This window comes from Ammospiza nelsoni, chromosome 3, assembly GCF_027579445.1.
Source record: "Ammospiza nelsoni isolate bAmmNel1 chromosome 3, bAmmNel1.pri, whole genome shotgun sequence".
NCBI lineage: Eukaryota > Metazoa > Chordata > Aves > Passeriformes > Passerellidae > Ammospiza > Ammospiza nelsoni.
The window spans coordinates 44,701,150-44,772,665 of record NC_080635.1 but is presented as its reverse complement, the minus strand read 5'-3'; the positions used below and the strand labels follow the sequence as shown (position 1 = coordinate 44,772,665).

General features: G+C 40.0%; 2 protein-coding genes across 2 annotated transcripts; one reads left to right on the top strand and one right to left on the bottom strand.

Annotated features, from left to right (window-relative positions):
* The first annotated feature begins 33,366 nt into the window (after positions 1-33,366).
* TARBP1 (TAR (HIV-1) RNA binding protein 1) lies at positions 33,367-65,427 on the top strand. The gene is made up of 30 exons (XM_059469489.1): positions 33,367-34,198; positions 34,284-34,381; positions 35,173-35,242; positions 36,062-36,210; positions 36,932-36,984; positions 37,917-38,014; positions 39,075-39,210; positions 40,259-40,355; positions 41,199-41,288; positions 41,990-42,128; positions 43,632-43,728; positions 44,020-44,195; positions 47,260-47,357; positions 47,996-48,157; positions 49,774-49,964; positions 50,630-50,885; positions 50,973-51,161; positions 54,393-54,592; positions 54,740-54,811; positions 55,986-56,106; positions 56,914-57,024; positions 57,597-57,746; positions 58,915-59,001; positions 59,565-59,761; positions 60,272-60,353; positions 61,615-61,786; positions 62,009-62,200; positions 63,096-63,220; positions 63,700-63,836; positions 65,047-65,427. The coding sequence occupies exons 1-30, from the start codon at positions 33,367-33,369 to the stop codon at positions 65,210-65,212; spliced, it is 4,743 nt and encodes a 1,580-aa protein (XP_059325472.1). The 3' UTR covers positions 65,213-65,427.
* Positions 65,428-65,979: 552 nt separating this feature from the next.
* LOC132071129 (cytochrome c oxidase assembly factor 6 homolog) lies at positions 65,980-67,777 on the bottom strand. The gene is made up of 2 exons (XM_059468470.1): positions 67,515-67,777; positions 65,980-66,501 (listed from the first exon to the last, which is right to left on the bottom strand). Exons 1-2 carry the CDS (start codon positions 67,656-67,658, stop codon positions 66,406-66,408), a joined length of 240 nt encoding a protein of 79 aa, XP_059324453.1. The 5' UTR covers positions 67,659-67,777; the 3' UTR covers positions 65,980-66,405.
* Positions 67,778-71,516: the final 3,739 nt, after the last annotated feature.

The following is a 71,516-nucleotide window of genomic DNA, read 5'->3' as shown; positions in this document are numbered from 1 at the left end:
GTTGCAGTGTCCCAAGAGGCATTTTGTTTCTGTGGCTCTTTTGACCATTTATGCTAATTATTCTGGGTTCCATGACTAAGTAATTAGAAGAAAAGGAAAAGAGCCTAAAAGTCACCCGAATGTGTCATGAGGCTTTGTCTGAAGGACTGCTCCCTTCAGAGGGAATTGTTTCTAGAAAATAGCTGGGGCACTGACATCCCCAGCATACATGTGGCTGGCCTCTGTGTCGCCTGGGTAAGCTGTAGGGGCTCAAAGATTTCTGAGCCCTCCCCACCCACTTTGCTGCAAATTACTCTGTTCTGCTTGGGAGGGATGATGACGAAGGGAGGATCCTAGCAGAATCCTTTTGCCAGCATGTCTCAAAGCTGGCTCTGATCCTGCAGGATTTGACCAATATTTGTTGAAAGTGGAGCAACTCAGAGCGCTGGGTGGTTGGTCCTAGTCCCCAGTCAATGGGAAGTGAGAAAAGCAGAAACAGATTGTAGATTTCTTTTCTGATCTAATACTCCTTTTCTTTACATGCTTTGCTCACGATAACTTGGTGACTTTCTTTTACTTATTGAAGAGACACATAAGTGTTTTACATTCAGGAGGCACCCAACAATTCCTACATTCACTAAGGAACCTGAAGCCTGCAAGTGAACATCAAAGAAGAGCTTTTTCTCTGGAATTATATAATCTCTGTTATGATAATATGGTAACTAAACAACACCTTACAGTAAAGGGGCAGAACATCTTAGCTAATATAAGCAAGGCATGTAACTGCACTGTATGTCTTAAATCATAGTTTCATCTAAAAAAAAAATAAAATCTGGCCTAAAAAGCATTCTGTGCTGGACCAGGACATCATAGCCATGTGCAGCCAAGCACCAGACAAGCACAACTTACTGTGCTGGTTCAGATATGTTTGACACACTCTGGTAGACACTGAACTGAACCAGGTAATGTCCATCCTCCAGTCAGCATAAAACTGGCACAAACACCACATCATGTGCTCTGACTAATTCAATAGAAACATACTGGTGTGCTTATGCCAGATACAGATCCAGTACACACAGGAGGTGCTCCTGCAGTGCCAAAATCTCATATTAATGAAGCTGGAAGCAGACCCATGTGCATTAGCTGCATGTTTTGAATTCTTAGGAGTGGCAGCCGTTCATGGCAGGGGGCTTTTTCAGAACAATCATAAAAGAACTTTTTTTTCCTGGGGTGACAAAATTGTTTCCTTTGTTTCCAATAATCTCAGCATTTGAAAATACTGAATTGGTCCTTTTGTTTGCTGTGTCCATTTATTGCAGATTGTAGTTTCAGCACAGCTCATGTTAGGATGACCAGCCCCCCCGCCTTCCATCACACAATTATGCCAGTCTGTTTAAAGATGCTGACAAAGCATTATATTGACTGCCTTGCCATGAAAGCAGTTTGCTATACCAGAACTGTTGCTTAAAATCAAACATTTAAATAATTTGAGACTGAAGGAAATAATTTGGTCAACTGAAACACTCTCCTCAGTTTTTCTTGATGCACATATCCCAGTGATGTGCCAGAATGCCTCTCAGTATTTTCTTGTTAAAGTTTCGTGAACAAATTGGGGAAAAGCTTAGAATAATTTCTTTACCTCTGAGGAAAATCACAGACTATTAACATTACGCTTCACCATCCCTGCTAGAGATGATTTATACCTGGGGCTCATAAAACATTCTTGAAAGAGTAAAATTTTTGCTGTGTGACTGCAGCATATTGCACCAAGTGTTGGACACTTTCAAAACAATTTCCTGAGAGGATGTGAAAGGTAGATTGGGATTCAAAGGGACACATTTTTCTCCTTTTCTTTCATATTCCCAGTGTGCCTTCCCACTTCTATAGGAAATGCATTGCAGAACACTCATCTTGGTCAACTAAAAGGAACACTTTTTCTCATTTCAAAGAGGAAAGCAAGTCTGAAAAAATTGAAGCTAAACCTGGTAACTGTAATAATGCTTGGCACTTACATGCAGGTTTTCATCTTCTAGCCGCTTTACATTAAGTAATGAATCCTCAGGACTTCCCTGTGGAGTAGGTAGCTGAGTATCATTAGCCCCCTTCTGCAAATGGGAAAACCGAGGTGGAGATGTTAAGTACCTTGCCTAAAGCCAGCAAGGGATTCTGTTGCAGAGTTGGGATCAGAGGTTAGGAGTTCTTGTGCTTTCAATTCCCGTACCTATTGTGTCACTTAAGCACAGAGCCATAATTGAATATCGTAATGACCTGGGGGTGAAGCGATTCCAGCTACTCAGATCCGAGCATGGCTCCTCTGATGGTCACAGACTCAGTGGTGCAGCTGCACGCAGCCGGACAGGGCACGAGTGCCTAACGGGCAGGACAAAGAAGTGTCATTCTCTTTGGCCTCCTCAAACTTACCACTGAGCAATGTTCACCATGCCAGGTCTCAGCTCAGCTCTTCAGCCAGCTATGCCTTCACTTTAAGGCAGGAGGCCAAATGTTCACCTTTGATGGGTGTCTTGCCACTAAGAAATGCATCTACAAAGGCCGATGCTGCTGTTAAAACTACTTTTCGTCTACTTTTGTGTGACACTTGTTACAACAGAACAGGCAAATCCCTCTCTTGCTAATTCATGCTTGTGCAGGAGTGTGAGAAGAAACCCAGGCCCCTGTGCTCTGGGCTAAAGCAGATTCTCCTCTACCTTTAGGAATAGAATTTTTGTGTTCTGTGGTCCTCATGGGAGCACAGGCCCAGCTTTTCGCAGGGCTGCTAGGAGGGTTCCCAGATCTCAGCCTTGCCCCTGAACAGTGTGTGCCTTAGACAGGGAACAACATATCAAAAAAGAGAGTATAACATGAAAACCATGAGGAAAATTACCATCAGTTGCCACACAGTTGCTAACATAAATAACAGAAATGTGTTCCCATTAATTCAGGAAAGAATGCTCCAATTCAGTGTTTCTCAGGCTAAGAAATGTTTGCTTTTTCTTTCCTAAACGCCAACTTCCATTAGCAGCATTTCCTGCATGTCGTTCAACCATGTTTTCATCCCATCAAGATGCCATCGGGCATTAAAGCCTAAGAACTGGCTTGTGTCTCTCACTTGCTGCCAACGTACATTGACGTGGTGCAGGATCATCATGCAGGGAAGCTGTGTAAAATGCATTGTTCATTAAGATATTCCTTCTGACCCTGCCATTAATATGGGATGGACACAAATCCATCCACGAACACACTGACTCCAGCCCTGCACACAGGGGCGTGTGTATTATTCCAGCTGGGAACTGGAGTCAGTTTTGCACCTGACCCTTCATTTTGGCATGGAATCAGAGGTATTTGGAACTTGAGACTGATCCACACCCCAAGTTTATTTTGTTTATATATAGGAAAAATGTGGAAATCCCCAGATGCTGCTGGCCTGGATAAGAATGATTCCTGCACTGAAAACACAGAACCATATTTGCTCTGCCTATGTAAAGATGACATTTTCTTGTTCCTGTGAATTTTTATCTCATACTTTTGCTCTGAAAACCACCTAGTTTTAAATGATTGGTCATTAGAGATTATAAATATCAGCCTTGCATTGACATTTTAAAACAAAATACCAGAATGATCTTTTTGGAGCTCTCTGACTATTTCTAGGAGTACTGCTATGAAGTAGGGTGTTTAGAGTCAGAAAGATTGTATGATAATGCCTGAGTCACATCAATTGGATTGTCAGAGACTGTTGGACCCCTCCATAAGTGAGAGAGACGCTGGGAAGGCAATGAACCTTGCAGGGCACTGGTGCTAACTGATATATATCTTGGATTTTAAAATGCAATATTTCAAACTCGACCTAGACCAGACTATTAGCTTGTCTGGAGTTTTCTCACTCGGGTTTGTGTCCTCCAGAGAGGCGAGTGCTCTACTGGAGCAGTGCTGGACCCTCAGGAGCCCTGCTGAGCTGCATGGAGATACAGAGTAGGTCCCTCATGCATGATCTGGAGATCACCTCCCATGGTCAGCACACAGATAGTTTGCTACAAAGGAGGTTCTCCACATTGCATTTGCTGGCACTGGGATTTTTGCTAAACATCAATGTTTCCAACTGTGAAAACTATTTATAAAGCACACAACACATCTGTCAGAACAGAGTATGCTTTTATTATAATATAGCATGAGCATGTAGAAAAAATAATGGAGACTGTTCTTCACTCAGAACTCAAGCATGACCAACTGTATTTACATCAAAATTTTTAGAATATGGTTTTTCTTGACAATTTCATTAAATATTAAGGAAATATAAACACATATGTTAAAAAATTGTGCCAATGTCCTACAGATTGCATAGGAAGGACTTGGAGTTTCCTTTTACATTGGTATTGCATCATAATTCCATGAGGTGATCTTTGCTTTGTCTGCAAGGAGGACTGGGCTTATAGTTCCCTCCCTGTTACGTGTGTGTGTGCTGCAAAGGGAGGGCAAGTCTGGAGCACTCACATGTATAAAGTGTGTTGAAATGTATCTTTGTGTGAGCTATTTGCCTCTTCCTTGCTCTTTTTTCTTTTTTGAAAGGGAAATAATCTTTCTCCTCCCGTAATGACATGTGAGCAACCTCAGCTAAATCCTTTGCAGGAGAACAGAGCTCTTTGGTGCTCAAACATTTTACCTCTTCACAAATCAGAGAGAGGGCAACATGATTATATTAATGCTCTCAACTAGTCTGTTTTATGAGGCTGTTCTAACAAGACTATCCATTTGCTTAGGGTGTATTTTGGGAACTAAAGGCAGAGGAGCCAATGTTGGGCCAGGAAGCACTGAGCAGCATGGGTGGATGGAAGAGGGCCATGGCTTCTGGTGACCAAAGATGTAGAAATGAAGGAAGAAGTTATGAAGCCAAATGCTGTCCTCTTCTTGCTTTTGTTTTGCCACACTTGCCCTGCTTTTTCTGGTAGGTCCTGCCTCATTCTTCTTCCCTGTTTTGCTCCTTTCTTTTTGCCTACTGGAGAGATCCAGAAAACCCTTTTGCAGACCACCATCTCCGCATCACTGCCACAGTCAGCCCTTCCTGAAGCTACTGCTGCTGTGTGAGAAGTTTATTCCCACACCCCTCTGCTGGTGGGGAATAAAGGACAGAGGAGGGAGGGATGGAAGCAGCACTGTGCCCTGGCAGCTCCTGGCAAAAGGGAGGCAGAAACACAAGGGAATGCCTGACAGATATGCAAGGCTCAGCTGGGTGCTGGTGAGCATCTCAGGGGAGCTTTATGCCATGTGCTGCTTGAGTAGGTATGACCTAACATGTATGGGCATGGATTTCCTTCATTTTTGCTGCAGTGAAAGGAAGGGTCAGTTACTCAGTCCAGCCAACACCAGCTGCTGTAGAAAGATTGCCTTGAGCATGGCCTGGGGAAAGATGTGGTAGAGAGTATTGCCTTTTTAATCTCCATAGGCCATGTAACTGGATTTTCCCAAAATACCAACCCAGCTCTTGGGCTGCTCTGTGAAGCTGACCCTCTTTGGAAATCCTGAATGGTGTGGTTAATATTCTTCTCACATCTGCCAGGAGTTAACCCAAGGACCAATAATATTACTGGAATAACAGCTTCTACTTTTAAGTAGCATTTTTCTAAATTTTCCCTTAAATATTACCTGATAAAGGGGGAATAGAAGGAAACAGTGTATTGTCCTTCATAATTCCTCATCACACTAGTTAAGCATGGGATAAGGCTGGAATTCATCTGCTTTGTTACACATGGATTTTATCTTAAAATTTTATCGGGGACAAGAACACCCTTAGGTACTTTCCCAGCTATGACACCAGTATCCTGTGAAATAAACTGACAGGGGTTTATCCCTTACAGGAAATGGTGTGCTGAAGCAGGAAGCTGCACTATCATCTCTCAGCACACCAGTGCTCTTGAGTGGTTTAGGTGCAGTCAAGCAGTGGAAAGGTTTTGCATGGTAGATGGTATAGAGCCAGGACTATATTAACTGGAAATTACTCAGTATTTCAACATTCTTCTTTTATGAGGAAGCCAGATTGCTCCTCAGATAATTTCATGGTAATTCAGGATTTCTGGACTCCTTTCCTGCTCATTTCTCATCTTAAGGTGCTGGTGTTGGTGGCACTATGAAGGAATTTACACACTGACTGAAGGGCTGGTGGGTTTTGACAGCTACTGACCCACTGTGCATCCTTCACTCTGACTCAGTGCTGCCTTTCCTGCAGAGGTGTGCTGTAAGGCTTCCTTAATCCCCACAGAGCCCTCCGGTACTCACAGAACTGCAAAATGTTGCCATTAAAGCAGAAACATCCATTTCATTCCATGCTATGACTGATAATCCATTTTATTTTCCTGTCCCATTTTGCTTGCTTTCCTCTGCCAATACCTCCCTTAGTAAAGGAATTGGAAGGCTCTTCTTGTACGTGATGAACAGCCAGCCCTTTCTCAATGTGTGGCCCTCGCCTGGACTTGCCATTATTTGAGGTGTAGATGGGTTTGTGTACAAGCCTGTGCACACACGTGCGCGCTTGCAAAAGCGCATGCTGGGTGAGCTCCAGGCTAGCCATTAAATTTCCCCTGCTATTACTCTACTGTACATATTCCTAGTAGATTAGAGCAGAATTTTTTTTGTACACTCTTCTATAAAAAGTGTGCTATATTGATTGCAGCTCAGTGAGCTGCTGTGGTTGATATCCGAGCACTAACCCAGATAGGGATTAGCATTACATCAGCCATCAGGCGAGGGAACCTGGCGAGCTGCCAGCCTGTAAAAATGGAAGACATTTGCGTCACTGTTCCCTTGGTAATGCTTCTTGGAGCCGTGTCAGCTGTCCCCCGAGGTTGTTTCCTTAATATGTCAACAGACATTCCTGAATCTTTAATGCTGAATAGCTCTTTTTCCTCTTCCAGAAACACTTAGGTGACAGTGTAGCTAGTGTCTCCTGCTGCCCTATGTATTAAAAAATTATATACCTATGGAGATGAGGCTTAATACCTTTTGGGGGAGGGTCACAGCAGTTACAGTCAGATGTGGGTGAAGCACAAAGCCCATCTGCAGCGGGGTTGCCGTTTGCATGCACAGAGGAAGCGGCAGCCCTGTTCAAAACCACTCCTTCTCTGCCTCCGGAGCATCCCACTGGAGGGAGTGAAAGCATCTGTGTTAGATCAGTTGCTGGAATTTGCTAACATTTGGGATAAACTATCTGACCTTGCTGTAGGAATTCCAGTTCCACACAATAACTTCGGGTTAATGCCCAAAAGCTGTGGGACTGTGTGAGCAGTGACCTCTAGCTTCCGGAAGACATTTGTAGGTGCCAATTTTGAGAAAAAGTCCCAGGTTTTATCCAATGACTTTCTGCTTCTCCGTGCAGCCAAATGATATTTTCATCTTGAAGAATTAAAATGCAAGTAAGATACACTGCACAAAATTTGAGCATTTGCCCTTTCAGCTGAAAGTAAACATCCGCTATCAAAAAGACCTTTTGTTCTTAGGTGACAGCTTAAAGTTTGCTGTAGTAATTAATCACAGACTTGTAATTTAATAGTTCGGGAAGAGAGAGCAAAGAAGTAATTCTAAGAAATCACTTCGTGAGGAGCTTAGGTTTGGTCAAGGAGCAGTACAAAGTGCTCATGATAATTTATCACTGTTGTATGCATTTCACGCAACCCACTGATCGAGCAGAAAAACACTCTGCTGGCTGAAACTCAGTTCTGCCAAGGGGACAGAGAGCAGTCTTTAGCTAGTACTGAAGGACTTCCAGATTCCTTGCTGGAGGAATTTGACCCCAGCGCAGGAATTCGTCTCCTGCGTAGCCCCCCACGGCGAGCAGCTTCCTTCGGCAGCTGTGGGCAAGCGGGGCGGGGAGGGAGGCGCTCGCTGAGGTTAGAGGCAGGCCGGGCAGGAGGGGCACTCCCGAGCACCCCGATCTGACAGCCTGTGTCAGCAGCGAGGAAGGGCCTGAGCCCTTCAGGGAGGGTTAGAGACAGGCAGGGCAGGAGGGGCATTCCCCGGCATCCCTGCCCGACAGCCTGCATCAGCAGCGAGGCCTGTGTTAACGCCTGAGCCCTTCAGCTGAGGCGTTTGCACAGGCCCGTGCAGAGACACTTGGAAAGGGAACTGATGCTCCTGCCTGAGCCCTGTGCGATTTGTCCTTACACTTTGGTCTCCAATTTTCGTGGCCAGGTGACTCATTTCAGTGGGAGAACACGGAGTGCCCACTACAGCGGCATCCCTCAGGAGGAGCAGCCATGCTGTCCCAGAGTGCTGGCAGAACTAGCTTTCCCCTTAACCCCAGGACTCCTGAATCCCACACAGAGATAACCAAGCTCAGCTGCTTGGTCTGCACCCCAGCATCCCTCACGGAGCCTGGTGCTCATTGGGTTGGAGCAGATAATGATGGGTTCTACTCTTGGCCCCATGCTGCCGCTCCACTGGGAGAGCTGGAAGAGGGAGGTAGGAAAAATGTGACTCACGAGGGTGATCCAAAACTGGGACAGGGTCATGCGCTGGAGGCAGGTGGAGAGTGCTGATGTTCAGACCCGGGGGTGTTTGGCTGTAGGTTACCGGCCTGGCAAGAGGCAGGAGCAAGGCCCCAGCTGAGCAGCTGGGCTTGAATACAGATGCCAGGAGCAGAACCGATCCCAGCTGTAGCTGCTTTTGCCTCTTGGCTGCTGCAGAGAGGTCTGTGTACAGGTCTGTGTACAGGTCTGTGGTTGCCTTCTTGAGGGAGGTTGCCTTTGTGCTGCAGGGACAAGAGGCTGAGGTAGAAGAAGCCCCCATAGCAGGATCAGCACTGTGGGGAAGGCAAAGGACAGAGAAAAATTTCCTTCTCTGAGACAGAGCTTGTAATTCACCCCTTCAAGGATTGCCTCCTTGCCTCCATTCTCCTGCTATGGACCCCAGATTTCTTACCAAGAGACATGAGCCCCAGATCTGACTTCAAAGCCCTGACCCTTCCTACTGTCAGCCCTGTGGCTCCTCACTGTCTATTGCTATCACATATTTCTATATATAACCCAAGGCTCCTGTCTGCTGCAAAGGGTGTTTTCTGAGGTAAATACATAGCAAAACTTTTAGAAGCAGAGCCTTGAAAGCACAATTGGTCTATCCTGACTGCTTGTGTCGTTACTCAAAAAAGATTGTTGAATGAAGGTCAGCTCTTAAATAGGTTTGAATTTTTATGTTTCTGTGAATTACCTTTTCCTAGTCCCAAAAAGGCGCAAATTGAGGTCTTTTGCACCACTGACAGCTAGGCTTTGATAATCCCAGGGATATCTGAATCTATAAAACTTCTGTCGCTCAGGAGTACTGCTTACAGTCACCAAGTAACTGCAGCTGAAGGTGATGTGTGCCAGCTTGCCCTTGAGCTCTGCACTTTCGATCAGCTTTCCAATAACATTTCTTTCCTGCTTCTGAGTGCAGTTCAACACTCCCTGCCTATGCACACCAAGAAGGCAGTGGGAGTCTTGCCATTAACCTCATTGAATGTAAAAGTACCCTCACGGCACTGATAATGACCTACAAAGCCCCAAATAAGTTCAACTTTTTATGTCCTCTTCCTATGCATGATCCAGGATAAAAAGCTTCAGAGGCTGTGCTGACCGGCTTTAATATCTGTCTGAAGGAAGTGATCCTCAGAGGCTGGCACAGATTTGACACATCATGTTCTTTTGCCTCATTTAAGCATGCCAACTTAATAGGAGTAGTTTTGATCCATGATATTCTGAAAGAGAGCACTGAAACTTGCTGGAGGACTAGGCAGTATCTTGCTTCTGTTTGTGCTGCAGCAATACTCCATTAAATTAGCCTTGGATGCAGTCTGGCAAGCCGATGTACATCCATACCAATTTGCTAGGCTGTCTGCAGGTATTCCCCTGGGGACTGGATTCCATGGTGATTTACAGTTAATCATTGTTTCCCCATGACTTTGTGCTTTTAAAGCCAAATGCTCTGTATTCTGGGCAGGTGTCATATGGTGCAACTTCCTGCTGTGGTAAGCAGAGAAAGTCAGTGGCAGCCTGAGGAAATACTGAGTTAGGAAAGTGTGGCTTTCTGATGGTAAACACAGGTCCTCAGGTTGCAATCTGAAGGACATTGTTGCTTTGGCTTCACTTTTTTTCCTCTGTTATGGAAAGATAACACCGGCAACAACTAGTGTATCTAAAGACCCAGCACTGAGACTTTTGTTTTCAGAGCAGAGTTTGAAATGAGTCACCTACAGGTGAGTCAACTCAAGCTGCTTGGAGAGGGTGACAGATGCTATGATAGCAGAGGAGGAGCTATGCTGGGCCCATAAAGAAAGGAATCACATGTCCTTTTGTGATGCCAGAGTATTTAGAAACTCAGGCCTGATTTTGGGATGGATACTCAGCCAAATATTCCCATTAAAAAATGGCTTGTCAGCTAACTTGTGTTTGTCCACCCAAAGCAGGTGCTCTGTGTTCAGCTGTTTCTCCCAACACAGGAAAGAAGCCTGGGTCAACTCAGCCAGTCAGCTCTGCTCAGAGTGCAGTGCAAGGGAAATTCCATAAATATCAGGGAGTTTGAGTTAAAACAGTGTGTACAGACACTTATTTGAGATTCCAGATGTTTTGAATTGTCTTTATAAAATAAAAGAATCTTTTAATACTTCATCCATGTTATAAAAATCTGCTCTGTGTTTATCCAAAATTCGTGTTTGTCCTGGACATTTCATAGGTCTGTGCTAATGGATATCAACAGTGCTATGACTCCATATGTTAATTACAGAAACCCAGCTTGTCCTCCCATGCCCTGACTTAGGAAATCTCTTGCTGGAGACTTGGGCCAGGACAAATGAATGTTTCCTTGTGTAGCTGCAGAATGTGGATATAGTGAATGCTTGGGAGACCAAAGGGCAGATAGCCATGCTGAATGGAAACACTGGTTATTTCTGGCTAGTATCTGCCTCATGTGAGAAGTGTATGCTGTATTTTTGGACATCTCTGACAGCCATGAGTGCTCTTGGGGGCATGGATGTGAACAGGACAAGATTTCTGAACCTTGAGGACGTCCAGATAGGATATCTATGAACTTGTCCTGGTGGGTCAAGGAAACATTACTGTGGATAATGAGTGTTCTGTCAAGCAAGGCAATGTTTTTAACTGATTTCACTGAAAAACCACAGTGTGCGCCAGGTGTCATGTTCATGAGATGAGCGGGTTCTCGATGAAATCTTCCAACCAGCTTGCTTGCCTGTTTCTTGGGTTTTGTGAAAAAATCAAAAGCTAGTCAGCTAGTCATAGTTGATAATTTATCTCTTTTTTTTTTTTTTTTTTTTTTTTTTTTTTACATTTGTGATTCCTGCTGTTGCAGTTACCAATGGAAATGATTATGTTCCCCAGACCCCACCCTCTACTAAGTGTCTTTAATGGGATCTCATCTCCTATGCCAATAATGGTAATTCCAGGCAGGTTACTCCAGTTCTACCCTTCCATTCTGAGGCTTTCTTCAATACAGTAATACATTTCCCTTATTAATTTCTGTAGCAGACTGATGTTCAGATCCCTGTACTGGCTCTGGATGTGCAGCAGATTTTGGAGAGTGATCTTAAGTGAACTGCTGTCTTGGCTGTAGGCTTTGGCATGGGTGAGTGGCAGAGTGAGAGTAATGATTGCCTGTGTGGAGGATGTTACCCCAAGATGTGTCTCAGCAGGTGCAGGGTAAGAGTGATATGACCAAATGTAGGTGTCTGTACTCTATCTGAGTATTCATCTTGATTCCCTTTATAGTCAATACAGAAAAATAAGCACTTCTGGAGTGTGATTCATCTTAGTCTAAAGGAGATGCATAAAGTAAATCAGATGATTCACACTCCAGACATGCCTATTTCTCTGCATTGAATATGAAAGGTGACTTGCTCAGATGCAGATATCTAAAGCAGAGTGAGACAAATCCCACTCAAAGCATCATCTTTGAAATGACAGCTCAGGAAAATATGCAGAAGTAATGTCCTCCCAGCTAAGCAGTGTTCGAAGAACTTCATCCACCTTCTCTCCATCTTTTCTCCACACCTGCCATTATAAGAAGTCTGTTTATCATAAAGCATACGCCACAAGCTTTTTTATTTATTGACTTCTTCAGCAGGAGCATTGAGGCATTGTTGCAGGTCTGTAGTGTGGAGGGGAGCAGAGAAGGTCTGTGTGTCTGAACCACGCAGAAAATGTGGTGCAAATGTGGAAAGTGTGGTCTGTAGTTCAAGACTCGGTGCTGTGGGAAAGCAGCATGTTGAACCTTCATGTTGCCATGGTGCATGTCTCTTGCATCTCACACCGTGGGCCAGGGAATACTAAACACTAGTCACACTGAAACAGCCTCTAATCTTTGTCTAGAAGGAGAGAAAGGTTGTAACTGGGAAAAGTTTAAACTGGCTTGCTGCTGTATTGTATTTTGTAGATCTTCCCCCTACAGCCATTTTGAGCTGAACACTGGTGACTCTGTCCTCCATGCTGACTTCTGTCCATCCATCCGCAGGGAATTCTTAAGCTCTGACTATGCTGAGTCAGTCAGTGCTTGGCTGCCCTGATATATCCTCCTGTTGACAGTGTAAGTAAGCTATTGCAGAGAGCACAACAGGAACAACGAGGCCTGGAGTCAGATTAGTGCAGATGCAGGCTTTAGAGACATCAACAGACTCCTCTTCTTGTTTTTGCCCAGTAATGTCCTACGGGTACGTGCATTTTAGAGAGTTTTCTCCAAGTGGGAATTTCCATCTGGAAGCAGCATTTTAAAGAGGGCAATCAAGCCAGGACCCTGCTGGCATTGGATAGGGAAACATGATGGCTCATCAGTTTCCTCTGTTGGATCGGTGCCACCATGGCTGCTCACCAGCCGCTGGATGGAGGGCGACATCTGCTCAAGGTGATCCCTAGGCAGGAAAGGGCATGCAGAAAACAGGCACAGCCAGACCAGATGTGCAGTGACACTGTTTGTGATAGAAGTGGGACGGCAATGTTGTAACCACATGAACTTTAAAGGGACCGTGATCTCTCTGACACAGTTGCTCCAGTTCCAAGGGCAGGGGGATGTTTCCTGCAGCTGAGAACACCAAATAATTAAAGGAGGAAAAAAGTGGTGCGTGGAAGCAAGACACTCTGAGATGGATTTTAATAAGTTTTTGCAATATTGCTCTTCCATAATTGCCAGGCATCAGTGGTGGGTCCTTCATTTGCTTCCAAATATGCTGGCTGTTGGAGTGCAATGCCAGGCTCTGTGTTAGCTCAGGCTGGAAAAGATGATTTTGGAGGTCTTATACAACTTAACTCTGCAGTGAGATGACTTAACTATCTGCAGGCCTTTGCCATTGTGTTTTGTTATGCATTATATGAAGCCAGAGGGGTTGTGAGGGGACCTTCATAAACATCTAAAAATGAAACATTTGCATTTCCATGTGCGGTCTGGTGGTTAACATCCGAGGGCTGTACTGCAGAGCTGCCAGGTGAGAGGTGATGGGGCTTCAGAATTTAACAGGGTGCCAGGGTCCAAGGCCAGGAGCCTGGTTACACAAAGGATCAGAGCAATGGTTCTTGCCTCAGCATCAGGTCCCCAAGAGGCTGAGAGCTGAAATACTGGAAAAACCGGACAGATCCCTTCTCTTTCCCAATCAATCCTCTGTGGCAATCAAAGTGAAAGAATGTCATGTGACTCTAAGCTGCTGGCCTAAGCTCCTTGATAAATGTTTTGGGAAGGGGCTTCCAGTGGTCTTGCAAGGCCCATACCTTTTCTTTTCCCCAAAGAGCTGACAACCCCGTTGTTTCTGACGGTCAATGGGACATGGAAGAAAGACCCAAGGTTTTGGTGCACATTTTCATCTTGTGTGTGCCAGTGGTGGTACAAGATTTCATGCTACTCCTGTTCAACAAGAACAATTTTCCAGCAAAACAGCCCCACAACCTTTTAGTGTTTAGATGCTGCAAATTTCCATAAAGGTTTTCTTCTGCTTCCTTGGGCAGGTTCACTTTTGATTTTTTTCACCATCAGTGACGTATGCCAGCCTAGGCTGAGAATAATGTTGCAATGACTTCAATTATGCATCTAGTAAAGTGCATGGGATTGGTGTGATGTGGTATGAGGGAGCCCTCAAAGGTTTCCATTCGGATCAGGAGGTTCCTCCTTAGCCTCTCTCTCAGGCCAAAATAAGAAAAAACTCTCACATGCAACCCAAAGAGCAAATGAAGTTTAGAAAACTTAGTTCAATCCTTGAAAAAAAAAAGGCAAATTAAAAAAAGAACAGTAATATTATGGACTTATGCTGATAAGCTTTTTTTTAATACAGTTGTTTTGACTTTCACAAAAAGAACAAAACGAAACAAAAAAAGGAAGAGGGTAGTGCAATTGAGGTAATCTGGAATGTAGATCAATGCCAGAGGATTTCAATACTTTAATCATGAGTTTTTAAACCTTTCCTTCTGTCTCCAAAGTTTTCTTGCGACTATTTTGTTCCACAGCAGAACCATTGTAATTCTTGCTGCATTCCCTGTGGTATGGGCAGATGGATCTGAAAGTCATCAGTGAGCAGTGAAAGTAATGCAGGTAAATGAAATTGCTCCCAAAGTCTGGGAGGAGCACGTGTGGGGAAGAGTCTTTCATTGCACAAATTCTACACTGGTGGAATGTGGTTTTTTCTCCCTGAAATTATTCCTTCATGTGATCAAGACTTGTGCAAATGGAGGTTGACTGTATATTTACTCAAGGTAATGAACACAGATTACAGTTTGGAACATCTTTCTAACCCTTGAGTAATGTTGACTTGTTCCCATTCCCTCCCCTTTGACTATTATCTCCTGTTTAGTGTTTCTTGTTTAATCTAATAGGCTAATGGGTCATCTTCTGGTGTTGCCTGACTCAGTAACATGGTTAAAAGCCTACAGAATATGTCAATACAAGCAGGACAGAAATGAGTGGCCAACAGGATTGAACAGGATGGACTGGTTACAGAGGCAGTCAGAGGAGAAGTTCATCAGATAGTGAACTGTCCAATTGCCTTCTAGCTCTTCTGTGGGATGGTTGTTTTGGTTTTGGTTTGGGTAATTTTTTAAATTTTGATGAATATTGATTTAATTTTGATTAATGTTGATTAATATTTAGGCTGTAGCCATAAAATCCCACTGTGTTGGTCAGCAGGAGATTGGTTAAAACTGTTTCTGGATCAGATACATATTACTCATATGACTTTGGGAGTCATGAGAATGAGTGTTTTCAGAAGTACAGACCCATTTGGTGGCTCCTTAATTTTTGATTTTTGTGCTTCACTCTCTTGGAAGACATTTCAGAAAATTGTCCCCAAACTGGTTCCCATAGGATTCAGTCAGAGGAAGTAGTCACTTCATTCTTTTGTGATTGCATTGTAACCTGGCAAAACTGGGTCCTTAGTCTCACTGTTTTCCTGACTTCTTCACCCTGTAAAGGTATATTTGCCCCTTCTGATGGAACTCAAGAAGGTTTATTCAGTAAACCTGAGTAAATTTCAGTAAATTCAGTAAATTTATTAAGTAATGCTGAGAGTATTAGGGAACTCAGAAAAAAAGTAGCACTAAACTGTAAAGCATTAGCTGTCTTCACATACCACTATTTTTTTGTCTCAGTGAAGAGCTTTAGAAAAGCCTCTCTGATTTTCATCTGAAATTAAAATTCCATATGCAGTATATTAAGTGGCTAATTATGTCATTCATTTTACAGCCTTCCTCTGAATGACTTGATTGAAATGAATGGATTTTAATCTTGGGGGGTGGAGGGAAGGAAGGAATAAATGCTTAGAGGTTTGTTCTGTTTCAGCACTTGCATTTTGAAACCTGAGTTAGATGTTTAAAACAAATATGGAATGTTTTTCCTGGAATTAAAAACTGGACACTTTTGCTGTTTGATAACACCTTTTGGGATGTGGTAATTGTATGTGTGATTGACAGGTAGTTTAAGAGGGCAATTCTTTGGTTCAAGGAAGCAAAGGAAGGCAGCAGAGGAAAGTGTGAAGGAAAGAGTTCTAACTTACTGTTAAAATGTGTTCAGTCATTCATTAAAGCTTATTCATAAAACTCATTATTCATTAGGGCACTTTGGGGAGTGAGGGGGGAAGCACTGAACAGCAGCAGTCATTTATTTACACTAGCAATTTCATCATGGAATTAGATCATGGGCCAGATTCGCCTCTGCATTTCAGCAGTTCAGTTTCACTGACATCATGGAATAACTACCAATTTAGACTAATCTGTGCAGAACAGCACCCAGCCCATACTGCCTCTTTAAGAGGATGCCTTGGGCAATTTCTTTGCTGTCTTATTGCTGTCTAGGTCTTGGGAAACTTTACAAATGGATAAAAAATTAAAGAAGTATGAGAAATTGATCTTCTCACTGAGCAATGTTCAACTGAATCATTCCATTGAGTAGGAGATGGATGTGAAAAGCATTCACATTAATAATTAGTATCTCATTTTAAGGAGTTTTTACCCCTGCTGTTCTGACAATTCTGAAAAAAACAGTTTAGATTTTCAGTCCTCACATAAAAGGTTTGGGGTGACAGCAGAGGACAGGAGGGATAACACCAAAGCTCTTATTTTGTTAAGATGATATACAGCATATAAGATCACAGTAGTCAGAAATAGGAAAGAACCTGTAAATTACTGAATTCATGCCTTTGCAAGGAAAGATGTGTTAGGTAATGATCATTCTTCTTCATAGCAGCACTGACTTCTTCTTCCTAACTGATTTTTAACTGAATCTAACTGATGGAGCAGCCCATGTGAGGCTGGAGAAGTGACTTAGCACCTCTTAATTGATACACAGAACTATCTGCAGGCTTTCTACCTGGGGGTGAATGTCATGCTTTGGAAATTTCCGGCAGAATTTTTAAAGCTTGTTTTCATTGGCATTGCTCATCCTGGAAATCCTACATGTTATTTTATTATTTGGGTTCTTACTGTAAAACTGAGATAAAAGATATCCCTTTCTATATTGGTGAACAGCAGATTAGGAGACTACAGTAAAGGAAGCTAACACTTTGAATGCATTCCTTATCTGTACCCTGATGCCACAAGTATTGTATCGTAAATGGGATGGGACTGGCAAGAAGCAAAGTCATGGCACAGCTGCCCTGTGGGTCCTTGACCTCCACCATTTATGGTCCTGAGTTGAAGGACTCAGCACTGACATATGGCACCAATCACATGGAACCTGAGGAAGATACTGATCCACAGATCTAATAAACCAGGTGGTGTTATGGAGGCACAGCATGAACTTGAGCTTTTTTTGGGTCTCTTGTTTTTCTTCTTTAAAAATCTTTCTTCACTGTGACCTTGAACTCTTCTTGTTGTTCAGGGTGATGATGTAAGTCCCAAGGAAACAGCCATGTGGAAAATCTGAAGCTCGTGGTCATGGGGCCAGGTTCTCTGATGACAGAAAGTAGAGTAGTTCCCCTGGAGTCAGTGGACTTATTCTAGCTGACAATGTGACCTATTGAATTTCCAGTTCCTTTTGTGGGAACAGCTCAGTGAATGATTTGATCTGAATTTCTGGGGCAGAGCAAGCCAGGAAGATTTCAGGCTTTTAATTGGCAGTATAATGTCTTTAGAAATTCAGTCTTTGTCATTTTATCTTCTGATCATCTTTCAGGCTGCACAGCTGTCTCTTGCTTTGACTCCTGTACAAAATCTACAGTCTCCATTACAGCAGTCCTTCCCTAGCTGACTACTTAAGTCTGTCCTGGCACAATAAAGGAAGACCCAGCAATTTTCTTTTGGGACAGGCTGTGTGAGCTCCAGAAAAGAAAGTAGCTCTGCTGGAAGGCAGGGGAGCTCCTTGCCATCAAAATACTCCCAGAGCAGGAGGTAAAGGGGAGAAGAGCCATTGACCAGTACCGGCTCCCTGGTTCTCCCTCAGGTTCATATTCAGCGCCAGAGTGGACTTTGGATATTGTGGCAAAAGAGATTAGGCAGCCATGTGTCACAGACAGCTGTGAAGACTGGGAAAAAAGAGGCAAGACTACACTTCCCCAGAACTCAGAAGTACAGAGAAGACATCATGGGTTCATAGCAGGGTCTTGTCCCAAAGCTGCAGAAAATAAAAGAGGAAGTATTGGCATTAGCTCTGCTAGCCCTTTCTTAGAGTGACATGGGGTTTGTAGCCCGTTGCTGTGGGGCTGGGTAACCAGGAAGCCAAAAGAAGCCCATTCCTGCTCTTAGCTGTACTGGGCTATAACTCCCATGTGTTTCTGCAGTATCTGGATGCATACCAACTGCAGACTGGAAGAACTCAATGCAAAATCCTAGAAATGTCTCAGAAGCATTTCCAGTCCTCAGAAAAATCGCACATAGGGAAGGTATCTTCCCCACAGTTGTGTAATCAAGAAGCTGGGGAAACAATACATTGGTATGCTGCCAAACTGTGCAGAAAATGGCTGACTCATGCGAGTACGCAATCTTAAACCTGAAATAATTAGTGTTAGATTCATAAGTGGGAAAAAAGTGCAATGAGACTGCTGAAAGAAAAGCTGTCCTCACTGATAGTATACTATAGCAGTGTTTAAAGCTGCTGCAAAGCACAGTGTAGGTGGGGAAGACATGGATATTTCAGAAGGTAGAACTGAAAAGCATAAAATAATATCAAAAGCAAATGCATGAATATGAAGCAGAAGACATCAGGGAAGACCTTTAGTGCTGTAAGAAAAATGTGCACATGATAGAATGCACAGCAATGACATTAATATGGTGCAAAAGGGCAAAAACAAAACTCTGAGCTATGTGCCAAGAAAGAGCAGCAGCACTTAGTTAGAAAAATGAATGCCACGGAGACAGTGGAACATTACTAAATGTGTTAGGATGCAAGGGCTTCCTTGCAGCTATGCCAAGGAGGGAAAGGAATTGTAACCATGCAAAGCTGAATTAAAGCAATGCAATGACCCCACGCCATTAGGCAAAGTAAATTGCAGGTTGAATCAGTGATGCTGGCAACAACAAATCCTCTATTTCTGGCTGCATCCAGTAAATTGTCACTACACAGGGGCTTTAAGTTTGAAGCAAAGAATTCATGCAGGCAATGGAGGCAGAACAAATTTAAAAAAATAATTACATGTGCCGAGCTGGCAATATTCACTAGTATCCTTGCAATGAAGCTGTTGGGAGGCAAATCAAGAAGTGTTCGAAGGGGAGGATGTCTTCCAGGCATACAATTGCCTTCATCTATTTCTATCTTTTCAATTTGTGCCTCCAGGAGTGACTACAGAATAAAAAGAGAAAATAATTGACGCAGTAGAGGGAACGGAAAAGAAAGATATTTTAAAGTAATGGTAAGCAGTAAGTCACACAAGTAGTATGGATGCTGAGACTCCAGACAACGTACCCCTTTCTGAAACCTGGAGCACCTTCAACAAGCAGGAAAAGGCTGTTCAGCTGAATGAGGGCATATCCAGCTTGGTGAAAACAAAGATATTAATGGTATATAGGGTATTGACAAAAACTTTTGGGGAAAGAAAGAAAGAAAGAAACTACCTCTCCACATCCAGGAGAAGAGCATATGCAAATGGTAGTGAGCAGTGCTGGGATCAGATGTGAAGTGGTGGAGTGTCCGTGCTGTCAGCAGGAAGCATCAAAAGGACCCTGAGGGATCAGTGCAATGGCTGCTGCGTTCTGGAGATGGACACAGAGATCATGTGGCAGCAGCTGTGACACACCGTGAGCCCACCTTCTTCTTCAGAGTCAGGGAACAGACCTAGAGCTGAATGAAACCATCCTGGTGTGGGGACTGTTTGCAGGATCCTGTCTGACACATCTGTTTGTCTCCCAAGAGCTGAGACCAGCCTCAGCAATTCAGAGCATACCAAAGCCTCCTGCTCCCAGATGCACACACTCCATCCACAGTCTGTTGGGATTTGCAACCTGACTGCTTTTCTCCCACAGCTTTCACGTATGTGCAAGTCATTGATACAGCTCCTGAACAGAGATGCAATATGGACAACTGGTATCATCAGAGAATACACCAGTTACCCATGTGAAAAAACAGACGTCTAATTATCTCACTTTTAATAACGAGGCACATACATAACATATTGCTAGTGAGCAGTTCTACACCTTAGAAAGGGACATGTTCCTCTTGCTAACCTTCAGCTTAATATTGGTATCTCCAGCAGAACAGGGAGGTAGCTCCAAACAGATTTTTTTTTTCCTACTGGAAAGGCCAGAAAGCAGGGGGGAATGACTACATTTTCAGGAGTACTGGATCTCCTAAAACAGATTGAGGGTAATCACAATACCCAGATTGCAGGGAATGGACATTTTCTTTGGGAATTGTCCAGCTCTCCTCTGGAACTGCAGTCTGTGCAGAGGAAGCCAGAAATACACTGTCCTGGCCAAATATGACAGAGGCTAGCCAACATTTGGTCTGTTGTGCCATGTTTAGGGCAACCAGCAATGAAAAGTGGAAGCACACTGCTCTTTCCACCATCCATAGGGAAAACAGAGATTTGCTTCCCAGCCCTAAATGTGGCTCTTTGGGCTGCTACTCAGACATCTAGTCAACTGGGTGAGTTTAAAGGAATGAAGCACTTTAATAGGCAGAATACCCTATGCAGTGGGAACACATCTGTTTCCTTGCAATCCATCCTGAAATGGACTCCCTTCTGTTACCACCACAGCATTGCCACCAAATGGCAAAGTCAAATTAGCACTTAAAATGCCTGAAATTTTATTAATGCCAAGTAACACATAGCATCTCTGTTTTTGAATGGAGAAACAATCTCACAGAAAACCCAGCTCAATCTGCTTCCATCGTCTGGTACTAACAGCCATGAAAGCAATCACGTACAGAAGAAACATGTGAAAGCCAAAGCCTCCCATGACTGACGAAATAAAGACCTCACAGAAGTACCTGCAGGACAAGGTATTTTTATCAGATTATTTCTGCCGGACATACCAGGTTCTGGGATGCAAATGATTTTATTGAACACATAAGTCTTGTTTCATGTAATATAGCATTTTTAAAAATGCATTTTCCTGAAATGCACAGAAGACACAGAGATAACAGTGAATTATGCACTCTGCAGACCTGACTGAGAGGCACGGATCAAAGCAAAAGAGCAGTGACTGTGGGGACAGACGTGACACCCCAGAAATACATTGCTGAGAGCTCAAGCAGAATGCAGTCATCTGTGCTCACAAGTGAACAATGCACCAACTCCAACATGAAGGCTGCTTCCAGGCGTTTACACAAGGCAGTACAGTACCCTGGCATGAAAGAAAAGCCTCTTCAGACACAGAGGAAAATAGCCTTGCTCCCAAAAGAAGTGAAGAGAAAAAAACCAAACAAAAACCCCCAGCCCAGTACACTAGCTATAAAATGAGGCATATTAAGAATGTACATATAAAGGTTCTCACAGGTGATGCTGTTCATGTTTAATGCTGTGGTCTCAAATGTGACTAAAGCTGCAAAACTGAAGAGCCCATTTGGGACTTGGATATTCCGGCAGAGGATAATGTCACCTTAGCCAGGGGTGAGTGAGAAGCACAGGAGGCACAGAGGGAGAGATAAACCTGCAGCATGGAAAGCTGAGCTGCAGGTAGCAGGCAGCTGCAGTGGGTGGGAGGCAGAGCGGAGCAGGGAACAGCAGAGTCCCTAGGGGAGCACAGCCCTGGGCAGTCGGGCTTCTGTGCCTGCCACAGAGCACAGGAGAAGTGACATTTCTGCTGGCCCTGGCAGTGTGCCTTACAAACACATCATTTTAGGGAACTGTACTGAGGGCAACAATAAGCAACTGCTCTTCATTCTGAAGACCCTAAAAGACAGTGTGCCTACAGCAACCTTTTCAAGCTTGAGCACTTGGGCATCTAGCCACCAAGTCTGCAAAAGGCATCTGAAAATATAAGCCCACTTAGCATCACTCAGCAAGATATACATGCCCTCTCCCCTGTGCCCCCCAAAAAAACAATAGGATGCCTACTGATCAAAAAAGGGTCTAAAAAGTTTTATTTTCTACCTGCTGTAATAAAATAAGCCTGGCTCTTCGAAAAATATTTGGGGAATGTATTTTTATGGGTCTTCTGCTAAGGCCAAGAAATGCTTGAGGTGCTTGTGGGATTTAGGTGTCAAAATGATGACTAGGAAAGGTGTGTCATGCTGTTACTGATGACAGAGCTACTGCCTGTCATCCAGTGCTTCTGCACTAGCATTCCTAAAAGGGGGTTCCTTATTGCTAGCATTTCTGTCCTCACATGTCTGAAGCCCATTCTAATTACTGAAAGTGTCACCAAAATTGCAGTAACACTGATGGTTTTTTAAAATATAATAGTTGATCCTTTACAGAGAAAATTCAGGGTGCCTTTGATCTGGATCATCTCTCAGGTGTTTAATGTCTATCTTTATATGACATAAGACAGACATAGAAGTTAGAGAGAGAGAATATTTAACAAATGAACCAGATAAAACAAGATGTCAGCCTCCAGTTGTACATTTCTTAGGATTAGAGCAGACATATTGCTGGATTCCAGGTCTTCACTGGCACTCATGACAGAAAGCTGCTGCAGATAGGGAGCTCTGCAGGGTCTTGTCACTCAGAGTGCAAATATGGTCTGAAAAGCATAATGTCTTTTTCTTCTTGTTATGGCTTTGGGTAATGCAGATACAATCTTCAGCAGTACCTGAATAATAAATCAAAATGCTGACATTTGATAAATATCAAATATTAAATATTTGATAATATTTAATAAAATAAATACTCCCCCCATATAAATAAAAACTCCCCCATCAAAAAAAAAAAAACAACCAACCAAAAACCCAACCAAAAAAAACAACAAACCAACCAACCAACCAACCAAAAAAAAAAAAACCCAACAAAAACCCAACCAAAAAAAACAACAAACCAACCAACCAACCAACCAACCAAAAAAAAAAACCCAACAAAAACCCACCCCACCAAACAACCAACCAAAAAAACCACCCCAAAATAACCTCATTCATTACCTCTGCAACACAAAATACAGGCAGCCAGCAGCATTTTTATTGGTTAAGTGATTTTTTGCTGTCATTGATATCCACTGGCTTTAAAACAGTCTCAGCTCCATAGTGAAAAAGAATATGTTTGCGATGCTGGTCAAAATCATAAGATTTTTGGACATAAAATGCATATCCAAAACAATTATGGTCCTATTTTTGTTTTGAACACTTAGATAGCATTATGAAAAATAAGTCAGTAACTTCCTTTAAGAACTAATGTCTATAACAAGCACAATGTAGAGAGCTTTCCTTTAGCACTGTGGTCTCCTTCCACCATCTGCCGGGCCTCCTTTGCTACTGCAGGAGTTAAAACCTGCTACTGCAGGTTCTTTTCTAAGAACAACATTATTTATTTTAACCTTCCCCCTATCCTTCATCTCTCATGTTTATTTTGTCACTTATGAGGCCCTGAATGAAGCAGTATTGCTAATCCTTACTGAAATGCATCTACCAGATTTATGGCCAGATGAGTTTTTTTTTTAAGATGAGAGAAAGGTTTCCTCTGATTTAGTAAAGATTAAAAAAAAAAAAAAAAAAAAAGCCAAATCCCATTTTGGGTTAATTTTACTTCTAAAGTGAAAGAACATCTTGATGAAAAAAGTAGGTTGTTTCCTGTACCAAACAGACTCTGCTTGAATTCTGTGTTACAGATCTTAACAGGATGAACAGGAATTTGGCTTGGACTTCATACCATAAGCAATGACTAACCAAGTAGCTCCTGCAACAAGTTATTTATTAACAGTGATTCACAAATTAGAATCTACACAAACGTTTCTTTTTTTTTTAAGAGTCCAGGATGAATCTGCCTCAGTACCATTTAGGTGGAGAAAGTATTTCTGTAATATAAACTGGGTATATTTACATAGAATTATCAAGAGATGAGAAATGCAGTATTCCCCTTCCACACACAAAGTCAAACAGACACACACCTCCATGTTATTTTTAGACTTGTTTTTCTCTGTTGCAGCACATTTTAGAATGTCTTACAGTCCAGAATATGGAACTAGCCAGCATTTTTACATTTACTGTTAAAAACAATATGCCTTTTTGTGTATGTGAGAGGATCTCATGTGAAGGATAAAGAAGGAATACACATTTTGGCTAAATCTAGAACAGGTATTATGACAGTTTGTCTGAGAACTTCCTTGCAGAGCTAGGCAAAAGCTGGAAGCTTGTGTGAGGAAAAGCTTTGCACCATGATCTGAAAACACCATTTTTTGAAAAGCACAGATGGTCAAAGATCCCTAAAATAAGCTTATAAATGTAACTCCAATATCAGCATGTAGTATAAAGCCAGTTTCCCATGAACAAATTTACAGAACCTCCCAAGAAATGGCTTTGCTCAGCACTCATATATATTGAGTCATTGCATTGAAAACTAGAAGGGGGTCTAGGCTAAGGCCAAATGCTTCTGGAAAATGTCTTCTCTTTTTTTTTTTTTTTTTCTGAAGGAAGCAAAGTTTTTACAAGGTAGTGTTATGCCTCTGCAGTGGAAAGTTTCAGAATTATGCAACATGATTAAAAAAAAGAACTAATTAGATGCAGTGACAGGAGGCGGAGGTCGAAGAAAACATCTTAATGTTGAGATTCTTGAAGATGGGGAGTTATTTTGGATGCCTTCATATTTGGGCAGCTACTAGAGGAGAACCACACTTTTAGAAAATGTTTCAGCTTCTGAATACTGGGTTCCACTGAAGTATTTCTTTTCGCCAAAAACTTGACAATTAGTTACTGTGGTCTTGGAATTTCGTGATTATTGTGGTAAATTCTCCTGAGTGTAAAAACCTGGTAATAAATACCTCAGCAGTGTGCTTTGAGGCTTCATACATTGTTGTGTATAAAATGCTTCAAATAGACTTTAATGGAAGGCCTCATAAATGTGTAAAAGAGTACTATTATCATTTTTTACAAGATGGAGATTTAAGGGGTGAAGGAAAAAAAACAGTTGTGGCAATACAACAAGTGCTTATTTTTACTGTTCATGTATGAGCAGCAGGAAAAGAACTCAAAGTAAACCTGCAAGACCCAGGTAAATGAATTAATTAATAATTAAAAATATTTAAATAACACCCACTGTCTTTATAACAAAATTGTAAAAGTGAGATATTTCTAAAAATTTGCTGATCTGGAAGTTTTTCCTTCAATTCCAGTATCTTTAAAGTACATTACAGAAACAGAAGAGATTGTAACCTTTTGGCAAACCTTTTACAGCATCAAACAAGAGCCCTCTTCTGACTTTGAAGATATCCTGCAATCAATTAGGAAGGCCCTAAATGAAGTTGGAATGAGTCAGGAGTTTAGCAGAATAACTGGCAGGCTTCCACTTAGAGAGAATCATTTGGAATACGAGAAAACAGGGAGGATTAGCCATCCCCATTAAAGACACCAGCATCAGTGCTGTTTTGAAAACACTAGAGCTTCTTCTTGCCTAATGCTTCTAAAACTGCTGCTCTCAGCTAAACTGAACTGATTTGTTCTGTGTCTTTATTTTTAGCATGGGAAACTCAAAATAAACTTGGAAGAAGTTCTTTGAAGTGAGATGCATAAGTCAAAATGTGAAAATTGCATCTTAGCACAACAGATTTGTGCTTTTTTCCTTGTGAGGTTAGTTAAACTAATGTAATCTAAAGTACTATGGAGGATGAAGGAGAATATTTTAAAGCTGTTTTCCCTTGCTCCCCGTTGATGTGAAAGACTGTGAGAGAAGGAAGGCAGCAGTGGTGTAGGTCTTTCATAATCTGAATTCCCTCTGAGGAAATAACCTTGGTCTCAACCAGTGCCTGATGAATTCCTCCACTGATCTGCAAACCAAAGATAACTTCTTTGTACCTAGCAGGCTATCTCTACACTTCCAGAAGGGACAAATTAACTTTAGCTCATCTGTGAAAAGCTAATCAGCTAATCATCAGTGCTCTATTTTCTGAAGCCAAGGAGCTACAAAGCTCTTCATATTGTGCATTCTGAAAGGATACTGACATGCTAACCTTCACATTTGCAAAGAAAAATACATAGGAGTTGGAAATAAAGTGAAAGCTTCCTCCCTGCCTCTGTCCTCTCTTCCTTCCTCCTTTCCTCCCTCCCTCACTGCTAAAAAACAACAATAAAAAAAAGGTGGCATTTTGCTGGTATTTCAAAGGAAATAAGTAAGAACCAGACTGGTCCTTGTGGTGTGCTTTGTTTATGTTTGGGGTTTTTTTAATCCCCTTCCTGTAGTATTATTCTCACTAATAACACCAGGACTTAAAAAAGACTAAAGGCTCCCGGGGTTGCCACTGGTAAATTTTCATGCAGAAGCTACAGCATATTTTCCCCACTGTAGTAGATCCTCTTATCTGGTTCATTATGAGCAGAATCCCCTGTACACCAAAATCCAAGGCAGCAAAATACTCAGGCATGTGCTTAGAGATAAGCTCATGCTGACATGGTTTGCTAGATGAAGGCCTGAAGACAAAAACTGTTATGGAGAAACTGTGATACCATATGGACATTCTCTCGATGTCACACTGCTTCCACATCTACATATGCTCTTCAGACTGAAAGCTGGAGAAGAATGTACCACATACATTTCAACAGCCCTTTTGCTTCCCTGCAAAACCAATAGTGAAATCTATTTAACCTTTAACACCCAGCTCTGAGTCCTAGTGAAGGAGAGAGGTCAAAAATTAATGGTGCAGCTTAAGCTGAAGCCAAAATACTGTTTGTTTTTTTTTTTTTAAAGGAAAGCAAACAAGGATAATAAGTGGGATGGCTGACTGTTATTGGGAAGCATTTTAATTCCAGTCTGTACAACAAATGCTCTTCAGCTACATGAAGCAGATAAAAAATGTTGGCAGATTTCAGTAGTATCCTGTCAAGTAGGTTCGCAAAATAAAGACAGATGGCAAAGGATTATATTTAATTCTTTTTCCTAATTCATCTTTTCCTGACCATTCCACCGCACTCAGTCTAACTGGAGAGATTTACCAGCTTAACTTTCCCTCTGTAGCTTACAGTGACAAACCACATAGTAGATTTGTAACTTCCAATCATTAGGAATGTTTAATTGGACAATACTGCTTTTCATCAGCTGTCTTTAAATGCTGCTTCTGAACACAGGATGTTTACAGCATTTCAACAGTTGAACTCTGGCTTTATTTTTAAAGTAAACATCCTAAAAAGCCCAGGAATATTGTAGTGTTTCTGGTGAATGTAGCTGTCCTGCTCAGTCAAAGAAGAATTTCACGCTGGAATCTCTTACACAAATGTGCACAATCTCACAACACTAACAGCACTGTCCTTAAGACACCTTGTTGTTTCTTTCCTGTGCTGATTTTCCCCATGCAGATAAAGAAGGAAGCCATGGAGCACAGCCCTGATAAGGCTGGAAGCCCATGATTCAGTGTGAGAGGGTCTGTGCTGCACTCACAGCTCCTCCCTGCCTCCCTGATCCTGCTCTTTCTTCTTCTCCACTCCATTACTTAGTGCTACTTTATAAAATTCCCACTGTTTTTTGATGCCTTGGTTTTCAAACACCTGGCTAGAGACACACTGACCCTGATGATCCCAGGTGCTGACATTCAATAATAGCTCCTTATGGAGTCACTGGGGAACTGCTGGCACTCAGCACCTTCCTAAGTGTAGTTTACAGTATCTTCAGAGAAATGAGGAAGAAAGTATCCATTAAATGACTGATCTGTGCTGCCCTCTCTGCACCTCCTAATTGCTCTTTTAGATAGTGCTTTTGGTTTTCTGTGCATTTATCATTCTTCTCTTTGAGTTTCTTAATTTCTCCAGTGGAAAAAAAAATCCAAGAAATGCCAGTTACGTTTCTTCCTGTACCTTTCCTTTTAGTTTCTCTCGTTTCCTTTTCTTTGCTATAACTTGCTTTCTTTTCACCAGAAAAAAACCTGAGAGGCACATGTCAGTGACAACAGCACCATCTTCTGTTCTGCAGGGATCATGAAGGCTTCACTCTTGTGTCTGAGTGCTTCAGACATGAGTCTGATTGGAAAATCTGGAGCTACTGCTGGACCTGAACTAAGTTTTCACGCGTTTCAATATCTGAACAGCTCTGAATGTATGTGGGGCAGTATGTGTGCATGAAAGGCAACAAGGAGTTCTCATAGCACTTCTCTCTGTGAGACACATTTACATTTGCCTTTTACTCTTCTGCTCACAAAAGTTCAGTTGCAAACATTGGGCTCCTTTTGCCTGCAGCTTGACACATTGATGGTTTCTGGGTTTGTTAATTAATTTATTTATCTCAATTAGTGTTACTCTTATTCTCTACCAATAGTACTGTACTAATTGTCACCATGGAAAATATGCAGCACCAAGCGATGACAAGATGCACACAGAGAGAGGATCAGCTTATCAGTCCAGAAGGCCATAGATCACAGAAGGTCACAGAACACATGCTGCCTCAAATTTGTGTCACTGTGACAACAAAGGGATGTTTGGGGTATAATAGAGGAAAATGAGGTGGGAGTTAGCACAAGATAAACGTGAAGTCTTACTTGAAAGACTAGTGCATAGACAACTCAGACTGGCAGCATGGGTAGGTCAGTGTGAGTCAGTGTCTTGGTATTAGATGAGAGGATGAGGAAGGATAGACTAATGGGTCTGGAAATGGAAAGGGAAAAGAAACAGCATGTGTTTGATGTAGCACAGAAGAGGGAAGTAGCAGAGGGACATAAAGGGAGAGGTGGCAAGGTCAAAATGGCAGGCTAAGAAACAGATCTTCACAACAGCAAGATCTAATTAGGGTAAGATTGCTTTTGTTAAGCCAGGAAGGGGGATGTGGATGTGATACACCAACAGATCAGACAGTAACTTTTAAGTATGTAAGTAGATAGGAATGTGCCTGTTTTGGGGAAATTCTGCATACACACTTTGCAATATAAAGGGTTTATTCATCTTTCATAAAGCAGTTTGGGGATAGAAAAGTGGAGCTAGTAACTCAACAGGTAGCTTGTGAGCAATCATAGCTGATATACTGTAATAACAGCAGACAGGATAGTCAGGTTGGGATATAGGAATCAGACTGGGATGCCACAGAGGACAAACTCCAGGCTCACTGGATGTGGGTAATAAGTTCAGAAATGAAAAGGAGGAGGGAGAGAAGGTGATGGCTGAAGGGACTAGCTGGAGAGGCAAGCTGAATCTCATTTTGAAATGCTGAAAATTAATACATGTTTGCATTGTGATGTGGAAGAGTTGGAAGAATCATTTGGGGGCTGGGAAGGCAAATGAAACAAGCACTGGAGGATGAGGAGATAACAGCACAACCACCTTGTGGAAATTGTGACCAGCTTTCCTGCTGCATATCAATTGTTCAGTTAGAACACTTCTGCCTCTGTCTTAGCAAAAGAGTTCAGGGACTTATGGGAAAACTGACAAAAATTAGGCAGTTTTGTTCTTTCCCTTTCTCACCTTCTGTAAATTTCTTTTTTCTTTTCCCCTGGCAGGGAGGGGAAGTGCTGTCTCAGCATGAGAGTTGTATAAAAGCTATGTGTGCTGTTTTTTGCACAAAAAAAGCACTGAGGAAATCTAGAAGAAAACATGAATATATGTAACCATAATAACTGGTAAGGTTCATTGCATGGAGCTCATCTGGGCTTTTAATGTCGCTATTGTGTGGGAGAGATGTGGTGGGAAATTTTCTGCATAACTTTCAGAAATTTCTCATTTCCTTCTTCTGCATGCAGTGGGAGAGGGAAGAAAAGGCTGTGTTATGTACCTGGTCCCTGTAGGGACCTTACACTGTGCAAACACACTCCCACAGACTCCTGTAAGTGGAAAAAAGTCATGGTGTAGGGTTAGGTGAGCCTTCCTCCTTATGGACTGTGCAGAATTACCTGTAAATGTGCAGATGGTGGTACGGGACTTTCATGAGAACAAATGGATTTTGTGTGATCTAAAACCATCATTGAAATGAAACTTTTTAAAGACAGAGACTTGGTCTGAGTTCTAATAACCTGTGCTGCCTCAGCACCTTAGCAGTGGCTTTATGGCAACAGCATAACACATCCTTCCAAAACTGTAACTGGGGATTTCCAGGACCTGTAATTTTCTGTAGTTTCTACTGTGGTTTTGTCCATAATCCTTTTCTAAGGTAACCAGCCACTAGAGTGTGTCGCCGACTGACACGAAAGGACACAGGCACACACCGCTTTCAGGTGAAAGGAAAAAAGGGAAGTTTTATTCTCTGACTCCACTATTTATAGTTTTACAAGGGTGACAGTGGATTGGAAGGTGACAGTGACACCTCTGCAATGCCACAGGTCAAACCGACAGTCCATCAAATCTCTCCTCCTCGAAAAGGAATGAAAAACAATGAGTTGTTTACAGAAAAAGTGTGTGGAAAAGTTCACTATAAGAATGTCAACATCAGAAGGCTTAGAAAATCCTAGAAAACCAGGGCGACAAGAGTGATAATCCAGAAATTTTTCCTATACAGAATTGCTTGTTTGTGTGATGACAGGGGAAAGCAAATACATAAGAACAAGCATACATTTTTCCAAAAGAATATGCAGGTAACTAAAGGCACTGATTTTTTAACTATGAGTCTGAGGAAAGAACCTCAGTCCTCTTATATTGCTAAATTGGTGTAGAATTATGGGCCCTGATGAAAACCAACAAACTTCTATTGTAAAGCCTTCAAATTATAAAATCAGCCCAAATTTGGTCAACTTGTTATCATGTGCTGGAAACCCACACCATCAGCAAAGGTACTGTTAGAAAGTTCAGATAAAAATCAACAATGATACATTTCTCATCTTTGTCCTGCCTCTCATTTTCTCAGTAATAGTATTAAATGACACAGAGAAACGCTAGCTAAGGAAGCAGAGTGTGAAGTGAGCTCTACATCTGGAGGTACAAGGAGCTGAGAAGCATTTTGTGGCCTATAGATAGAAGTGGCCCAAGAAAGGGACATGTTCAGACTGGCCATTTATTTCAGGGCTGTCTGCAATTGTGGTGGACTGCTTTTGATGTTTCAGGCAATTCCTCAGTCTTACATTCTTAAGATAGACTAATCTGATTGAGGGAGAATACCTGGCATGACAGAAATAAAGAAAGCACATACAAGATGTCCTCTCAAAAAAAAAAAAAAAAAAAAAAAAAAAAAAAAATCAAGGTATTTCAGCCTTTGATCTAGGTCATATGCTGAGTTTGGAGGGGACCTGGAGGATCAGGGAATACAGAATACCCTATAAATAGGAGAGCAGAGTACATAAGAGATTGGCAGGTGTGGGACATTCTGAGTGCAGCAAACCAAGGCTGAAAAGGCTTTGGGACCCTACAGGTGCCTGCAACTGGCAGGGTGGGGGCCTGGGAACAGGGCTGGCTTAGGAACAAGGCAGAAGTGGTTGGGATAAGCTTGGAAAGTGGAGAAAACAGAACAGGGCATGGTCTTGGGTGATGCAGGGGTATGTGTTGGAACTGTAGAGTTGGAAAGCACAAATTTAGGGTGTTACCATCAAGGCACTTAACAAGCATGGTAGGAGGGTGTGAATGGTGTGCTTCTTGACACCTGAAAATTACAAAACACTGCTGAAAATTACAAAATGCTTGCTCATTTTCTCTCTCTTAACTCCATATCCACCTTTCTGGCTTGTTTTTTTTTGTTTTGTTGTCATAATATTCCACTCAGAAGCTCCCCAAGCCCAACCTCCCTTTTTGTCTGATAAGACAATCTACAGAAGGACAGTTCAAATTTAAATGTTGTTGTTTAAATTGGCGTAATAAGACTTTAGATTTGGCACCCTGCTGGGATAAAACTAAAGGCAGAGCAGAATTGAGACAATAATGAAGAAACAGCACAACACATAGTATATTTGATTCTGTTTTGATTACTAGTGGTTGTGCAGACCATTAAAGAAATGGTGTGACAGAAACGTGTCTGTGAATGCAGCAACAGAAACCTGTCCTCATTTAGTTACTGATGCCAGGAAGGGAAGAGTAAACCTATAGAAAGAAGGGATCCCTTGCTCAGAACTGTTTCAAGCCTGGTAAAAGGAACTCCCATAATTAATCAGCCTGCATGCTATAAGTGGAAATGGAAAAATTACTAAAGAACAAATAGAAAAACAGAATATATTATGGCATGTAAGAGATTTCAACTGTAAGCATCCTGTTTACTAAAGCACGTTGTAACAATTCCTCCTGTGAAACATGTTTCTGTGTGTGTGAAACAAAGTACCAAGTTTTACTTTACATTTGAGTAAAATGTATAATTTGAGCTGTTTTCTTGAGCTTTTAACAGATTCTGTAATTTATGTGTAACAGAACACATGCAGAGTGGTAAGGTGCATGGAAACCATTTTAGCTGGAGGGTTTAAAAGAATTAACTTCCACCTTCTTTTTCCATAATATATTGCATATATAGTCACAGTACAGGCTCAATTCTAATAAGAAAATTCAGTGACTTTGCAATCAGTAGGATCTCAAAGATAAAAAAATTCTAAAAAAAATTGGAGAAAATGGATAGCCAGGAAAAGGAGAGACTACTCATGTGATTTGGAGAGGAGTGATTAAGTGGAACTTCACTTGGAAAACTTGCAGTAAGCATTTCTTGTTCATTAGATTTTAATCAACCACATCTTGGCCAGAGTAATGCCCACACCCATTGGAAAGCACGTTGTGCTGTACCAGGAATTTGCTATCCATTGCTTTCACAGGAACAGAAGGTTCCAGGTTTGCCTTTTCCTATGACCACAACTTCTAGGAGAGTAGTCTGCCGCCACTTTTGGAATGCAGATCTCTAAGTTTATTTTTCATGGGAATTGTAATGTCCTGTGGTGAATTTACACTTACTGGAAATCAGCTTGATTTTCTGAGTCAAGTTTTAGCTGCACCAGTACACTGAACTGTGCAGGAGTTGTTCTCTGGCCTCAGTGCTGCTGACCTGGGCCCTCCTAACAAGCCAACAACATGGAGGCAGCATCCAGGATTGCCTCTGACCTGAGGCAGACACAAGACACTCGGGCAAACCTCTGGTAGGCTCTGATGAGAACAGTGAACTGTTCAGCAACTTCTTTTGGCATAAATGGTTAGAACAAATTTGGCAGGTGGGAAAACTGGGCATTTTGTGTATTACTGCTACCTGATGTTGTGTTGTAATGCACATGAAGAATAGACAGTGTTTTTATGGCACACAATGATGGAATTTCACCCTCCCAAGAGAGAGGCTCGCACCTGGGGCATCTCCACTATGCCTCCCATACTGGGCCAGGTTGTGCTGAGCAGCCGCCAGGCTGGGAACGCTCACGCAGGCGGGTTATGACCCAAAGATGTAGAATATTTGAAACCCACACACGCAGAGCCAAACCAGTCAATCACTCCGTGTTTTCGCCTCCCGCCGCCCCTCGTGGGCCCCGCCCGCCCCCGCCTGCGCAGCCGCCGCTCCTCCTCCGCGTCCCCCCGGCGATGGAGGTGGTGCTGGCGGACACGCTGCTGTCCCGCTGCGGGGACCGCGCCGCGCTGCTGCGGGCGCTCAGCGCGCCGCTCTCGGCCGAGCGGGCGGAGGCGCTGCGCCTGCTGCTGCAGCGGCTGGCGGCGGGCGGGCCGGCGGCGGCGGGCGAGGCGGAGGCGCTGCGGCGGGCGGCCTGGGAGGTGGCGCTGGAGCGGTGTCGGCCGCTGCTGCGGGGCGGAGAGGGCGCCGCTGCGGGGAGCGCGGAGCGGCTGCGGGCGGCGCGGGGCGCGCTGCGGCACTGCGTGCAGCTCTGCGGGGCGCCGCTGGCGGCGCGCCTGGCCCGCGACGCGCTGGCCGAGCTGGCGGCGGGCGGCGGGGCGGCCGCGCAGGAGGCGGCGGTGGAGGCGCTGGTGGCGGCGGCGCCGCGGCTGGAGGAGCCGGAGCTGCTGTCGCGGTGCGCGGCGGCGGCGCTGGCGCTGCTGCGGGAGGAGGGCGAGGGCGAGGCGGCGGCGGCGCTGGTGGCCGGGCGGCTGCTGCCGGCGCTGGGCGCGAACGGGGCGGCGCTGCCGCACGTCTGGGAGGGGCTGCTGGGCGCGGGCGGCGCGGCGCGGGCCGGGCGGGCGCTGCTGGCGCTGAGCGCCCTGGCGGACGCGCTGCTGCCGCGGGGCCCGGCCGAGCCGGGGCTGGACGCGCGGCTGTGCCCGCGGTTCTGGCGGCTGGTGCAGGAGGGCCTGACGGAGCGGGACGGGCTGTGCCGCAAGCGGGCCCGCTACCTGCTGAAGCGAGCGCTCGACCTGAGCGGCGGGCAGCGCGCCGAGCTGCGCTGCGCCCCGGACGGCGCACACGGTACGGACCGGCGGGCGGAGGGACGGACTGCGCGGCCCGGCGTGCGGGACCGCGAGAAACGCCTGTCTTTGGCTTCTCTCCTTAGAACCGAGTCTGTTCTGGTGGTCTGCTGAGAAGAACGAGCAACTCCTACAGTTTTGGGAAACTTACATTTTGATAATGGAAACTTTGGAGGGAAACCAGGTAGGAGCGCTGTAAAGTCTGTGCCCGTCCTGGACAGACGTGCTGCCTCACTTGTGGCATGTGTGAATGTTTGTGTACGGAGAATATTTCCAGTTATGGTGATGGAGGATGTCTAAGTCAGCGTTAACTGGAATACTTTTGTTTCAACTCTTAAATACTTAAAACACAGCGCGTGTCATTTGTTGGGAGTAAATTCAGAGCTCTTCTCTGTCATCGGAATACATCTGGTTAATGCAGTGACAGAAACCTGGAGTGCAGGTAATTGCAAGACCAGGGTAACCAGCCTAGTGAAAAATCTGGTGATTGCACTTAGTAACCTCTCTTTGGTAGAGGGGACTCTATATGGGGGAGTACCTTGGATTAAAACCATTTTGTGAGTCCAGTGTGCTCGGCAGAAAGATTCCTGTTGACTTGAAGCTTCCATAATTGCATAGTATTGTGATGTTAACTGTTAGTAGTGTGCCCAGCTCCCTGTAGTTATTTTATTTGGACATGATTGTCCTGTAACTGAGATACTATTAATTTAAATGTTTAATTTTAGATGCTCTGTTTTAATTCTGAGGAATATAATGGTTATTAGTAAGTATTTTTCTTAAAATATGGTATCATTGAAGTTTTTTTCAGTGCTAAACTGTGACTGAGTACTGCATAAGACAGGCTTTGGAGGTTTTTTTAAATGTACTTTTATTGTCAATTGCTATATTAATGCTATTGGTAGTAAATTCTAGTCCAAGTAACTGACAGCTCCTGGGTTTGAGATATAAACTATTTATACTTGATTTGCATTTCAGATCCATGTCATAAAGCCAGTATTACCAAAACTAAACAGTTTATATGAGCTTGCCATATCAGGGGATAAAGGTAAGATGGAACTTTTTCTACTTAACCTCTTAAATATTAGTCAGTTAAGTTGCACTTCTCTGTTTTCTTCTTTTGTTTCAGTAGCATCTTTTTGTAATGTTTTGTTTCTCAAATTAGGTGTTTTCTGGGTGGCTGTTCCAGTTTTTGTAGGTTTGCTTTATACATAGGTTGTTTGGCAGACATGCATAGGCAGTGGCCACTCTGCTCTGAGGAGAAATCCTAGCATATATTTATTGCTTACTGTATTGTCTTGAAATACTATTTTTCTGTCAACAAATCCAAATAAATGGTCATTTCCCATTGTATTTTTCTTGACTTAAGATAATGTGAAAGTAAAGCTAGAGATTTTTGGGGTTGTAGGAGACAATTCACCCGCACAACTTTGTAAAAGGGAAAAAAAAAACCCAACTTAATTTGTTAGAAGTGGGGAGAGGATAAATAAAACGGGTGCTGAGGCAGTTTGTCTAGGGCATACGAATACATGTAATTAGGTAGTGCAAGATGTTAGAGATTTGTAAAGTTGAAATTAATGTGAAACTTTTGTGAGTAAATACAGTGGTATAAATAGAGTTGCAGGAAGAAGGATGTGGCACTTTGTAGTCATTTTAATTTGTAACTAATAAAGTAGAGGGTAACTTTGGAAAACTGTGATAATTTTTAAGTTAGATTTAGCAGGGTGTTTTTATAAAACTGACAGCTGTAGTCACCTTTTTGAAATGTGAATAGACTATAACATTGTCCAGAATGTCAGTATGTTATGTATTTGTGTGTCGCTGTCATTTCTGTGTCAGTTCAGAAGAATTTCTGTTTTGTAAACAGGTTGTTGGCTGTTTCACCCATCGTGGCATGTGTGCATTTACAGACGAATGTTTGAGAGTGAGAATAAAACACTGACAAAGGAAGGAATTCTTCATTTTCTGGAGCTTTATGAAACAAAGCATCTTCCAAATTCATTTGTTTTCTCAGAGGTAAGGGTGTTACTGTCACCTGCCACAAGAAACAAGTGTTCTAATTTGTAACAGATCTTAACGCTAATTGCTTCAGTAGTTGGAATTGGACAAATTCTGTCTCTGTAGCATAATCAGTGTATTATGCTACACTGTAGCCATAAGCCCTCCACACTTTAATATTTCTTCCCACTTAGAGAATATTTTAAAGCTTAAGTTTTTTTTTGTTACTGTCATGTGTGTATTGACTGTCCATCCAGCCTACACTTTAGTAAGTGTAGGGATGATCTACATTGTACTATTTAAACCTCATAGGAGCATTTCCCTCAAAGGTTAACATTCCTGATCTATACAAATTAAGTCAGCCTCTTGATAAATAACTTGAAATAGTCAACCTTACTATGCACTCTAGATTCTTTTTAGCTATGATGGCTTTTGTCATTCTTCTATTTCATGTTTAAATCTATTTTCTCTGTTTCCCAGTGTGATTTTTTGCTTGCCTGCATCTTTCACAATACTCTGTGAAATGTATTTAGTTGAAAAATCTCTTTTCTTGTTCACTTTCCTGGTCCCCTTTCCCTTTAGTTTATTCCACTTTTGCTTCTACTGTTTACCATTAACAAGAGTATTCTTGAATTTCTGGCTCTGTCCTGTAAAGTCTGGTGAAATAAGTCCAGTTAGCTTCTATGTAACAGTGCCTTGGAACTGTACATTTCACCATTGTTCTTGTTTCTTTTTTCAGTTTGTTATTGGACCACTAATGGATGCCCTCTCAGAAAGTTCCCTCTACAGCAGGTAAACCACTGGTTTAATTAATCAGATGTGTATTTAATTTCTTGATTGCTGTAAATGTGTTCTAATAATGCTGGTTTAAGTATGTTGATAAAATCTTAGCTAAAGAAAACACATTAATAAAAAATGGTGCTGTTAAACTTACTGACAGGGAGAGTTTCTCAGGAAGGATGGGTGGCTGTGAGCAAATGAAGTATGGATCTAGTGACAAGACTTGATTTTTGCAATTTTCAGTGCTCCTTGGTCAAATTGATGATCACAGTCTTGATCTGGTGGGGGAAGCCCATGAAACAAAGAGTTCAGTGGATTAATAGGTTCATTTTTGGGGGGATAAAACTGACTGTCACTGGTGATAGTTTGAATTATGTGATTATGGATAAGGTGTAGTCAAAATAGGTTGTTTCATCTAAACATGGCAGGACAAATGTGAGCTCTGCAGGCTCTTGCATCAGTTAAGCATTTCTCTTCTCAATCTGCAGTATCTTTCCATGGACATACATGGATGGGAATTCAGAAGGTGAAGCAACTCCCAAGTGTTTCAGTATGTTAGAGCTGTGTTGAATCAATACTTCACAATCTTAGTCTTCTCTTTTAGCTCTGTATTTCGGGTGAAACATGTTGGCATGTGTAGAGGAGGGTGCATGTTTGAGTATACCAAGAATATACAAAGTTTCTGGAGTTAATATCAAGCTGAGAGAAAGCTGTAGAATCTCTTGACTGATGCTCATCCTAAGTAGCCAGGATCCAGAGACTTCTCATGAGGCATAGGTTGTCTCTCTTGGTCTCATGGAGTGTCACTGAATGACTTTTGTTTTTGTTTAGAGGCAGTTCTAAACATTTCAAATCTAGAAATGGATTTTAGATTAAATCTGTTAAGTCTAATCCTGAAGCTGTTAACATACCAGTTGTGTAACTAATGTTTTAAAACCCAAAAGGACACCAGGTCAATCAATAGGAGCCTGTCCTCCTTTGGGAATGAAGTTACAGAAGTTTTTGGCTACTTATCTCACTCTTCTTCCAGAAGAAGAAAAAGGTACGTATCAAATTCACCTTTATCTTTTTTTAAAATAAAAAACAAAAGAAAAGCTATGGAGCTGCTTTTGGTATGTCATGTGAGTGTTTACTTGAGAGAAAAAATGAAGAGTTGTCCCAACAGTGGAGTTTCCAGAGAAAAGATCTTCAGGAACTTTGAGGTATCTTGCAGTACAAAGCTACAGAATTGTTCTAGGGCCAAAATGAAGGAGATTTGCTTATTAATGGAAATATAAAAAGCCCAAACAAGCTCCTGAGATCTGAAGTGAACAGTACTTGGAGATTCTTTTTTCTTCATCTGCCAGACTTTTTTAGTCCTGACTTGTGTAGTGACTCATCCAAAAGGGCCAGGGCTGAAACAGAGTAGAGATTCTTTCATTGTCAGGTTGGGTGGAGGAAGATTTCTGAGACTGTTCCAAATTTTGATGGTAGTGTAGGCTAAAATGAAGGTGACCAGAAGTTAATACCTGGGCTAATTGGGTCAAATCAGGGTAGAATCAGCTCTTTGCAGCACCCTTTGTCTACAGGTGTATCCTGGTATATATTTGTAATGCCATAGATGCCCTATTTTTCTGTCCTGTCCCCAGGCATATATTTTATCACTAAACAGGGGTCTATGGTGGGGAATCCTGAAATGGATAGCCTGCTTCCACAAACTGTGGATGTGGTGGCTTGCTGAGAATTGCTCTGCCCATTCCAGCATCCATTTAACTGGTTGAATCTTGGGTAACCATATCACAAGCTCAATATCAACTTAAAAAAGGCATTGTTTAGTACTCAAAACAATTGAGTTAAAATTCCGTTCCTGGGCATGGTCATTAATGCAGATTACCAAAGTCAAAATTAGGTTTATTTCTGTTTGTCTCTGAATCATATCACCTTACTGGCAGACTTCCTTGGAATGTGATTTTTTAAAATTGAAATAATTAGGAAACTATTCTGTTGTCTTTCATTTAATTGTCAGAAATTACAATAACACTCTTCTGCTGGTGTTCATGTTATTTAAAAGCATTGGAGAGGACAAAATCACTCAGGGTTCTTTTGTTTACTTTTATTTTAAGGTAGCTTCCTGTTAAAATTTATTCAGAAGATGACAAGTAGGCATTGGTGTGCTGTTCCTATTTTGTTTCTTTCCATGGCTTTGGCATCTATCCCTGCATGTAAAGTACTTGGTGCTGAAGGACTTCATGCTTTAAGGTAAAACATATACTGCATTGTGTTCTTACAGCCTTCTTCCAAAGAAATGTGCTGACAGTCTGCAGAGCCAGAATTTGATTCATGGTTGTTACTTCTGAAGGGATGGTTGTGCATGGGAATTAAAGGCTCTGTCTCCTTTATGTCTAATTTGCAGAGGAAAGCAATTCAAGAACCAGTTTATTTATATCTCTGTATGAAGTTAAAAATACCTGAGTTTTTGCATTTTAGATCTTCATAGTTTCTACTTTTTTAGAATAATTTTTCCCTGGTCTTCCACAATTCCTGGTTGATACATATCACACTTCCTTTTTTTCTAGTTACATTACAGCCTGGTTTAATAGCAATTGAGGCTATATCAGGGGACAGCCCACAATGCTGGAAACTGAATGATTTCTAAATAAAAGTCTAGGTAAAAGTTCTAGGTAAAAGTCTAAGTAAAAGTTCTTGGCCTTACTATGGACCTTAATCACACTGCTGTTTCCTAAGTGTCTGCTTTCACTTCCTAGAGCCACTAAAAATCAGTTGTCATTCCAGTTTAATCAAATTGGAGCATTTAAATAAAATCTTACTGGTGGTTTAAGGAATACTGAATAGAAGCAGTTTACAAAGAGAAGAAAAATATGTTGGATATACCTTTGCTGATAAAAGACCACTGAAAGTTTCAGTTTTTTGCTTGAGTGAGATTTTGATGGGAAGCATTGTAACTTGTTACTGATAGAAAGGCTAATATTAAATTACCAGTCTGAACTGGTGTGATCATGGGGATTGTTCCTTTAGTTTTTGTTTTATTCTTTCTTCTCCCCCTTTCTGTTTTTTTAGGTTTGTGCTCATCCAAGTTTTATTATCAGTTTTTGAAAGTACATGTGACAGAAATGTTGGTACTGGACTGTTTGTGGCCTGACCGGGCAGTATTTGTGCCACACTTAATAGAATATGTCTGTTACATGCAATCTAATGTGTTTTAAATGGTTAATAATTAGAAAATACATGAAAATGCTTACATTTTTAAGTGTGTGATTTATACAGTGTGTATTTCTCCTCTTTGCAGAGATGTCCTCCAGTGTACTATGATTACACACCAGATTTTATTGCGTGGAGCTGCTCAGTGCTATCTTCTTCAAACAACTATGCATTTGACAGATGTGGTCAGTTTGGGGCTTTGTGTTTTGTTTTATTTTTTGTTTTTTCTTTTTCCTTGATGTGATAGAAACACAGTGACACTTTTACAGGAACAACAGTATTAAAAAATGTTAAATACAGTATTTATACTGATTTTGCTGGATTTGCAATTTTTTTAGTGACTGTCTAAATTGTACTGTGTAAGTGTGGTATGCTTCTGTTACCTTTGGTTTTCCATAAGAAATATTCTTTTTCCTTAGTTTTTATTAGTTGATGTTTTGTTGTAGGGTTGTCATGTGGTAGTTATCATAACAGGATATTATTCCACATCCATTACATAAACTCAGGTTTTAACAGATTGAAACTAAATAGACTTTCCTGTAGTTCCTAATAATAAAAGTATTTGTGATACCAGAATGATAAAACTACCATTACTGTTGAAATAGCAGGACTGTACTTATTCAGTGGTCAAAGTACTCATGTTTTGTTTGTTTTATAGCTAGCTTTGTAAAGAAGTAGTCTTCTGTGTTGTGGCTATAAACCTGTCTGATTTAATCTTTAGAAATGCAGAACTAGTACTTATGAGTATTATCTATATTAATTTAAAAGGTGTCACCATTGAATAGCACTATTCTTGCAGTCATTCATTTATTTTCAGATAGACTTTAATACTTGGGAAAATTAAGTTTTGTTCCTTGATACTGATAAGTTGGTCCCAAAGAGGCAGAAATGAGTCTGAATCACGAAAAAGAAAATTAATTTCTTTTACTGAAATTTGCCAGATAAAGGCAAACGTGTTGAGTTGTCATACAGGTATTATTTGTTGTATATTTTGTTGGCAACTATTGTATCTTGATTAATTTCTTCAGGAGAAAGTGTCCTTCCCAGAAGTTTCAAGCTTTCTTCTGTCCCTTAGACCAGAGGAGTCCCTAAGGAGAGATACTTTGTTATGGACAGAGGTGAGAACTGAAGCTGGTTTTATGTTCATCAAGCCCATCACTGGTAGAAATAATATCATCACTGGCAGGATAATCTCAAAGGAAAAAAATGTGCATACCATGTGGAGTGAGATTTTAAATTGTATATGTATTTTATGTCTTTGCAAGATGTAAAATGCTGTGAATGAAAGTTGAAAGATGAAATGATTTTTTATGTAGTATATGCTAGAGCCAGCTGATCATGTAGCCATAACTTTTGGTTACTTGTACAGCCATATAATGATGATAAAGTGATTTTTTGCATAGTGTCTTCTTGTCATGTATGCTGTACATTTCATCTTGCTCCATTCATTTTTGGCGTACAAGTTAAAAAAAAAAAAAAAGCTGGTCTCACTAGATAGCATTGATTGGAAGAAACTCTTTTGACATAAGGGAATTTTTACCAGTGTTGCTTAATTTTGAGAGTTGGTGTTTTTCTTATATTGGTACCACTGACTTTTTGGGGGTGCTCTGAGCTACCCTCTGGAAGAACATTTTTCTGTGTGTAGTTGGAAGGGAACAGTCTGCTAAGGCTAGAGGTTGCTCATGCACTGAGCACCTCTTGCAGTGTGTGGGTTTGCTGATGGGAGAGTTTGTGTTTAACAGTGCTCTGGTGTTAAATCAGTGATGCCAGTGCACAGCTGCCAGACGTGCTCAAGGATAACACAGTGTTCTTCATTCAGCTTTGCAGCTGGTTGCAAGTGAATGACAAGTGCTTCAGGAAGTCTGTAACCTCTGATTTTGGACGTCAGGAGGCATCATCATTGTGTCAATATGTGCAGAGTCTTGTGGGACAGTACCTTAAGACACCTGCATCTGAAAGTAAGTTAAATGTGTATAAATAAAACCCACCATTTTAAAGAGAATTTAAAAAAAAATTTACAACATTCCCTTAGATTTTAGAAAAATAATTTTTTATTGCACCTGTTCAAGTTCTACCCTACCTGTGTGTTCACAATTCTTAAGTCTGAACCTTATTTTTTAATTCCATAAATAAAATTTATATTTATTTCCTTTCCTCCATAAATTCAAGTCCTGCAGTATTAATTGAACATTAAGTCTTAATGTTCAGTTTTAATGCTGCCCTGATGCTTGTCCATTAGATTTATTTTGTCATTCTTTTGATGGTGTCTGAAAATTCTGGACTGCAGGGGCAGAGGAAAGCACAAGGGAGTGTGAACCACATAGGTTCTGTCACCTTTCTCAGCAGAGCTTTGTAACATGACCAGGTGTTTTTATAGAGGGAAAAGGGCCACATTTTTAATTATTTACAATGTCAGCCTAGTGTCTTCTTTCAGACACATTGAAAAGAATGGCAAATTGATTTTTTAAAAAATATTTCAACTTTTGTGTGGCATTTGCAGTCATAGTGAATTCTATATAGTTTTATATTGTCAAAAAGTCAAAACTGAACACTTTTAAGTACTATATGTAGAGGAGACAAAAATACTAGGTCAGAATTTGCTGATCAGAAATAGCTTCAGAAACTTTCTGCAGACCAGGAAACTTGACTGGATTGTCTTACTGTTAGAGAAGTAGTAAGCAAATTCTCTCTGTTCATGCTTCAGGGTGAATTTGCTAAAAATTTTGGCAGACCTTCTTCCTGACATGTTTGTTTAGTCCTTGGTCCATATTATCTGCAATTCCATGGCAAGCATCTGGATTTCACTTGTAAAAAGTGATGTTTGTAATTCCAGTTTTATATGAAACTTAACTAATAGGTAGCTCTTTAGAGGGGGGGAAAAAAATGAATCATGTCCAGCTGCTTGAATTGGACCTCCCAAGTGTGTTTTGTTTTCTAAATTTCTCAAAGCCAGAAATATACCAGTTAAAAAAAACCCTGAAATCAAATTGCATACTGCTATTTAAGAATAATTTTGTAAGTATGATGATGAAGTTCTGTATAAAAGATTGATGAAAAGAGAAACTTAGGTTTTTTATAATTTCCTCTTTACAGAGTAGTACTGGTTCTTTATGTGGTTGGTTCTGTGGTCAAAATCACAGCTGATGTTTCAGATGAAGCATATTGGAATTATGTTCTTCATTAAATTAATTTGAATATGCCAATGTATTTTTTTAAAGTAACAGAAAAGTCTGTTGTGAACTGCTATGTAACATATTGCCTAAAATTTATTTGAGCATAAAGGCCAGTAGAATTAAATTAACATCTAGATAAAAAATGCCAAAAATTAGTAGTAATACTTACGTTAGCATTGTTTTTTCTACTATTAATTTATTTTAATAAGTTACAAACCCAGAAGTTTTAGAAGTTAATGCAAAGGTATTTTTTAGTTACTGTGGAAACCTTAAAATATCTTTAATCAGGAGAAAATTGCTTTATGCCTGACTGGTTTGAAGCTAAGCTTGTCTCAACAATGATTCTGTTGGCTGCTGACGTGGAGCAGATGAAGAATAAATGCAGGTAAGTATGAAATACCTTGTTTTACATTTCTGTCTTTTTCAATCTCCTCACTCTTGAAGGATCCAGTGAAGCCTGATGAAGCTGGGATGCTGTCCTCTTTTCTCTGTAGACTTTGCATCAGCCTGATCATTCCTTAGGCCTTGTCCAGCTGTTGCTGCAGACATACTGGGTAACATTCTAAAGATACTTAAGTGTCTTGGAAACCTGTCCTATTTATTTCCATAAGTAACTTCAGCACTTAAGGCAGATACTCAGAAGAAGACTTTCTTTTTAATTTTTGTTTTTGTGTAGTGGAAAAAGCAACATAGAGTGGATTGAACTAGAGGCTTTCTTGAACCCTCTTCTGGATGTCTTGATGAAACTTGGCAGTAATGCTTACATACCAACACTGAAAGCAGATAAAAGCCTTCAGCTTCTCTTGAAGTTATTGCAGACCCGTTGGTTAAAATGTTCCAATGCACAAGATGGTTAGTGACATCTTCAGTCTACTGTCTTCTGTTCATTACAGTCTTAACTGCAGCTAAGCTACTTCACTGTTTCATGGCTATAGTCTCAAACTAATACTAGCCTAGAAGTGGTAAATGCAAAAGTTGGCAATCTGACATGTGTGTTATAAAACTTGAGGTGTGGGTCCAGTCTTACAGGTGTCCTAAGGACTGGGAATTGAGAATGTGGAAGTCTTCTGAGAAAGCAGTTGTTATCCATTAGGATTAGATTATCAGTTAAAATTTGAAGAGTGTGACTGTATTGCAAATATTTATAGGCAAATGAATGGATTCCATGAATCATTTAGAATGAATCATTTAGACACTTCAGAAAGAAGTAACTACAGAATCCCAGCCTAACCTGCTCAGATACCACAGGTTCAGCCAGAGTCTTCCCTGAGTGCATAAAGTGATCCTGCTGCACATCCTGTTTTCTGAGTTGACTGGTAGGCTAAGAGGTGCCCTCTGAAATACAAGCCTGGTGATCTGTCTGTCTGGGACTGTTGCCCACCACAGATGGAGCACTTTAACTTGTAGACCTTTCAGGAGAGTTTGAACAAAAACTATGGAGGCCTTCCTATTCCTTTTGAGAGAACTTGGTCTGTTTGTAACCAGAATAGACCTGAATGTTTTTCCTGAGAGCAAATGAAAAATTGCAGTATTATTTTCATTGAATTTTGGGATGCTGAATGGGAATAGGAGGGATCTTGGTGTTTGGTTTCTGCTCTCCTAGATTAATTTGGGATTTTTTCAGGGTGTTTATAACGTGGAATAGAAAAGTCATTTTGGAGTGGGGAGGTTCCATATCTAGGCTCTTATTTGTAACATAAATCGTTTTAGGTTATATGTCCAGGTTTCATATACATGTCTAAGTGCAGTCCCAAAATAAATGTCCACCCTTATTTTAACAAGTGCTGTATGCATTCAACCCCGTCCCCTTAAATTTTAGCTGTTTGTGTGACATACTGAGCACTAATCATGCAGACTGTTAAAGCTGATGTTGGCCCATGGTCTCTCTGACTGGTGAAGTGGGTTCCTTGAAATGAACTAAACTGGAAGAAGTCTCTAGTAAGCTACCACTGTGCATTCAGCCTACAGCACAAGGATAGAACAAGCCTGAAGCAGAACCCTACAAAACACATACAAGCCCATGCTAATTTTTTAGTATCAATAATAAATAAGTTCCTTGTGCCTTTTTTCTCGTGCTTGCTAATGTACCTGCAATGGATTGCTCCTGCTGTGGGAATTTTGACACCTGGCATGGCATGTTGAGCTCTGCTAACAGAGTTCCAAAGGTATGGCAAGGCTGAGCACTGCAGTGTCCCCATCCTTTTGAAGGTCCCTAGAGGTGCTCCAGTACAGCCCATCATCAGTCTTTTGAGGAGCTTGCTGAATTGCATTGTAGTTTTATGTTAAGCAAGGATTGCTTTTCTTAAAATTATTTTCTACAGTGTTTTTGTGCTTCTTCCTCCTGCACAGGAGAACCAAGTAATAAATATATTTTTTTTTGTGCAGCTGTGAATTGACTGAAGTGTGGGGTGGGAAGATTAATGCTGTGCAATACCAAAGTTATGTTTCTGTGTTGATTAAGTGGGAGGTGAAAAGTCCTGTTTGTCAAATGCAAAACAGTAAAATGGTAGGGAGTAATAAAGGAATTTAACCTTGCAAAACCAAAATAATTACAAGTGGGAAGTGTTTTATTTAAGAATATTTTAAGGGGGATAGACATGTCTGAAAGGCATGCTGAAATCATTAGCATTCTTCTACAGTTCTTGCTGTCTAAACTGTCATTAGATTTCATTATTTTAAACAGTAAGATTTTGATAATTATTATCTTTTGCTAATGTCACAGAGCCCCTGGTAATGAATTGGGTTTTATGTCCAACATGCTTAACTGAAGATTTTTTGTCTGTGAAGTGCAGATGATGTTTTAGTGATGTGAGACTTGTGATGAAACATGATGATAATCTGACATAATTGGACTGTTGGTTCTAAACAATTTAAGCTTTAGAAATGTAGTCCAATAAGCCATTTTAGCAGAGAATGCTGAAAGTAAGTACAATATGGATTTGGAACTTCTGGAAATATTTCCCTTTATATTTTTACATTTTGAAGGCCTTCCATTTCATAATAGGTTTGCTACATGAATTGTTACTTAGGGTCAACTCCAGAAAGAAACAGCAGTTGTAGCCTCTGGGTAATTCTCCTAAACACTGAATCTAATGACTGGTATTTTTAAAACAAGGAGGCCATGCAGAGTATTTTACTCTGTTTTCATACTGAGATGTTATTTCCGTGGCTTTCAGCTAGCCCTTACCCTTGAAACACAGACTGCCGTGTGGTTGTGGTTAAATATGTTTTACAAGAGTGACCTGCCTCCCTTGTGTATAAACTTGTGTCTTTGTTTGTGAAATGCTATGTACGTGTGGCATACTTGTTAGCCTAGCCTTTTCTTGGACAGTACCACATTTTGTGTCATAATTTTGTATTTTCATTTCCAATGTTAAGCCTGGAAGCTACTCAGCTAAAATCTTGTAAAGTTACAGTATTTCCAAATATTAATTTTTCTTAAACATCAAAAAACCAGACCAGCAACCAGCAAGCCCCCAAAGCCAGTTTTCAAGTCTATAAATATTAGGAATGGAAAAGTATATTTTTCTCACATAAAGTTAATTGTTGCATATGAAAGCTTTTGGTATTTTTTAAAAACTAAGTTCAATTATAAGCTGTTTGTGCAGATCATTAGGACTAGAACTAAAGTGTGCATTAAAAATTGGAAAGTTGGACTGTAGTGTTCTGGTTTTGCATTGGTTTGGTTCACTAATACATTGTGAATCTCAGGAAATAATATAATAATGTAATCTGGATTGATTCTTTCAGCCTTATGGCTTACACTGTGGAAGAGTACAGAGGTGTTTCAAGTTGTTTTTAGCTATTTGAGTACTGTTACTGTAGAACTTTGTAACATAAGCAAATCTGCATGATATAACAAGATTCTTAAGGGACTTGTATTTCTGTATATATACTTTTTTTTCCCTCCACACAGATGAAGTACTGTTCTTTATCTGGAAATCTCTTGTGACACCTGTGGAGAGTATTCTTGAATTTGTTCTCCGACGGCTTACTACCAATGAGTTAAGCACTGTGAGTAATGATTATGAGACATCCTTTGGTGTGGTTTTGCTTGTTAGTTTGATTTACCAGTGTTCCTAAAGTTCATATAAAATCTTTGAACACCTAGAAAGTCAATTTGCATAGACACACTTCTGTTAACTTTCTTGAATGGGCACAGTAAGAAAGAAAAAAGAAGTTTCTTTACAAGTAGTGTTTAGTGTTTGTAGTCTGCATTTCTTGTTTCTTCTTAAATCTAAGGAAATCATATTGTAAGAAATCCTGAGTAGCATGTACTGCTTAATATCTACTAGTTTAGCTGTGGATGTGAGTTGTTAGGTGTTTGGAGGCTTTTAGTACATATTATTTGACTATCTTACACTGTTTGCTCATTGCTGTGCTGTGTTTTCTAAGTTTCTACCCCAAAGAAGCCTGAGACTTTTTAAGCAAAGCAAAAGTTAGAGTTGCATCAAGAGAATGGCATCTGAAAGTCAGTTTTAAAGATTTAGAAGTTAATAACCTCCTCCAAACAAACCCCAAAATTAAAATTGATCAATTGCAATGTTGTAGTTTTCCTTCTGCTGTCATTGTTACCAGTCGTTTTCGTTCTGATTTTCAGTTTCATTTTCCCCTCTTACTGATTTGGATTGCATTTGTTTCCTCACGTTTAGGTTGGCGACCTGGATCGTTGTGATTTGTACTTGGCTTTAATTCCAGAGATAATGAATTTGTGCTTGAAAGTCAGCTTGAAGAAAATGTCATCTATCAGGAATTTCCTTTCATCCCTGATAAGTGCATCTATTCGTAATCTTCAGGAGAGAAATTCTGAAAAGGTAATTTAACAGTATTTACAACAACAAATATTAATCTAAAACAGGCCAAGAAGTAGTAATTAAAACATCTGCTAATAATTCTGTTAATATGCAGAATTTAGATTCTGTAGTAATAATTATATAGACATACTATTACATAAGTTAAGATGCAATTACTTATTTCTATTGTGATGTTTATAATGCATAATATTATATCTAATGTGAAGTTAAATAGTAGTTTGTGTGACTGTGTATGTGCATATATATTCCTTAACACACGTCTTTATTTGGCAGTGTAGTATGAATGTATAATATTTGTAGCTAAGATTTTTAGTACTTTGGGTTTTTTTTATTGAATTATTTAGAAGTCTATATAGCTAAAATTCTTACTGTAATCATGAACTATGTGCTCAAAGATTTTTTTTTCCTCAAATGTGAACTAATTTTACTGATCAATAACTGTTGAATGAAAATATCTTTTGTGCTTGTTGACTTCAAACCTGGAACATACAGAGAAAAAGAAACTCCAGAACTGAGCATTGCTTTGGCATTTTCATATAGTTATGTTGATTGTCCCATAGTTCTGTGTTAGGCTACTATAGCTGAAATAGATAAATTTTCAAAGCAGAAAGAAACATTAATGACTTCCATGACAGAAAGGAGATTTAAATTAAGTTTTGTTGGGCAATAGAAACTTTGGTCTTATTATTTGGTATTACTGTTTTGTTCAAGAACAAGTAATAACACCTTAAAAGATTGTAAGTATTTAATTATAGCTAGGTTTGTGTTTTAAGGGAACAAAGAACAATACTTAATTTATTTTATTTCTTTCCTTAATTTATGTGAATTATATACTTTTCCCAGTAGTTTCAAAGTAAACATTTTCTGGTTCAAACTCAGTGTTCACTGCGGGCCTTTACCAACTTATTTTGAATTTAGGGGAATTATACTTTTGTTATGGTTTCTTCAGCTGCTTCAGTTTCAGAAGAAGAAAATGCTGAGTAATAACAGATGAAAAAAGTCTTTCCTGTGCTCTAGACAGCCAAATGCAACTTGGAGATATTTAAATAACATAAAAGTTTTCTTACTGTACAGGCATTATATACTTCTTGGCATTTTTTTAAATGAGACTTTTAATTTCAAGCCTCTTTTGAATATAAGTGTTTATCACACAAAATAACCATGGCATGGTTGTGATCTTTTGGGTGCTTGGAGCAGCTAGTGTGTTGTATTCCAAATTTCAGCTGTTGTGTTGGGTTTCTGATTAACTGGACCCACATCCTTTTTTCTAATTGCTCTCCAGCAATGTGTATGAACTGTTACCTGGCAAGACAGGAGAGTTCCATCACAGCCACACTGCCTGCACTTCATGCCCAAGTGGCTGTAATTTGGAATATTTATGCCTCTGTCAGTGCTTGTAACTTGTGAGCATTTGTGCTGACCCAGCCCAAGCCAGGCTGTGTTAGGCTCAGGGGAAGAAAATACACAAGTAGAAGGATGCAGAGTTGCTACTTTATGATGTCTGTGGTGATTCCAAGAGGAGGATTATTAGCAGAAGTATGTTATTAGTAGGTTATTTGTATCATATGAGAAGTTGGTATGTGTTTTTTCATGTATGATTTGGTTTTACTTTGGAGCTGAATCTTAAGGAACAAATTAGAAAAGTGGCTGGCATGGCTTCACTGGCAGCTGTTTGTGAGATAATGGATGGGGAGCTGGAAGTGCACCTGGAATCTCTGCCTTCTGTGGATGCTCTGAAGAAATTAATTTCCTTTTTTCGATTCAATGAAGTATTAAAGAAGCCATCTTATATTGAAGAAAAAAACAGGTATGTCTGTTAAAGCTTCAGTAATTCTCTAGAACAAACTTGATTAATGTGAAGCAGTGGTTAAGGTGTTGGCTTTTCCTGTTCTTTGACAACTTTTTGCCAAGATAAAAAGGAAGAATTCTGTGCACAAATGGTTCACTCAGTTGCTCTTCTGTCTTAGCATCCAGGTTTTGGAGCATTAAAGCAGCCATAATTGATCAGACCAAAGGTTCTTTTGTTAAGTCCTCTAGTTCTGTGAAACTAGAGCTAGCTATGAACACTGCTTACCCTTAGGCCAGATTAAATATATGTGCACTGCAGAAAGCCATGACATGTACACAAGCAAGTTTAAATGTAAATTATTTACTGTTGGGAAGGGAAACCCAGAGGAAGCCAGAGAGCCAAAACCCAAATATTTGGGTAACAAAAAACCACAGCCAGCACATAGTGATGTTTCCACTGAATACTCTCACAGGTAAGACTAAGCCCATAATTGATTTTTCTCTTTTAAAAACCACTTAATTTTTAGATTTCTTTTCCATGTACTTGTCCACGTGAACTGTATAAATCTTAGCACCTTGATGTAGTGCAGTGAGTTTGTACAGTTAGAGCACTTCCTGGTGGAGTAGGAATGCGCAGGATAAACATAACACAGTATTTGTTTAAGAAAAGTATTTTTTTCACAGCTCATGTGAAGAGAAGACATCTCAAGGATGGGGGAAAATTGTTGCGCGCTATGTTCGTGACCAGTGGATTTGCCTCCGTTTTGTTTTAAATTCATTTGCAACTCTGGCTCAAGGGTGTGAAGAAACTTCAGTAATGTCACTGTCCATGGCTGAAAGGTCAAAAGAAATTCTACAGTCTGCATTGGAAGCCCTGTCTATTCTTCCTTCAGACCAAGTTTCACCTGTGTTTGACTGCATGAAAGTCCTTGTTCCCAAGGTAAAATATTAACCTGTACAGTATTAATAGTTTTTTGGGTGTTATTTTTTTGTTGAATGTAACAATTTTTTATCTCCTTATTTACAGCTTCTGGACTCATCAGAGGCTCTCTGCATAGAAGCATTTGATTTGGCTTGGAAAATTATATCCTCTTTGAGCAACACACAGCTAATATTTTGGGCCAATTTAAAAGCTTTTGTTCAGTTCATCTTTGATACTGAGGTTCTAGCTGTTGCTGCAAGTGCAAAAGGTCAAACATATACCAAAATAAAAGAGGTCAGTTTCAAGAATTCTTCTTTTTTTTTTGAGAAGGGAACATAAATTTTGTGTGGATGTAATAACGTATTTTATGCTTTATTTTCCCTTCAGCTATTGTTGTGAATTTTTCATTTCTGAAAAGGCTTAGGTTTGAGAGTGTTAAGGTAAAAGACCTGAGAATAAGATTGAAGATAAACAAAGATATTGTTCCATCTTGTGGCACAGAAAATGAAAATTACTGTGTCTTTGACTTTTTAGACTGATCAGTATTTCTGCATGCAGTAAAATTAGTTTTGTTCATTTATTTTATTTTTACATAAAAATAAAATTCCTCTTCCTCTTGACTATCTTGTTTAGGATTTAACACCTGAACTGTCATAAACTATTAATATTCTGGGAAAATGATGCCGTTTTCTAATAGTTTACTCTTTATGAAAATGGTCTCTTAGATGAAAAGCTAGAACAGTTCAAAATTTTGTACATGCTCTTGAATAAAGCATTTTTACTGCTTCTTTAAAGGCTTCTTTTCCTCTCATAGTCCAAGTGCAGAAAACAAAAAACACAGTCACCTTAGAGTTCAGTTTAATACTGCATGAGAGACCTGCTTCCTGAGTTAAGAAGAAAAATAAAATCTTGATTCTTCTTTTGTAAGATCTATGCAGCTGCCAGAACTCCAAGAGTTCCTGCATGTGTCGTGGTGTTCTTTTTTTGATTAAGTCCAGAAAACCATATTCAGTACTGGCATGTTGGTTCCTATTGGCTTTATACACTGCAAAGTTGTTAACTATTTCTTTCTACATAATCTTTCTTGGGGATTTTTTCTTTTTCTTTTTTTCCCCTTTAAGCATTAATTAAATATTTGTACAGAACAGTCCACAGTGAGTGCAAGACTTTAGTAATACATTGTGAATTATCTACCAGTGTATTTGTCTGTTAGATTTAGAACCACATGTGCTGCCTTGCCCTTAGCACAAAAATCACACTGGGAGGGGTGGCACTTTTCCTTTGAAGTCACCATAAGTAGCCCTGTCCTGGTGTCACACTCATAACTGTAAGTATCAGCAAATGTCTCAAATTTATTTTCAGCCCAGACATGCCAAAATTGTTTTGAATAAATTACAGAAATTGACACTTTCTAGCTATTTGAAACTGCTGTGATATATCTGTATTAGCCTTAATTACCTTGAAATGTAGCCCCAATTGTTTTCTCTTTGTTTTTTTTTTTTTAAACTTGATTCAAATGAATGTTACCATTCTTTATTTTAAACACTTGGCATTTGCAGTCTCCCTGTGGACCCAGGCCAAAATAAGAAATGTATGTAAAGATGATAATTTATCTCTTCTGTTGTAGAAGTTGGTTTGCTTTTACTTTTAATGATTATCTGTAACAGCTAATTGTATGCTCAGTGTTGCAATAACTAATGAGCTATAGTTAGTATTTTATTTTTCTTGATCTTAAAACCTGTTTAATTCTTACAATTACTGCCTTAACTTCAGCATTAGTATTTCAAGCATTATGTAAGGTGTGTTTTGCCAATGTTGAGAGTCTTGAGTCTGTGTGACAGCTATCCCATTGTCTGCAGTGGGACATACCATGGCAGCAGGCATCAAGGAGCTAATGAAGGTCTCCTATACTCAACAAAGGGCTTCTGGTCGAGCCACCTTCTGCCCCTTCATAAGAAAATGAAGATAAAGTTCCCAAGCAAGTGCCTACTTATGTATATTCTTATTCCAGTCCTCGGCAGTCCCTGTGCCATTGACCCGCTGTGCAATGGCTGTGCAGTTGTAGCTAAAGAGAGGACAATATGGACCTGCCTGATGTTGATTTGTCACAGAAGCACAGTTTTAATTTTGTTTACCACAGTGCACTCTGTTTTTTTAATAGTTGGAAGGGGTGGAACAAAGGGGTATTTTTGAGTCAAAAAAGGGATTATTGCTATGGTAATACTGAGAAGGGCTTCCAGAGAAGGTGCCTAGAGCACTGTCTTCTTTAGATTAATTTCTTCTGCTGCACTCTTCTTTTTTCTTTGTGATTATTCTTATGTTAATTATGCTAGAACTTAAATATCTTAGATTTTTTTTGTGTGTGCTGAACTTTTACTATAGTAGTGAAACAGTTGAAAAAATTTCAGGATTGAGAAATGCATAGTAAATGCTGTGCTGCTCCCCTACAGGTGAAACAAACACTTAATTTTGGAATTACTAGGAAAGTTACAAGCCTTTGCACTGGAAAATAGGTTTGAAATCTTGGTAAAAACCCTATATGCTTCTAGTGTAGAGCTTTCTCTCCAGTAAGTGTTTCTCCAGACTGCATTGCAGTATTTCAGTTTTAAGTTCTTCATGAGCTTCTTGGTGCTTTAATGCTTAGCAATTCAGAACAACTTTCTCTATAAAACCAGCATTACTGACAAAGAATTTTCACATTATCCAAACTGTCATTTCAATGCAGGGAAGCAAAGCAGCTTTGTCTATTAGGAGCTATTACACCTTCTGAAAAACCATTTTCATGGACAGCTCTAACTGATGTCTAAAAGGAATTCTTAGAAAGCCTTACCTGTTCATTCTGCATCTCCCCGCCCTCTCCCAGATGCTTGCAATTTCTTAGAAACAAAATTTACTTTGTATGTGAGATTTACTCTTGCACTTATCCTAAGGAAGGGAAAGAAATGTTTTGGGGCCATTTTTCTTGTTTTGTTTTTCTTGTTTTTCTTTTCGGAGAAGAGTTAGATAGCAGTTTCAAATATCATAAATATGCCCTCCTTAAAAACAAAAAATAAATGGTACAAAGACACTTTTGCACTTTAACTTAAATATGAACTTTGACATTAATGTAATCCTCCTTAATGAACAGAACTAGTGATATGGCAACTTATGTAAGAAATTTTACTTTATGTTTAATTTTTTTTTGTAAATTGGTATAAGGATTGATTAAAACACTAGGTTTGTGCTCATGAAGTAAGCCCTGGCTCATTTGTTCCACTTACCAGGAGATTTGATTAAAGCATCTGGCATTTTATCTGTTTAAGCAAATATCAGTTCTGGTTTATAAGTATATACTGGGCCAATTGTTGCCCATTCACCTGCTCTTATATCAGGGAATTATAAACAGATTGAAGACAGCATTTACAGCATTTACTGATAGGATGCAAAAGACCATGAGGCCTATTAAAGTAGATATCACTGCAATTTTATTCTAATAGATCTGGCACTTCTGAAAACTAGATTTTGAATCTTTTTTCTTATTTTCAGATAATTTTCAAGCTCATAGATCTGTCCACTACAAAGACTGGAGTCTTCAATGTAGTCCTTAGTCATTGTTGTCAGTCTTGGATATTTCCCACTGTTGATGAGAGAAGTGCCTTGACAAATGCTTTCTTAAATGCTGGAAATTATAGTGAACTTATCACTGAGGCTTGTGTCTTTGGAACTGTATTTAGAAAAGATCAAAGGTATACAAAAAATATTTGTGATTACTATTTTAAAATTTTGTGTGTTTTTTTGTCTTTTAAACTTTGAGATGACTATTGAAAAACTGAAAACAGATTTTGTATGTTACTCTGCTAATTTTGTTGCCTTGTCATCTTTTATCTCTGAAGACCAATTCAGGATGTGCATGCCTTTATAGAAAATCTTGGAGAAAAATGTGCAGCAAATGTTGTTACAGAAAGGTAATGCTTTTGAGGATACATCTTACAATATTTGTTGTGAATTGTGTCTTTGTCCTGGTTGATGCTCTGAGAGGAAAGATGCTGATTTTGAACTTGGCTGCTTATCATACCATCATAGGATATCATGGGTTGGAAGGGACCCACAAGGAATATATTCATAACCTTTTAAAATGCTGGTAAAAGCATTGTACATCACATTATATTCATAATTCAAATACAAACTGTAGAAAAATAGATTTTCAGGAAAATATATTTCACTTGTTAATCTGACTGTGGCTGAAATAACTACTTCCTCATTGTCTCACTTCAATAAAGTAATACTTTATAGGATGCTGAGCTAATACATACCTTGTCATTGTAAGAAAGACAGTTAAAAAACTCAGGTTTTAATGCAGCCAGATTTTGAGCCACCTTTTTACCATTGGTTGCAAGCCCTTTTCTACTGTGTACTGCCCAAAGGCTCTGCCTCCAATCTTTGAATTGGGGATGTTTGCTACTGGATTGTTGATTTTTTAATAGTTTCACTCCCATTTTTATTCAGTGGAAGAAATTCAGAGAAAAAGTTATTTCACCTTGTTTTCAGAAATGTTAGTAGTTTATAAAACCTGAACTTCTAAAAAAAATCTACTGCAAAAGTTCACTACTCTGTATTTTCTCCAAGAGCTTTTTGGTCGTCATATATTGTCTTGTGATGCTCTGCAGCTGTCACAGCCTGTAATGTCATTAATTTTATTCTTGCCATGAATTGTTCTGGATGTCTGTGCTTAACTAATAGGAATGAATTGTTGTTTGGGATTAGATATTTGACCAAACTGCAAGCATTAATTAGTTGTTAGAAGATTACAGTTTACAGGCACAAAATTTAAAAAACTTTCTGATGCAGCTTTTTCTGTGGAAAAGTTTTTTAAACATCTAGATGTTACTGAAGAACTCTAGATAGACTTGGGGTCAGGGGGTCAGGTTTTGAACTCACTAATTTTTTTTCATCACCAATGATGAACAGATTTTAAAATTGCACTTCTGGGTATTTTCATGTTGTCTCACTGTAGACAATTTGATGGCTGTATGATGTTTGGTGCTTCCAGATGATGTTTGGTGCTTTTTTATGATTTAGGAATTATCTTTATGTCTAAACAAGTAGAGTTTGATTTTTATTTTTATTCATATTTTACAGTACAAATCGAGATGATCACTTTGTTCGCATTTGTGCTGTTAAATTTCTGTGCTTGTTGGATGGAACAAATGTCTTGCATAAGACGTTTATGGAAGACATTTTCATCAAACTACTTGATAAGGTAAAATTTCTCTTGTTATATAAATGCACTGTTAGTACAACTAGTAAAATGCAAAATATTTACTGTTGACAGGTTTGTGTTGTTTGTGTAGACTCTAGATTTGCCAAGTAATATTCTTTTCTTTGTTATGAAACTGAAGTTAATTCAACCAGAATAGTAAAAATTGCCTTTTGCATTTATTTCTCTCTTTTTAGTGGATATTTTAGTTTCCTGGAACATTATCCAAATTGTAACCGTTGTTCCTTTAAGAATCTTCCTTTAGGCTGCATTCTGAAGCACTGCATTTCGCTTTAACTATTGCAGACTACCTCTTAAATTGAGAGAGCTACTGTCTCCTTAGAATACCTTTATAGATAGAAATGATGGAGAAGGTTGGGGTCCAATTTTTGTTTATATGAGAGCTACTTATGCATTGGCAGGAGTCTAAAGTCTAAATTACTGCAGCTGCTATTACAACATCACCCATATGTTCTGGTACTGTTGAATCCTACTTTTGTCTGAAGAACTAGGAATGCATGGGTTCCTCATTCCTCTCAATTAAGTACTGCAGAAAAATTATTAATATTTGCGTTGTGAGATTGACCAAGCGGGGGAAAGTGAGCTTTAGTAGATATTTACTTACTTTATTGTTTAATTATAAGCTTCAGAATTTAATTCTTAATAAATTAAGTAAATATATTTTCCTAAGCTTATGTTCAGTGCTGATCCCAGCTTTGTAGATGATGCTTTCTTAGTACAGGAAAGTGTATTTACATGTATTCAAATTTAAAGGAAGAATAGGCTATAAACCTTTTAATTTTCTTTCAGGATGAGCTGGTGTCCAGGTCTAGAACACGCTATTATGCAAACTCTTTGCAGCATAGAATTAAAAATCGGGTATGGCAGACACTCCTGGTTCTTCTCCCAAAGCTTAACCAGGTATTGCTCTTTACAATAAATTTTTAAATAAATAAATAAATACCTACCTATTTTCAAGACCTAATTTGGTGTCATGCAAGCTGCATATGTTAAATTACAGCAGGGTATAAAAGGCATGTAACCTGTGGCTGATGTGGAAGTTCTGTGTTGTGGAAGTTTTATGTCACTTAATTCTTTGTCTAAAGTCATGGATTTATCATGCGTTTCTAGAGGATATTGCAAACTGATTCTTAGATTTGTGAATTTTAGGAGGCCAGATTGTTCCTGTTAAAGCTGACTAAAAGTTTGTGCTGACTATCTGATTAAAAGCTTTTCATTTAGTAAAAATGTTGCTAGTTTATGAACAGTCAAGAAATTGACAAGTGTTACTTTCATCAAATGCTGCTTCATAAGAAAATATTTGAGAAGTATAATAAAGAAATTAGATGGTTTTAAAATGCTTTCATTTGCATCTTGAAAAATATATCTTAATACTATGATAAAGGTGAGATTGCTCTTTTATTTAATTTTTTTTTCTTCATGGAAATAACTCTAGTAATATACTAAAGGATTGCCTGATTTTGTTTTCTCAGAATTTTTTGAGTGGAACTCTTGACAGAGTTTTTCAGGCTGGATTCAGTAATAATCAGGCATCTGTGAAATACTTCATAGAATGGATTGTTATCTTGACTCTACATAAATATCCCCAATTCCTTGATAAATTCTGGGATTGCTTTTGCTATGTAAGTAATACCTTTGGCATTCCTTTGGAGAGTAATTTGAACAAAGAGGGTACAGTTTGTCACCCCATTCCTTATTTTTTGTGTGTTTCAGTCTTCCATTAAAAACAGAGGGCTGCAGAGCAGTTTAGCTTGTGAGTCTGAGCAATAATCTGAGACACCTAAAAATGGCAAAAGAAAAGTCAGTTCTTCCTGTTGAGAGACTTCCTTTTATGATGTTTTATTCTGGGCAGAGTGGAGCTGGCATAGTGAGTCAAGAGTAGTCCAATATAAGAGCTATCAGGACCATATGGATGCCCTAGATCCTGGGTCTGGAGATCTAAGTTACTTGTGGTTTCCACAGCCCACCTTTGTCTATTTTATCATTTTTGTCCCATCCTCTTTGTCAGTGAGAACATGACTTGTATAATGCATATTCAATTTGCAGCTTTTAATATGGACTTCTCTCACGGTGGAGTTCTGTAATGAGATTTTAGAACTGGAGCAGGGTTTGAGTGATGATACCCAAAAGTTGTGAAAGGGTTGGCTGAGGAGAGCTGACTGTTTCAGAATTCCTTCCAAAAGCTCGGGCTGTTGGAATTGCCGTCCTTTTAGCAGATGATAATTTGTTGGATCAAAGTGATTTCACACTGATAATAACAAATGTACTATCACAGTGAGCCCGTTCAAACCATCAGAGCAAGCAGAAAACACGTGGATTTATGACAAGGGAATACAGATTGCATTTTCAGAGGCTCTCCTGGTGTTGAGGAATACATTTAGTGCAGGTGGCTCAGTGTGCAACTGCAGTGTGAGCTGCAGATTGAGCTCTGGGTAGCGGGAGCCCCAGGCAAGAGGTTATAGAATGGTGCTGACCTTTTGCACTCCTGGGGAATACAGTGAACTTGGGTTGAATTTTAGCTCACTTATACCACTATATACTTCATTCTGACTGATGTGTTAGGAAAATGCAAATAACATGCTAGGAAGAACTAAATCCTAATAATATTGACCTTGTATTATCAGAAATATGGCTGTGGAAACAAGTAGATTTTTAATAGTGTCAATATTATTGCATGTGCAGAACATGGTGTGAAAATGCATAAAGTATAAAACCATTTTATATTTCATTATCTCTTGTTCCATTCCTTTTTACTTACTACATACTTTTACTACTACTTTTTTACTGTAGGATGAAGAAAAGCTTAAAAAAAGCATCTGCACATTTTTATCAGTGTTGGCCCACTTTGACATCATTCTTCAAAATACCTCAGAGAAGGTACATTTCTCTAAGAGTGTTCATTCTTTATTCACCTCCAGTGCTTATACAGAGTTCTGAATTGAAAATAGACTGCCAAAATGTTTAAGTATCTCTTTAATACCTACTTCCTACTAAGGTATTCTTTGTTATGCAAAACACCAACTCTTCCTGTCACCTTTGTAAAATATTGGACTTTGGAAAATTAGCTAACTTAGCAGGTGTGCTGGTTACATAGAGCCTGATTACCTGTGAGATTTTCTAGAACAGCTACCCCAGTTTTACATAAACATGTGGATGCACCTGGGTTTGTTGTTCTTGCTGCTCTTTTAACCAGAATGAAGTAGAGGTTTCCTTGTAGGCAGAATAATGATTTTTAAAGCAAATGAATACCTTTTCAAGGAACAAGCGAGGCTGTAGGTTTTGTCCTGATGAGATGGAATGAAGGAAATTAATATAATTTCAAAGCTTTGTGATTTCCAAAAGGATATCTTTTGAGGAGCTTTTTCTTGGGCCACTCATAACTTCTGAATTGCACATTAAGACTTAACATGAAAGAAACTTCTTTGTCTTTGTTTCTTTAGGAGCCAGCTTTGAAGAAAGCCCTCATAGTTGTTCTGCAGTGGTGCTTCAGCCATAATTTCAGCGTTCGACTTTATGCATTAATTGCCCTTAAAAAAATCTGGGCTATGTGCAGAATGCTGCATGTGGAAGAATTTGAAGCTCTGACACCAGTTATTGAATCTAGCCTTCAACAAGTGGAAAACATGCATGGCACAGGGTTAGTAACATTCTTTACAGCTTCACATTGTTCTTCTGAGCCATTTGCAGCAAGTTACATTTTCTAAAATGGCACTTGATAATTTTTATGGGAGTTTTTGTTACTGTTTAAAAAGAAGTTGGTATGGGGAGAAACGATACAGAAAAAAAAGCAGCAAAGGGAAGAATCTTGATTTAGTTTTTTTTTTTTTTAACAGCTAAAATCTGACACTGAACCATAGGCTAGTATCCAGTTTCCATGGGATACTTCTTGCCAAACTCACTCCTTTTGGTAATAGAATTTGGAGACGTGTCTTTCTTTTGGGCCTTTCTTGAAACATAAGTAAAGCTTATTTTCTGAATGCTGTAATTTTTTAAAAATGGGCCCTTACTTAATTGTTGAAGTATTTTCTTTCCTGTACAAGATACAGTAAATAAATTAGGTTGCCTTATGCCAATCTTACCATTGAATTTTTCAATTTAATTTCCCTTGCTTTTTAAATGTATCTTACATTACTTTCTGCACTTGCAGGAATGCCAGAAGGAACTGGCAGCGAATCCAAGATCACTTCTTCTTTGCAACGTTTCATCCAGTTGAGGATTATAGTCTAGAGGCAAGACCACACTATTTGTCTAGTTTTGCAATTGTATTTTTATCTTTTTTGGTATCTTCTAATGTGGGATGAAATTATCAACTGTTATTCATTTAAACCCCCAAAAAATTACTTCACCCAAATTGTGACAGGCTTTAGACTCAGATTGCATCTTAGTTTTTCTACTTTATACTGTGTTAAAAACCCAGGTCAGTTAGGAAGAGATATGTGTGATGAATGTGCCTGTCTGTGGGAATTAATCAGGTTTTATATTTGTGACTGGAAAGGTTCATTCTAGCAACTGAAGAGCATCTACTTAGTTGAGGTAAGGATTATTAGGATTTTAGGCAAGGTTATTAGGATTTTTAAGGCATCTGTTCCCAGAAGTTACTTGAGGTTGCTTAGCTGGATTGTTTGATGCGAATGGGATAGAGATATATTACTTCCAGAGCACCTTTTTCAGCCACCATTTTTGATATAGCTCAGATAACTAACAGCTGAATAAACATTTTCATCATTGAAAATGGAAGGAAGGCAAAAATAAGGGTGCAGATAAATAGAAGAGACAGAAGAACTAAGGTCAAAATACAAGATAGTCATGGATATGAATTGGGTATATGTTTTTGCAGAAACAGTGCCATCTTTGACAGAAGAAATTTTTTCTTCTTTTAACTGTTGTTCTGTGACATATTCTTGTGAACACAAATATGCTAGACAGTGGAAAGTAAAAGTCCTTAATAGGAGGCAAAAACCCAACAAAGGAAGACTAATACTCGTGAAGCATTTAAATGTATTCAGGGTGCATCTTCACCTTTGTCTTGAAGGGCACATTGGGATAAACAAAAAGTCTGGATTTTAAAGTCTTTTACTTGCTCAGTCTTTCCCTTGGGATATGTGTTTTTTCCTCCTCAATAAATCATGGTTAGTTAGATGTATTGGTTGTGCTGAGCTGGATTTTAACACTAGATCTTAAAGCTTTCAACTGTTTTTCTTTTGACAATAAATAAATCCTTTACTAGAAAGTTCTAAGAGTATTTGAGAGCTCTTCAGTGCAGATTCTCAGGAAAAGTTTAATTAGACAATAAGTCTAGATTTATGGAAGTTTTCGCTAGCACTATAAGTAAAGTTATGAATATTGAGAGATATACTGGTTAGCTGTATGAAATACCAAGAAAAAAAAGTATTAAAATCATAGGAGGTTAGATAGTCGACATGTTCCATTAATTATCTATTTTTGCTTGCTTTAGTGACACTCTGCTGATAACACTGTGTTCCATTGCAGACAATATTTTACATCCTTCCCCGCCTTTCAGAACTGGCTGAGGATGAATGGATCTCCCTCTCTAGATTTGACAGATTCACTGACATTCCTTGGCCAGCAGCGTTTCAGTGGTGCCATTCCCGAACGGAGCTTCGTGAGCTGAAACCAAGTGACTGGGCTCAGCAAGACATGGGTAAAATAGAGCTAATCTGTATAAATTGTAATTATTGGTATTCAGCCTGACCTCTTTTCAGCTGAAGTAAACTTGCACCTATGTGAGCAGAACATGTCCCATAAAATAACAGTAGATCATGAATGGTATCTCCAGTATCACAATTTGAATTATCTTCTTTATTGAAGCACTAGTTTCACTCCCACTTGCATATCCATATGAATATACAATTTATTGTTACAGGTTCACATCTGGCTGAAGCAGACAGCCAGACAGAGTGGACTGATGTTCAGAAGAAAATTATACCCTGGAAGAACAGTACTCCTAGTTTAGACTTGGAAATGGCATTTCAGGATCGTGCTGCTAAACTTGGCAAATCAAACAGCAGATTGATTGTGGTGGCTTCACTCATTGATAAACCTACCAATTTAGGAGGTAAGGTTGATATAGTCAAACTTTTATTTTAGACCTTGGAGCACACTTAGAGAATAGAAGTTAATTTCATTTTATGTTGATAATTAGAAAATTATTTAAGTACTGCTCAGAAGAATAGATTATTATCCTAAAAGAAACTGGTAGCCAAAGAAAGGGGTCTTCTACAGTTACATTTTAAGGAAAAAAAAAGAACTTACACATAGCATGCATTAACTAAGTAGAATTTTGCTGTAAATCATGCTCAGTTTCTTGCCAATTCTCTATTTGCTATAGTTGAGTTTTTCAACTGTGTATGCAATTAAAGGAAATTATTTGCTTTTGCATTTTTTTTCTGTAGCAATTAAACGAAATCTTGTAAACCTACAAGATTCTCATGTCTGTTGGACAGCAGGGCCCCATTTCCCCATTAAGAACTGCCTTCACGATGTGTCGCCTGTGACACAATAAATCCTGCAAATACTTTATTGCCATTTATGTTTGATGTTAGCAGTTTCAGTAACTGCAGAGGGTAATGAAAAGCCCACAGGCTATTATTGCTGTCTGCACTCTAATGCTGTGATGTGTCATCCTCTGTCATTTAGCAGGTGTGGATGTGTCAAACCATCCAGCCTTGCTAAGGCTTGGACACTTAACTCCTTACTTTGTATAATTAGTATTGTAAAAGCATGTTTTCAAGACACAGTGCTTTTCTAATTTTTGTCTTTCTGCTAAATTACACAACACTTTTCCCCTGTAATTTATATGGAACAAGGTGTGGCTTGGAAGACCTGAAACTAATTAAAAATAGATATCTAAAGTAGCCATTTCTCTTCTGCATTCTTTGTCATTTTCACTCGGTGTTCTGGCTTGGTGTTTAGTTTCTACACAAAAATAGCTTTATTTCTTGTTTTTGTAGGTTTATGTCGTACAAGTGAAATATTTGGAGCATCTGCACTAGTTGTTGGCAGTCTTCATTACATACAGGATAAGCAGTTTCAGCATCTGAGTGTTTCTGCAGAGCAGTGGCTCCCCCTTGTCGAGGTGAATGGAAATGTTTTAATAGCTAAAAAATGTGCTCGGAATCTTCAGTTTGTCAGATGCATAGTTCAGAGCCTTACATTTTTTATCTTGAAAAAAAATCTTTTTGTTTAATGGAAGCTTCTGCTGTTACCTCTGACACTTAATCTTGTATGTTTTGGGTCAACCTTACAAAAAAGAATTTAGAAAACACTTGCAATTTCTTATTGCTGTGATAAGCTGATTATGTGAGCTGTAATTGTTACATCTTTCTTCATGGTATTGGTGGGAGTATTTTGTGCCATGAACTTTTTGTGCTACTGCTGAAGGGCTTTTAAAATGTTAAGCTATTTATATGGACAGAGTCTTTGGGGATGAAAGTCATTGGTCTTAAAAAGTGTCAAAGTAAATTGTTGTTTTTTTTTTTTTTTACAATAATTTCAGAAGTTTACAAAAGGTGATATATAAATATTTTTGTATTTCTCTCTACTTTTAATGCACAGGTGAAACCATGTCAGCTTGTTGATTATTTACAGGAGAAAAAAACAGAAGGCTACACTATTATTGGTGTGGAACAAACAGCTAAAAGTTTCGATCTTACAGAATATTGCTTCCCAGAGAAATCACTATTATTGCTGGGGTAAGAGCACACACTGTTTTGTAAACCTACCTCTTGTAGTCCATCCCATTCTCTAGAGTTTGGACACGTGAAAACCAAGTGACACCAGTAAAGAGGATTCTGGAATGGGAAATGATCATGGAAAGAGCAGTCCTTGGCTTTGTGTGCTAAAGACGACCAAGTATTGCTATCTACTGAATGACGCTTCTCATATTTAACAACCAATGCATACACTGGAACACCTTTTAATAAGGGGTGAAGGTAGCAACAGCATGGGTTCTATTTTTCTGGGAGTGCTGAAGACACTTTCTGTTCAGTTTTGTTTGGGGCCCTGTCTGTGTGGGCTGTGGGTTGTGAGCTCAGCGAGGAGGAGGCTGCGTTTGCCCTGCTGAGCTCAGTGAGGAGGGCTGGAGCAGGCTGTGCATGGCTGGGAGGTGATTTAAAACATCAGGATGAGAGACACAAGATGAAGTAGCAAGCTTCTGCAGTACAAGCAGAGCATGAGACAACCTCAAAGAAAAGCAGTTATCAGGCTGTATAAGCAGACAAGTCTCAGATGTGATACAAAGGCAGGGAGGCTGCTCAAAAGAAATCTGCAGTAAAGCACATAGCAGTGAGAAAGCTCCTGGCATTGCAGGGCTACTGAGTGAGACCAGGAAGAAGGGCCTGGCTATCTTCTTAGGATAAAGATTTTTTTCCAACTTTTTTACATGTAGCTTGTCTTCAGAATGGAGCGCTCACAATCACTTTGTTCTATTCTAATTAAAAATAATAGTTTTAATTACCAGTCAACTTCAGTATTCTCTGGTGTGCTCAGTTTGGACATTCCTTCATGCCAAGACCTGAATGTAAAGTGGGCAGTTGAGCTTTCCTGCTGTGCCAGCAGCTTCATACCATGATGATTTCACTATATATGGTTTAAAAACAAAAGCAGAGTGTCTTTATGCTGGGTGCTCAGCTATTGCTTGGCCAGTGAACTGAAAACTGAGTCTTCCACCAAGTTTTTTACATCAAAAGTTAAGTCAGCTCCCTCCACGTTTTCTTTGTAATGTATTACTGTTTTTAAACAATTTCTTGTCATCAGAAGTGACAAGAAATTGTGCCTTACTCTGTAGGCAGATGTGGCATTTGTCAAGAGGTGTTTGGATGCTGTTTTGACATTTGTATTTTTTGCTTTCTGGAACACACATGCCTCTCTCTCAGATGCAAGTTACTGTTCCTTCTTTCCTAGAAACGAGCATGAAGGAATCCCAGCCAACCTGATTCACCACCTGGATGTCTGTGTGGAAATTCCTCAGCAGGGCATCATCCGGTCCCTCAATGTCCATGTGAGCGGGGCTCTGTTGATCTGGGAGTACACAAGACAACAAGTGATCAAACAAAAACAGCAGCAATGACTGCCCAGAGTCTGTGCCTTACTGTACAGCTGGATGGCTTCCTATGGTGCTACCACATGAAGTTCTGGATAGATGAGATACAAACTCAGGGTGAAAGAGGATTCTCAACTTTGCATGTTCTGTTCTCTCTCCAGTGTTCAGAGTGACTTTTAAATGCCTTAATACTTTACCTCCTTAAATTGTTGCATTGGAAATAAATGCTATTTATATTGCAAGTGGTGTATGTGTTTTTTTCTGCTGAATGTCAGCACAGTACTGTGAAAAATCTCAAATTCAAAACACAGGATTTTTACTGCAGGAACTTCAGTTGTGGTGACTGTGCTTGAAATTGAAGTTGTGCCTTTAACCATAGTATTCAATGATTCCAGCACCTAAATATAATAGGTTATATGATATTTGGAAGGTAACTCCACTTACGTAATTACATTCAATGCTGCTCCTTGTTTAAATGCCTTCTACAGCCACATTTATTAATCCTGCTGTAAACAGTCAGAACCTTTAAATAAAGCTGCATCACTAAGGTAATCCAATTCTACAAAAGGCCATAATGTGAGAATTGTCATAAATAACTGGACATACTTCTAGTAGAGATACTGACTGAAAACCTATCACCAGTGTAAAAATTCCTATTGCTTAAAAAAAAAAAAAGAGCATCCTCCAAACAGTGAATTTCATATCATATGCACAGGATGCTTTAGGTCTTCTAATGACCACTGTTGTGTAAGTTAATATCTGACTTAAACTGTATTTTAAAACACTTTGAAATATTTGGTAAATGACAAATACAAATTTTATTATACAACCCACTGTTTTCGACAAAAAAGGCAAGTTGGAATGGACTTTTTTTAATTTAGGAAAAGGGTGGTTCACTTACAGAAAAACAATTTCATTTTCTCCTTGGAATATGTACATAGCAGTATTAAATAATCATTTATTCCTGTGAAATAATTTTACTAATTATACATTCAAACCCTTAAATTTATGAACAGCCCTGCACCATATTTCTTTGACTTAAACTCATCAAAAAGCTGCCCATGACCCCGTTTTTAGCAGTCATGTGAGACCTGGCAACAAGAAGAGCAGTCTGTATTTCAGGGAGACTGCTACATTACCAGTTCTTGCACTCTAGCAGCTTCTGTTGCTTTCTCTGGCTTCTTCCTCCTCTAGTCTGACTTGATTTGAGAGCAGCGTTCCTAAACCTTTCCAGCAGCTTCTGGAGGACTATACCCTTCTGTTTCAAGCTTCTTTTTATATTTTAAAAAGTCTCTTCTTTTGTCAAAGTGTTTAACCTGTTTAAAAAGAGAAACAATGTTCATTATAAGAAACTAGCAAGAGGAAGGGGTTTTGTGTAAGCAGTCTTTGATCACTGAACTGAAGGAGGACTTTAATGCACTAGTTAGGAGTTTCTTCTGTTGAAGACTAAAGAGCAGTGTGGGGGTTCTTTACCATTTTGAAATTGAACTTCAGTTTTTTTAAGTTCACTACCCTGTTACTTCATGAAGATCTTACATGCTTTTCTCTTTTCACTGCTCTGAACAAAAAATTGTTTGTGATGCAAAGGTAAGTCCAGCAGCTTTTCTATGGTAGCACAGTCTATGTAACCTCTGAGTTCAGTGTCCAGAGCCACTGATGTGCAAAGCCCTGCAGATGAGACCATCATCCCTAGAGATAACAAACACCAGAAATGCACTGTTCAAAGTGTCAGTGCAGCAGATGTGAAGGTACTCAGGCTTTTTAGCTGCCTTCAGTCTACTACCTGCAATAGGAACTGTTCAGACCCTCAAACACCACTGTATGGTACCAAAGGGCAGTGCCTATTTAAAAAGAATTACAGCTTGAGCTCAGGAAACTAATAAACACAACATGAATGCATTACATTGCAGGAAGGTGCCTTACTGTGAAATTACACTGCAGGAAAAAAAGGTATTTTTATGCACAAGGCATCAGATGCCAGTCTTAAAATGCCTGCATGGCCTGTGTGGCAGCTCCCTTCTGTACTGGCCCTTAAACAGGAATTTCTGCATACTTCTACAAGCTTCTAAAACATTTTTGTTTTCTAATTACAACAATAACCCAGTGTGTTTATCTGGAAGTTTAAAACAACATTTTCCTTTCTCTTTGTACTATACCCTCAACACTGCTTTTTTTTTAGTTCCCGGGCTAGGCAGGGCTGTGCTGAGGAGCCTCCTTTCCCGGCCAGCCAGAAGGGTGCGAATCAAGCTCCGCCTGGCGGCACGGCAAGCCCAGGCTGGGCCCTGCGGCAGCTGGGCAATCCCCATGGAGCATCCCGCCCGGAGCTCACCCACTGCTGCGGGCAGCGCGACTCGAAGGCCCGGCGCAGCTTCTCGCACTTGGCGGCGTCATCCCCGTGGCTGTCCAGGCACTGCCAGAACTCGTCCCGGGCCCCCCAGCACGCCTTCCTCTCCTCCTTCGTCGGCGCCGCCATCCCTGAGCACACCGAGGCCGCCGTCCGAGCGCTGCCCGCCGTGCCGCGGCTGCGGGGGAAGGCGCTGCCGCCGCTGGGACAGCCCCGCACGGCCCCGCACTCACCCGCCCGCCCGCCAAGGTCGCGCTCCGGAAGCGATCCCGGCCCTTCCCCGGCGTGTCCCGCCCCGCCGCTGGTCCCGCCCCGTGGTGCCGGCACGGACATCCCGTTCGCAGGGCTCTGCCCGGTCCCGGCCCCGTCAGGGCTGCCGCAGCCTCTCGGTCGCAGAAGATGCTCTGAGAAAATGAATCATTTGAAGAAAATAAATCATTTGATTAAGCAGCAGATTGTAAGACTCGGGCAAGAAGTTAATCTACCCTGGCCCAAGGTCTTCCGCTAGCACTATTGCTAGTGAAACTAAACCTCAAGCTAAAGAAAAGCTGAGTCCTTTTGAATTGCTTTATGGAACACCATATAGAATACAAAAGAGAATGTCCACCCACTTTAAGAAGTAACACTACACGGTGGCTTTAAGCAGACAGCTCAGAGAAATTGAAAAACACGTAGCTGGAACTCAGAGCAGAAAGTCAGATGAGCCAGTACAGAACATACAGCCTGGAGATTATGTGTATGTTAAGAACACTTTAAAACCACAGTAAGGAGGGACCGTTCCAGGTGCTTCTCACCCCCTTCACGGCAATCAAGATCAAGAAGCAGAATGCCTGATCCATCACTCTCCAGTGAAGAAAGCCCCAGAGAGTGACACCAGTAATAATGAAAGACAAAAAGACTGCTGTGAAAGCACGTCAACCTGACCTAGGAATTCTTTCTGATAAAGAAGAACTAGCGACAAATGTCACGCAGAATTCGTAAAAATGAATATGTATGAACATATTGTAAAATTGTGTGCATATATATTTGAGAGAGAGATAAAAAAAGACCTGAAGTTCCCAGAAGTACACATGACATCTTAAGAGAACAATTCCCACATGCGTCCAGCACTGTAATAAGCATACCGGCTTTACAACTTTCACAAAAGTTGTTTATCTCCGCAAAACAGTATCAGTTGCCTGATGTGCTTTTCTATAGTTAATTTCTTTCCGATGTCGCCCTCTGTTGTCACAATAAACAGCTGTACTTCTCCTGAGTCCCGTGCAGTGCCCTAGTGGATTGTCTGCTCAGGGAAACGAAGTGTCTCTGCTTTCCTTTTTGACACATGAGGAAGACAGCTGGATAAAATCACGGTGTAAAATGTTTGGGGCCGGGACCGGTTTCCATGTGGTATTCATGAAGCCAACTCATAGGAGTTAGAGTGCAAGTTCCAGTAATGCTGAGCAGTGGCAATTGCTCTGAGCTACTTCAGGCTTTGTTAATTTAATTAATTAGGGGGAAAAAGCATCTGAGAGCACTTAAAGCACTGGAAATTTGCCGTGCTTTAAATAGCATGACAGTAAGGTAGTGACTGGGTGGAAGGCTGATAAAGATAGCGTATACAGATAATGCATTTTTGTCAGTTTTCCTTGCAGCAGGGTTCCTCCTGAGAGCTGGCCCATTGATTTCATTCAGCGTGCACAAACCAGAAAGATTTCTTGGAACGGACTCTGTCACGGAGTCGAGCTGAAAGTGAAAGAAAAATGTACCCTAGCCATGGTGGTAAACGAGCAAGAGAAGCCTGGGGGCAGCCAGGTGGTGAGCGAGGTCTGCAGCGCTGCCAGAGAGCATCCAGAGGCACACTCTGTTTCATTATCTCATCTGGGACTCGGCGGCATTTCCTGCATGCCGAAGAGTTGGCCGTCTCCTTTTATGCATCAATTCCACCTGGAAACGTGGACCAGTTTTGCAGTTTTGAAAGCTGTGGCGCACGTTCCCATAGTAACACAGTGCAGTTTTGGGAAAGGTGACATTTGGGCAGCTGGAAGAGCCCAGCTCTGCCAGCTGCTGAGCCCTTGGCAGCTCCCCGATGCCTGGGCAGCTTTATAGGCTGCTTATCCCGGCAGCTCCCAGAATGTCCAGCAGCTTTCCTGGGAGTTTGCTGTGGCCAATGCTCTGTCTGGTGTGTGAGGCTGCCCAGCAGCCTGTGCAGGGGGTGGCTGTAGCTGTCAACCCACCTTGGGCTGGCTTTTCTCCTCAGCACCTGGTAATGATTCTGGCTGGGAGGTGGGCATCCTTTCCTGGCTCTCCTTGCAGGTGGCTCACCCATCCCTGGTTCTCCTTGCAGGTAGTTCACCCATCGTGGTACATGAAATCTATTGTAGGAGAGGGACAAAGATTTTCACTTCTTTAGCAGAGCCCCCTTGTAAACCAGCCAGATCTGGAGGGGATTTTGTATGTTGAAATGCCCAAACCATTCCTTTGGAAGTGTGAAAAACGCCAGTCACTTGTTTTTAAAATGTTAAAAGTTTAATAATAATAAAATGGTTATAAAAATAGCAATATAATTAGAGTAATAATAATTTGGAAAATTTGGATTAGGACAATGTGGGACAATAAAAACAAAGAGTTACGGACGTCCGGGTACCTTTTCCTAGGCAAAATAAGCCCCAAAAGGACAGACGCTAACAGAGGATTAACCCTTAAAAATAATAGCCTGTTGCATATTTGTACACCTTATATATGATGCATAAATTCCATTCAAACAAAGGATTCTGTATGGTCAGTGTCAGCTTCTTCCTCTTAATCCTGACAGTGACTTCAGGGCTGAGCAAGGCGGGAAGAAGTTCGTTTCTTCTGATAAGGGAGTAATAAATTCTTTTCCTCTGAAAGATTTACGTGTCCTGTGGCTGCTATCTCGCTGCGAGTCCTTTCTTAAAAGAAGTATCTTACATAGCATAGTTTTTATTTTAACATTATGTTATAACCTAAAACTATATTTAACACTCAACTTAAGAAAATTAATACAGCATGACTTTCTAACATAACACATATAATATTCATTTTAATATTTGTGAAAAGCCAATCATAAAATACACATTTTTCACGGGAAGGGATGCTCTTTTGGAGCAATGTGAATGTGACTTTTGCTGTATGCTCTGTGGTGTATAACACTTGTCCTTGCTCTCTGGCCTGCCTATTTCCCTTCTTTTTGCTACACTATGATAGGTAAGAGACAGAAATGCAGTCATATAGTTGTTTCTAATAATAGAACAAGGGGTTTAAGGTGAGTTAAAGTTACTACAAAAATAGAATTTCAGTTGCTTTTATGTTGCAAAGAATGAATGTAGAAGTAAATTTGTGTTGTAGCTCACTTAGGACCCTTTTGCACTCAGGCTTTTGAGAAGCAAGGTTTTACAAGCATTAATATTGAAAAGAAAATTAATGTTTAGTCTCGAGACCGGAATATGTGATAATGGAATGTAATAATAGGAAATGCCAGTTGTGTTTCAGATTTCAAATTTATGATGTATGTAAAGTTGTTTAGTTACTGCATTTATGAAACAGAAGGGATAATGTGATTATATATAATTAATCACAAAGCCCAGATAGCACATCTGGGATATTTGTTAAAATAGTTTATTCTTTAATGACCTGTAACCCGAAAAGTAGTCACTGGAGACAATTGTAAATAACTCTCTGTAATAGATATTAAGGAAATTTAGTGATATGGTTTTAGAAAGTGCATTAAAAAATACACAGATTCAGATAATAAAATTTTAACGGCAATATTTCCATTTGGTTAAACTGCTGTCTATAAAGACAGTGGAGGTTTTTTGTTGTTAGTTGGCCAATTCTAAGTATTTATCTTTAGTCTTTTATTTTGGGAAATGTGCCCAGGGAGTAGTGAATGGGATATTTATGGTAATAGGCAGAGGCTAATGTTCTAGAAAGATGGGAGGAAAAATTCCACATTTGTTAGGTGTGATGGTTGCCACAGTTGAAGCC

What these genes read in the sequence shown, in the direction of transcription:
- LOC132071129 (XM_059468470.1), bottom strand. Translation starts at nt 67,658, where the DNA reads ATGGCGGCGCCGACGAAGGAGGAGAGGAAGGCGTGCTGGGGGGCCCGG. An exon ending in CGCGCTGCCCGCAGCAGTGG is followed by an intron (nt 66,502 to 67,514) that starts GTGAGCTCCGGG and finishes CTTTTTAAACAG; the next exon opens with GTTAAACACTTTGACAAAAG.
- TARBP1 (XM_059469489.1), top strand. Translation starts at nt 33,367, where the DNA reads ATGGAGGTGGTGCTGGCGGACACGCTGCTGTCCCGCTGCGGGGACCGC. An exon ending in CTATGCATTTGACAGATGTG is followed by an intron (nt 40,356 to 41,198) that starts GTCAGTTTGGGG and finishes TAATTTCTTCAG; the next exon opens with GAGAAAGTGTCCTTCCCAGA. An exon ending in TAAGACACCTGCATCTGAAA is followed by an intron (nt 42,129 to 43,631) that starts GTAAGTTAAATG and finishes ATCTTTAATCAG; the next exon opens with GAGAAAATTGCTTTATGCCT.